Raw genomic sequence first — 72,089 nt, 5'->3', positions numbered from 1 at the left:
ATGGGTGTGTGCAGGCAGGGATGGTGTGTGCAGGCAGGGATGGAGGGATGGGTGAGTGCAGGCAGGGATTGGTGTGCACAGCCAGGGATGGGTGTGTGCAGCCAGGGATGGGTGTGTGCAGGGGGATCAGGCAGGATCACCCCGAGCTCCGTGCAGTGGAAGCTGAAGGTGTTGCACGGAGCTGACAAATGCGGCTTCCCAGGCACTGACTCGAGAGGTGACACAAAGGACATGAGTCATGGTGCCTTCATTTTCTAATCTGGAGATATTTCTCCATGTGCAAACTAGTAGGATAGACTTTTCATCTTACTGGCAATGTTTGAACCCTCCTTCTCTATTTTTTTTCCTTCCTTGCTTATGAGAATTATTTGAATCAAAAATTACTTAAATTTTCAGGTGTCTCAGTTTTGATTTAAATTGTGTCTTTTAAAACTTGTTCTGCATTTGTAGCACAGAGTTGTGTTGCTTGGGAAAGGTTCAGTCTCAGTTTTCACCAGCAGGACAGCACATTTGGTACCCGTTTGTGAGAAACAGGTGGGAAAGCAACAGCATTTACACATAATAATAAAACTTAAAACATATTAAGAAGCTCTCCAGGTCTGTAGAAAAGATATAGGAAAGAAAATACTCCCTTTAATAAATCATCTCATATTTTGCTCCAAAATACTCAAACTCCAGTTCAACCCAAGAGCATTGAGCAAAAGGTTGAAATTTAAATCACTGGTACCTGTGAAAGATGTCATTCCCCACTGTCATCAGGACTCCTATATATCCCTGTCTGCCCTGCATCATCTCAGGATTTGCTGCTTGGTCTTTCCAGTTAAAGTGATGATGTTTTTAATTTGTGATTCATTACAGAGTGCTTTGGATTAAAATTGTAATTCAAGGAAAATCACGAACACATGTTTTATGAAGGCATTTTATTTGCTAGCTCAAACTGTGTGAAGTTTGCTGGATGTATCAGAAAATAAAGGTAAATATCTTGTTTTTCAAAACTTGATAAATTATTAAGAAAGGAAAAATGTCCTGAGTTAATCAATCTGATGTTTTTTCCACCATTTGTCCCTGGAGGATTTAGATGTAGTGGATCGTGCTTTAGTGCTGGTCTGCTCTCATCATTTGCAAGAGAGAAAATAAACATTCCTGTGTCTCAACTCCTCATCAGTGTCTGAACTTGAATGAATCAGCTATTGAGCTGAAGGAAATGAAATATAAATTGACATGAAGAAAATGTTCTCCCTGCAGCTGCAGAAGCAGCTATGGTTGTCAAAAGCTGATTTTTATCCCTTCAAAGACCAGCATTTTGGGTCACATCATCCTATTCAATAACTGGTCTTTCTATAAAAGTTTAGCCTAAAGTTACTGCTTTAATACTATTTTTAAAAATTTAATAAAGTAAGTTCAATGCAAGATTGTCTTAATTACAGTTGTGACTTTTGGCACCCATTTAGAATGGAAAATCAGAATACAAGCTGCCTTTTTAAATGTTAATCCTGTTTCTTCCTTGATCATGGCTACAAACACAGCATTAAGTAGTCTCACAGTAATTTAAAAACATAATAAGTATTCTTTTAGTCTGAGACTTTTAACTCATGAGTTTGTGTGGCAGAAGTGCTCCTGTCTGGGAGTCAGGTGGTTGCATTTTCTCACCTTGGTTTTGCTGGGCTTGCACACACAACTGTGCAATGACATAATGCCACCACTTATGGCACAAATGTTCTAAAGAAATACTAAATAGCCTGTTTTGGGAGGGATTTCAAACCATTTACCTTTCTGGTGCTACACTCTAGAGCCCTCTGCTGCACTGAATTACCTGGAATAAGGTCTTCTTTCAACTCAGGTTGCCCAATTGTCGTTCTTAAGTGGTCCCACTATTTAAATAGTCTATTTTTCTGGGAAATTTCTTTGCTCTGCAACTTTCCTGGCTTTACTTCATGATAAAATACACAGGGGAACATGACACAGTTTCTCCCTGCTCCTCTTCTCATGCATGCTTGGAGAAATGAAAGATCATTAAAAGAGAATCATCTTGTAAAATGCATTCATAATACAAGGGAGGAAAAAAAGGAACACCTTGTTTGTTGGCATTCTGGAGATGTCTTTGGAGATGTATTAGGAGATGTCTCCATGCACAGACCTTTGATCATTCAGTTCTCTATCACAGCAACTGCTCAGCTGTAGCACAGATACCAAATTTATTATCAAACTTAGATCATTGCTCAAGTCACTGGCATAGACAAGAGCTCTACTTCAACATATCAATCTTTTTTCAAGTTCAACTCCTGCTTCTCTCCTTCTCCACCAATTTCCCCCACCTCCAGTGGTCTCATCTTCTGAGACAAGAAAACATTTTCCTTGCTCATCTTGTAGGCAGAGTGGACTTTTTAATCACTGCCAGTGTTGTATTTCCTTCTGAATACTCCTCCTATTGCCAGGTCTTCTATAATTGGATTGCCTCCTAATTGCTGTTGAATAACATAAATCTACTGTGAGATCTGCTGCAGTGAGCATTTCTGGAAGTTGGGTCTTTCCCCTTTGGTTCCTCTAAAATCTATCCCATGAGATCCCTTTTCTTTTTTAGAGCAATTTTTATTAACTTTTTTTGAGATGGAGTTGATTTGGGACATGACAAAAAGTCACTTTGGTACAGCACTGAGACCTGTTGAGTTCATAGGATTGAATCCTACATGCAAACACCTTTCCTTACATAACTGGTATTTCTCATTTGACTACAGTACATTTTTAAAGCTGAACTTTGAAGCTTATCCCTCTCTAATACTTGGTGGCCCTCCCTAACTAAACAAAAGATTTTTATGATTTTTAAAGGATTTGTATACTGCCAGATGAACAGATGTAACATGCACCTGTAGTCTATCTCCACTGGGAACCATTTTTACGGCTACTGTTTAGAGCTGTTCAGAAAATTTTTGAACCAGTTTTGTGATAAGAGAATAGACTTTAATGTAAAAAAGCTTTAGTGAAAAGCATCTGCTTTGTATGTCTAGTTTGGTTGGTTTTTTTTTTTTTTTTTTTTTTTTGCTAGAACTAAAAATTGATGTATGTCTTTTGACTTGAGAATTTCTGTTCAAAATACCAACATACCGTGGAAAAGGGAGATGGAGAAGATTTATCTGAGGACTTGTCAAAATTCTGTCCAGACATGGTGATGACAACTTCTGTGTTTTAGCTACTTATCATAATTTGTTGATGTTTTAGATACTCTTGTTTGATATTTGTGTTCATATGGCTGAAGTAAATGGCTTATTTGGAATTTATTCCTGATTTTGCCATAGACTCATCTTCCAAGATATTGGCCAGGTTTTTTCTGCTTTATTTTAGGAGCTGGTGGATGAGGAATGGAGTAAGCAAGGTAACCTGGAGACCCTTTAGCCTTAACTCTGAGGATCTTAGTGCTCATATCTCCAATCATGAATTTCCAGTATTAATTAAGTCCTACCTGTTGCAGAGTACTGGGCAGACATGTGGATATAGAGTCACAGAACAGTTTGGGTTTAAAGGTCATCTAACACCCTTGCAATGAGCAGGGACACCTTCCACTAACCCAGGTGGCCCAGAGCCTCATCTAACCTGGCCTTGAGCACTTCCAGAGCTGGGGCAGCTTCTCTGGGCAACCTGTGCCAGGGTCTCACCACCCTCATTGTAAAAAACATGCAAGAATATGCAGAAAGACAAAATCAAACCAAACCAAGCACAGAGATGAAATAACAGCATCATCAGAAGAATGGAGGGTCTATCCTCAGAGATGATCAGGAGTTTGGCTGATTGAGCTCAGCAAAACAAAGCCTGAGATGGAGATAAGTTACTCTTAAGTATATCTTGAGGGAATAAACATAGGGGCTAAATAAAACCTAAATTATCTACACTAATAGGGAATATTGGCAAAAACCCCAAACAGATTGAAACCACCATGAGAAAATTCAGGCCAGCAATTAAAGGATGGTTTCCATCCAGTAAAGTATTCTGAGCAGCTCTGAGCTCTGGGTGCTCCCTTTCCTTCACTGGGATTATCCCTCCCACAGCAATGAACCCCCCAGAAGGCATTAATTTCTGTTTCCAGCTCTCAAATCAGTTTGTGTGTTCACCTGAGGATGATTTCTGGGCTGGTGCTCTCTGCTCCTCCCTCAAGCACATCCTGTGTAGACACCTCCATGCTGTCTCTGACAAAAGGATGAGTGTAGTGGCTGATTTCTCTTTTTAGGAAGGTCTTCATCCACCTCTAAAACTTCCTACTGCTCTCCCAATTTGTAACCTGAATGCTGCATCCTTGCCTGTTGATAACCAGTAGATCAAGATTCACGAGGGCACCTTGTGTAGCAAGATTTCACCTTCAATTTTAACCTAAATTACTACCTGCATGTAATTTTTTAAGCTTGAATTTAAGCCTGAATTGTTTCAGGCCAGACTGCAGTGACAGGATTTACCCTGGGTAGAACCAAATCGTGCTGTTGGTCCTGTTGTAAGATCCATGATTTAGCAGGCAGAGACTGTCACACTGTCACAAGCTGGGTTGCATGGGAGCCAGCAGCAACCCTCAGCTCCTCTGGAGATGAGTCATGCTATTTTCAAACTATCTGGTTAATCAGTAAACTGAGATCTGCTGCTTTACAGACAATAATGTAATATTTGCTTTGCCTTTGTGCACTACTTTACATTTTGGATCCCCTGCCATTAGGATTCGAAGCATATAGACTGCATCTAATCCAATTTATCCTGTTCATCTTGGCAGTGCTCGCAATGCTGACAGCTTAAAGAAAACACTTAATTTGACTAAGTGTTTTCAGTTTGCTTCTCAAAATATTTGAAATCATTAAAGCCAGAGTACCCCTGCACTGCAATACACACAGTCCTGACCTACTTCAGCAAGTTAATTACAATTTGTGTGATCCCACGGCCTCTGATTATGCTGCAGGCTGAAGTAGTTTACCTGGTTAAGAAAGGGCTTGATGTTAGAGAATAATTCTCCTGCCTTGATGCTTTTTAATCTGACTTTTAAAGAGGCTCTTGGAGCAAAAATGAGGCATACTGGGGACTCGGTGTGACATGTTGTGTCTCCTGCCTCGCTGGGCAGGGTGCAGGGGGCCAAGCTCCCTGTGCAGATGCTCTCCTGCTGCAAGGCTGCTCAGTCGGTGTATTCAGAGCTATTTGTATTCATTGCTACCTGCCAGAGGTGAGGCACAGCGCAGGGATGTAGGGCAGCCCTGGAAGTGCCCTGGTGAGCAAAGGTGATTATGAATGGTGGCTCAGTAGCACTGGAGCGTGCCAGAGATGATGGGGTCACGGGCTGCAGCGCCTTCCTCTGCTGGTGTGCTCATAACTGAGGACTTGTCACAAACCCCTCTGTGAAGGCATCTCATCCTTCCCCTGCTGCAACCCAATGGGAAGAAATATCATCCAGGCTTGCTGTCAGTGCCAAACACAGATCCCCGACACCAAGCACAATGGAATAGAAGGGAGAGAATGTACAGGAGAATAGAAATGGACCAAAAGGATTTATCAATGCAAGCACTAAGTGTTGCAGTGGTGTGAGTCAGGTGAGGTTGCAAATGTCAGCACAGATAATGTTGAGGCAGCTTAAGCATCAGTACAGGCTAACAAGCAGAAAATACATCCACCTTGGTCAGCTCATTCACTGTGTCTCTTCTGTCAGTGCAGGTCCCAGCAGCTCCCTTAGCTGCTGTGTCTGAGATTTTGGGAGATGTCAATAAACTCCCAATGGTCTGCATGTCTTGATCTGTTTTGTCATTTGGATTCGTGCTTACTGTAGTTAATGATTCAAAAATTATGAAATAGTTAACTAATCCCAATTTCTTATAAAGATGACATTTAGAAAATCCTGTTACGAATAGCTGATTTTATTGCTGGAGAGGACCAGGTGATTCAATATTGTGGTTTGGTAGCACTGGAGCACCTGTCTGCAATGATGAGACAGGTGAAATTGCCAGCCTTTGCAGGGCAGGTGATATAATCACGCTGCCACAACAGAGAGATAGCTTGATTTGGCACTTCAACATGCTACAATTTCCCTATGTGATACGTTTTGTTTCCTTTTACATGATTTGCTCAAGGCTTCCCTTTCAGAGATGAGTGCTGGCAAGTTGCAATACCACAGAGAAGGGAAGGTCCGGAGCTGCAGCAGGAATAAGGAACTTGGAAAAATGCAACTGGTGCGGAAGAGCGAGCAAGGTCACTGGTGACAAGGCTCTGCTCCATCTGTGCCAGCACACTCCTGAGCAGAAGCATTCCAGCAACGTGGCATTTCGTCACGTTATTCCTTTCCTTTCCAGTTTCAATAGCTGGTTATTTCCCTGCCTTTGGTGAGGAGACAAAGCCCCTCTCTGTGCAGCCACACAATGCAGCATCTCGTGTGACAGAGAAATGAAATGCAAATTTCTCTGATAAGGCAGGAACGGGGCTTGTCTGGGGGAGCTTGTCTGGCTGCAGGAGCAGAAGACGGCGGCATTGACCACTGCCTCTGCCATTCAGTCTCAAAAACTGGAAGAAACTACAATTTGGGTTGTCCTCTGATAATATCAACATTAAACCTTCCATGACCCCATTTCATCTTTCATGGAAAAGGGACAAAAATTACTCTCCTGTTTTGTGCAATTCAGTAAAGCATTTTAACCTGGACTTTTTTTTAAGGTACACAAGAAGTTGCCCAGCTGTCTGCACAGAACAATATACATGCTAAGGCATTATTTACACAGGGTCTGAGTAATTTGTAAAGGACTTGGAGAAATTTAACAACAAATATAAAAATTACTGATTAAGAAACTATTTTAAACATCCTTTATTTTAAAATTCATTTTTTCAAGGAAGTATAAATTTTTTCATTAAATATTAGTTTTTTGGGGAGTTTTTTTGTGGAGATGTAGTAAGGAGTAAATGACTACTTAAAAATAGTAAAGTAAAAGAAAACCAATGCTGGAGCAAAGACAAACCTTTGAAATATCACTCTGAAATTCATTTGTTCAGTATCAGCACCCTGATTAGAGCAATACTAATGTGGATTGTGCATATGAAGAGCTATTCTGAGTCTAAATTGGTGACACAGGCAGGGGACAGTTTAACCTCTGGCATTAGCTCGAACTGGGCAGCGACAGGAGCCAGTGCAGCAGCGCTAATTAATGCACCCTGAGGGGACACAACGAGGCATTGGCCCTGTACACCTGAGACATACTTCTGTCAGCACTGAGGTGCCAATTACTGTTCTCTCATAAAAATAACCCGTGTCAGAAAAATAACAAAAAGGCAAAAGTCCAAGTAATATAGATAAAACAAGATTTAGCCATAAAATTATCAAGTGGATTCAGTAATGCATCTCCCCAGTTTGTTAATACAAGGCAGGATGAGCTCCGTTGTAGCTGCTGTTATGAAAATGCAGAAGTTTTCTTGCTGGGCTGGGCAGCAGCATCTTTGCTAAGCTCATTTACCCCAGTTGCTCTGACACCTGACAGCTCTCACATCCTTCACCCTGGAACAAACTCCACTGGAGAGCAAGGATGAACCTCTCAGGGCCACCACTGCAGTGAGCATGGAGGTGTCTGGGAAAGGATCTCTGCCTACATTGATGGTGGACACAAAATAAACCTCTTTTGGACTGGGCAAGAATCCAGAAATTCCTATTTTACTTCCAGCTAAACATTAGCAGTGCGTTGTCCTTTGTAGGTGCTCTGTTTCAAATAATTTAATAATACAAATCCCCAAACACTCCTCAGTCACCCAGCTGAAAACCACTGAACAGAAAAGCAAGATGCTATGAGAGTGTGGGCAAGCTCTTGGCTTTGTCAGATGGTACATTCTTGATAACTGTGGCAGGGAAGAGGTTTGTCCCCACTGGAGGCATATTAATGTGGGTTTGTCTCAGCAGGTGCTTTTGGGGTGAATGAGGAACATTAACTATGTATCCAGTTGAAATAGCTCCGTGTTTTTGAGGAAGACCTCAAGGAGCTTAACTTCACATCAAAGGCAAACCCTGAGTACAGCTTGCTAGAAAATGCTCTTCCCCCAGCTGGCTAAAGAAGATCAGTGCTGAAATTGATAGGTATATACCCCACAATATGCTACTATTTCCTCTAAAAAATATTTTATTAGAGCTTAATATGGTAATAGTGCCTGGTTGTATGGGGCACTACTTTTCAGCTGGCTGGATGGTAGAAGAGAGGAACCATTTGGCAAATCAGGCCAGACCAAATAGCATTCATTTGGTTAATCACCAGCTATTAAAATAGCATCAAATCATAGCAACCTATTTGCTTATAATTCAGTGCACAATTTTCTGCACAGTATATTCATAACTGCTGTACCCAAGCTAATTTTAAATGAGCCAACAAAGCCATTTTCCACCACTCTCCTGGGAAATGAATCTGTGGACTGATGGATCTTTCTGCTTCTGGGGCTAAGCCCCCACAAAATCTGAGCTGATGACACTGGTAGTTTAACTTTGAAACAAACTGATTTCAGATTTAGTCTATTTTTTTAAAGCTTGGTGTGGTTTGAAACTCTTGCATTACTCCAAGATTCATCTAACTTCCAGTGCCTAGAAGGTTATACCCACTATGTTCTCTCCAAACACGTGAACGTTTAGGCATCATTGCAGATCACTTTGTGAATTCTATTAGAGAAAATCTTCAATAGTTCCCTGGTGGTTCCTCTCTTTGTGACCATGAATTCAGCAAACAATGAAATTCCTTTCCTTCTAACTCAGGAATATATCAGTCACTTTGAATTTGGTCTTAAAAGAGTTGACCCTTTATTTCTGAGAACTGATACCTCACTGCTGAAGTAGGAGCCCTGTACAGTTGTAGGGAGCAGAACAGTAGAGCTGTGGCCTTTGCAATGATTAAATGTTTTTAGTAGTGAGGAAAGAAATTGAAGCTATGTTAGTAATAAGTACACAATGAAGTTCTGTCGTTTGTAAATATTGTGCACACTGTTGTTTTTCTACATTGCACTAGAGCTTGTAAGTCCTAGTGATGAGCCTCTGGGCTCAGTAAAAGTTGAGGAATGAGTGTTACCTGCCCCAAACACTTCTTTCCTATAAAGAAACAAATGGACAGTTCAAAATTTCTCCTCCGGCACTGTTGGTGTCTTTCCAGTCCAGCTTCCCCACCTTTAATTTAGCTGCAGAGAAATGAGGACAGACTCTGGCTCTGAAGGCTGACCCAGCATTTCACATATTCCTGGAGTGTCCACACTCATGTCAGTGAAACAGGTACGTGCTTACTTTTAGGGATGCAGTGGGATACGGTGGGATACAATGAAACCTCAGAGCCATCTTAAGGGTATCTGAATCCTTGGCTGGGCATTTCATTCTGCACGTCAGTTGATTGGTCATTTTATCACCAGTTATGAAGTGAAATTAGATAATCTCGCTGCCATATGGTATAGAGTATTTATAGTTTAGTATGTTTTCCATATATGTGCACTAAAGCCTGCTTCAGGGATTTGTTACGGTCCTTGTGTTTACAGGATTTGGGTCTTGGGTGAAAGCAGAAATTGACAGTTGCTAATGTTTGATTTAAACTGATACTTCAGAGGCCACATGAGTGATCCCTAATTAAAATCAATTTACACTTTCTGTCCTTTGCCAGGGAGGCTGGCAGGGCTTTCCAGACCAGGGCTCATGTCCACCCAGCTCTCCTCCCCCTAGTAGCAATCAGGAAGGGGTGACTTCAGGGGACAGGGGGAGAGGCCCATGCAATGCTGGGGATGCTCAACCTCCACCTCAGCTCTCCTCCCAAACAACCAGGAGCACACAGGGACTCCTCCAGCTCTCTCAGGTAGCATGAACCCTGAAGCATCTCTCTAAGGATTTTTCTCTAAGTTACATTTAACTGCTAATTTCTTGCTTTCCATCAAAATGCTCCACTCCCCTTGAAATTTTGATAAATAAGGAGATACAGAATTAATTATGTGGGACATTAGTCATTCAATATGTGTCATTATTGTCTCAAAACAAGCCTAAATGAGCACCACAGAAGGGTCTTAGAGATCTGCATTTGGAGCTCACCCAAATGTGATAGAACAGGAGTGTATTCTCAAAACTAAACACTGCCTGGTACAGACACCAGCGCTGGGGAGTTTTATGGTGTAAATACCCCTCATAAAATTTTCTGCAAAACTGTGCTGAGCTTTACAGCACTTGTGTGGGTCTGCTTGAGACCTACATCCCCCACTCCTCACCTGTCTCTGCTGCCATGTCTTGGTCATTTTAAATTGCAATGTCAGACACAACAGAAAACTCAGCTGAAGCCAAAAAGGTTGGCTGAAGCTCGACCAACCATTTTTAAAAAGCAGTAAATAATAGTAGCAAACAACAAACTCTGAGAGAGGAGAAGCAATTTTCAATCACCCTGTAAGAACCCTGTGAGCACTCAAACAAAGAGGAGTTAATAAATGTTACAGTCAGGTTTTTTTGGATAGGATTCTTGCAGAATATGATTTCATAATCCCCTGTCTCTAGTGAACAACAAGACCTCTGTAAACACTCAATATTCAAATAGAAAATTGTTTCTTGTAGGCTTCCATGGCACAAAATAAAAGCTCTGTAAATCTGGGCCTCCATATGTGGTTCTCAGCTGGTGTAAGTCCCTGAATGAATTACATGTGAACAGAGAAATTAATGCTATGCACATGGTGGCCAAACTTGAAAGCAGAAATTGCAACTGAGAATATACTGCAGTGGATTGTGAAATTTTTGAAGATAAATGGAAGCTTGAGTCCTTGTTGATGTAATGCAACATCGATGCATTTCAAGGGATGGACAGCTATCACAGTGAGATACTACAATACTCAGATCACATTTGCGAGAATAAAGGGATTTGCTCTTTAAAATCAAAGACTGAAATTAAAAAGGCAAATATTCAATAATCCAATGTAACTTTGAACAATGAATTGGGTAAAATACTTCCCCCTTTTTAAAATCTGTCAAATTACTGTGGCAGTAAATGTATATGGCATCCATGTTTTGAGATGATTGTGCTCTAAAGCCAGTTTTGTTAATCAGTCAACGTTGATGATGAATTACCCAAGAGTTTTGGTACTTTACAAACAGTTGAGATCTTTTTGTTGTTGTTTTCTTTCCCCCTTCTTCTCTCGACAGAGGAGGGAAGAATGTGCATGTTACAGTGAATTCTAAATGAGGCCTGTGCCTCCCCTGTTTGCAAAAAGCCAAGCAAAGCAGTAAAATAATAAATAAAACAAATGAAACCCTCTTTAATCCATTCATGAGCTCGAGTGTTTCAAGTAGGCCATAATATTAAGACACAGAGCTCTGAAAGAGATGGATCAGAGGAAAGGGCTATTGCTTAAACAATGCCAGCCCATTTAATTGAATTACGTATTTGTCAGCACTGTATTTTCCCATGTCCAGGATTCTTACCGTTGATTCAGGGCTTAAGGCCTAAATGGAAAGGGCAACAACTGCCGTGTATTTTGGTCCTGAACAAGCCGTGTCCTTTGAAACGGCAGCGCTCGACGTTGGGAAGAATGCTGGAGTGCTTTGCGGCAACAGAGGCCACCAGCAAAAGAGGTAATGAAAATATGTTACCCCCGTGGATTCGACCTTGCTGCAACATACCGAGGAACTCAACTGAGAATTTTTAAGCCTGATGTTATTTCTGTAGCAGTTTATTTGTATTTATCACAAGGACAACTGGGGTTGTCCTTGAACAAGAGGACAGAAGCCAGAAGTTCCCAATATTTTTCTTTAAACTGATTTGACAGAGTTTTTTTAAGTATAAAATCTATAGTTTAGTCAAGGATGTTACCAAATGTTCATTGTCTTAAGATCAAAATTTCAGCTGTTTTCCTTGATTTGTTGAACAAAATAAACACTTGTGTATCCATCCCTCCCTCCAGGGGCCTTTATGCCTCATATGTCACAACAGGGCTGGAGGAACCTGGACAGCAGGACCTGGACAGCAACAGGTCAGGCTGGAGGAGGAGATAAGGTAAACTTGCAAGTGTTAGGCCAGAGTATCTGCTCTGTTCCTTTACAGAGCTTCCCACTCTGGCATTCCCCTCTGTCCCAGCCACGTTGCTACCACTGCTATCTATACAACAAAAAAAAAAGAAATGTGGCTGTGTTTTCTGTGCTGTACCCATGCAAGTTTTGTTTCCAGATTATTTTGAGGACAAGTGCCCTGTAATCACAAAAACCATTCATCTGTCCCACTCTTTCAGTTGTCTGTGACAATATTTTGGGAGCATATTCCCAAAAACTAATCAGTTTTTGGAGCAGAAGTGTTTTCAGGGCATCCTGACTTCAACAGAGATGACTCTAGAAGAAGGATGCTTGAAAGTGGTCCCTCCATACAATTGTCCACATAAGAAAACTCTTCTGAGTCACTTCCTAACATACAACCAAATGCTCTGTAACTCTGAGCCATATTTGCCCACTTTACTGACCCTCAATAACATTTCATTACAGTGAGATTACACAGCCTAGGTACCTCCTCTTCCTCTTGGTGTCGTACTCCAAATGAACATGAAATTCCATTTTGTTTTGAAGTTGGAGCAACTTTTCCCAGATTAGTACGAGAGTGAGACAGAATTATGCAGGTTTTACTTGAAGAAATGCCATTGTGAAATACAAGTTAGCAGGCTCAACAGAGTAATGATTGGAAAAAATGCTTTATATATGACCCTGCATGGGTCTGGCTATCTTAGCTGATAGATCTTAAAAATCAACAGTGCTTCAAAGCACACTTGTCTCTGCTAACAAGACCACCCATCTCTCTGCCACTCACATCAGCTTTTTCTAATGAATTTTTCCATCACTAGAAGTGTCTTTGTTTTATGTGAAGTTCAAGGTGAGATTATATTCCTTTCAGCTGGCTCTAGTTCTCCCAAGCTGTGTCTAGGCACAGCTCTCCCTTCTGCTGAACATGCAATTTTAGCTGCATTAATTGTAGGCAATTTTTAAGAAGTGCTAAAATAGGTTCCATAAATAGGAATGTTATGACCCAAGGAAATGACTCACATGGGTGGAAGGATCTCCTGCCTGTGCATCTATAACCTGGCTCTACAGAAAATGTGCAGCAAAACTCTGGAGTTCTAATCTGCCCATAATAGAGTGGTTTCATTTTGGACTTCCAGTTCCACGAGGTTGGGATCACAGTAAAGGGCACAGGGCTATGGGGTCCTGTCACCTCTGCACCAGTTTTCATTTGTCCCCCTAAAAGGTTGTAGGAAGTGTCACTCCCTCCAGTCACAGAGAAAGAAGTGGGATGCAAAGAGGTTAAAGATTTGTGTGAGTTGGCTCAGGGATGGTGCATTGAAATCGAAATTTCTGAGCACTGAGCTAATCACTAACTTGTCTTCTACAATAGGGCAAGTGGGCTGTGCCACAGGCAGTGAAAATTTGAAGGACTTTTTGTAAAATCAGATTGAAAATCTTTTGCCAATCTCTTGCCTACCAAATTCAACAACAAAAATGTTTCTGTGGAATTTAAAGATTTCATTTACCATCTTGCCTAATTGTTTCATGATGCTTTTAGTTGAAATATAATTTCAAATACCATCTGAGAGACTCCATTTTAAACACTTCTTAAAAAAAAAAATACTATTTTACCCACCACTTTCTTGTTCAAGTTTTGTGGAATTTGTATTTATTTTGATTGAAGCACTCCTTTTCTTTTTTGGCTTTTTTTTTGTGCATCACTCAGTTCAGATGCATTTTAAACAGTTTCTGCTCATGTCTGAGCTCTGGTTCTGATGTGTGCAAAGAGCACGGCTGCTCTGAACCCGCCACATGTTAAAAGGATGAATATTAACTTTTGTTTTTTCAAAGTGACTCTTTAATTGAAAAATTAAATATTTAATGAGCTATTTCCATCCAGAAGGGAGGGAGGAAAAAAAAATCCTGTGGTTCATTCCCAAGAAAAACTCATGCTGGTGTCTGGTACGCCGTCAGCGGTGAGCTGGCAGCAATTAGTGCTAACACAGCCTGAATACAGGACACCCTTGGGGGTGCTGGTCTGCACCCCCAGCCCTCAGTCCCTTACCTGCATCCCTTAACATACAGCCTGTGTCCAGTATTTCAGCTGGAAAACAGCTCTGGCTGTGGTTCTTTATACAAGTCCTTATTCAATGTATTAGGGTAAAATTTGGTTCTACTCACATAAAACCTCATAATCAAAACAAATGGCATTTCTAATTGAGCAAGGCCCTCTCGGTAATGAAGGGCAGCAGTGCTGCTGAGATCACTGGTTCGTGTTTCTCTCCCTGTTCAGAAGACTAAACTAATTTATTTATGAAATCAAAGCAACCCACCAGATTAGCCATCTAACTAGCTCGCTGCACTGTTTAGATTCACTCATGTGCTCTCTCATGACATCCAAGTGAACAAGCTATATGTCAATGAAAGCGTTGGCGCTCCACCGTACATTATAGACTACTTTGAAGTGCAAAAAAAAGATCCTGCAGTGGGGCTACCAGCAGTAATTTTTTTTCGTTTTTTTTTTCCAGTGAGCATATGCTGCGAGTGGGAAAGGACCGAGTAATGTAAACGGAGGTTTCATTAGCGATGATATGTGGCAGTCCTTGGGTGAAGGGAGAGAAAGCAAATCTGGGAGCACCTGTGGACTTTGCAGCCTTGTACCCATGTGGCAGAGCATGTGCTGAGGGCAACGATGGGATCTGTTCTTCCTTCTCAGGATCTCCTCATGTCTCTCGGTAAAGGCAGGGCAGGGTCAGCAGGTTTGAATGCAGAATGAGTCCCTCTCTGCGCATGTGGCCTCCAGAAACTGATTTTTGAAAACAAAAGGCAAATGCTTGCTTCCACTGGAAGTTAGAATACTTCTATCCAAAAGGCAGAGGGGATATATTTTTGGTCAAATGTCTCCCATGTACACATCATTATGTTTTAAAAGTTCTTGTTTAACTTTTTTTCATAAGTCTTGATGATTGCCCTAGCTGCATTTCTTCTCTGACGTTTTCCTTGCAGCAGCTTGGAGAAGGTGTCCAGAGTGTTACAGGACTAACCATGCTGAATGGTGAAGACTTTGCCATCACCATGGACACACTGAGTATCTCATCATCAGCCTCCACCAGCTCATGGGCTCACTGGTGGAGATGCTGGTGGTGTGCCTTACCGGGGTGTGGCACTGGAACAGGCTGCACAGAAAAGCTGTGGATGGCCCATCCCCAGAAGTATTCAAGGCCAGGTCGGACACAGCTTGGAGGAACCTGGTCTAGTGGAGGGCGTCCCCGCACACCGTAGAGGATGGAATGCAATGGGCTTCAAAGTTCCTTCTGACCCAAACCAGTCTAGGATTCTATGATTTATTGCTTTTTCCCCGGCTGAGCTCCGGCAAGGTCTGAGTGATGACTTTGCCTTTGCTTGTACCCTTGTGTTGTTTAGCTGCTTTTGGTGCACCTTTAATGAGGAGCAGCTGAGGGAGCTGGGCAGGGGCTCCTCCTGGAGCAAAGGAGGCTCCGGGGGACCCCTGTGGCTCTGCACAGCTCCCAACAGAAGGGGACAGCCGGGGGGAGAGGGTCAGGCTCTGCTCCCAAATAACAAACAACAGGACAAAAGGAAACAGCCTCAAGCCGTGCCAAGGAAAGTTTAGATTGAATATTCGGGCAAATTTCCTCATGGAAAGGGTTGCCCTGCTGCCCAGGGCAGTGATGGAGTCCCCACCGCTGGAGGCATTTAAAAGCCACGTGGATGTGGCATTTGGGGACATGGTTTAGTAGTGGCCTTGGCAGTGCTGGGGGAATAGTCGGATTTGGTGATCTTGGAGGGTTTTTCCCAAATAAATGACTCTGTTTCCAGGGCTGTGGGGTGACAGGCGGCGAGCCCGGGCCTGTCCCCTCACGGCCCGGCCGCGCAGGGAGCGCGGGCTGCGCGGGCCGCGGGGGGCCCCTGCCGGGGGCGGCGGCTCACTGCACCCGGCCCCACAGCAGAGCCTTGTTCCGGTATGTCACGGAATGTTTGTTTGGGTTTAACGTCGTCTTTTTAATCAAAAAACCATTTCACTATTTTCCCCCGCAGTATATTCAAGCTTACGCTGTATGTATTCACCTGCATACACTGCTAGTTCAGCCCATTCCATGAACACCTTGATTCCATATTTTCCCATTTCCTTGCCCCAAAATGGATTGAAAAGCCACACATGGGTAGGAAGCAGCACCAGGTCTCCAGGAGCATTGTTTCCAATCTTCTTGCAGTCATTGACTTTCCAGGTTACTTGTTAAATTTGGCTTGTGCCCGGCTGTGTTTTCCTGCCACACTGAGGGCTTGGCAAGCCAGGGCCACTGACTGAGTGTGAAGCATTTGGAAATCGTGGTGACAAGGGAATAAGGAATTTAGGGAGCCCAGGGAATAAGGAATTTAAGGGCGCTCTAGCCCTGCAAAGCAGATGTGTTGAAGAACACATCATGTATGAATCTCTTTTAAGTGCCCCCAAAATTTACTGAAGATATTGCCAGTATCTCACTAGCAATGGAGGCCTCCCATGGGGACTGCTCCAAAGCGTGCTGAGCTTGGCTCACTCTCTGCTCCGTAAGTTAGTTAGGAATGAGTTCCAGAGCCCTGCTGTGCTGCTTCTGCTCTTGCATTTGCAGGAATCACAGCAAGAATAAAGCCCCCACCCAGGGCTGCTAAACACAGTCTTAACCCCTTGGGAGGGGTCCGAGCTACAAGGCGAGGTGGGAGACCAGAGATGAGAAATATGAAAGCCTCAGAAAGCTCAGCTGTGGGGAGACACTGACAGGGGGAGCAGCACCTCGTTTGAGAGCTACTTGGGCTGTGGGTTGTATGAGCTTACATGGGCATTGGCATCACAGCCGCAGCAAGGATTTGTTTCAGTGGAAGAAGGATGGGCTTTCTGTAGTGTTTAAAGATCACAACTGATGTCTTAAATTCCAGAGAGTTGTGGAGCTTTTAAATTATTTTTTTTAACAATGTGATAGCTATGTTCTAAGTTTTCAGAGAATCCAGGATTTCTATTTTAATTTTCCCCTTTTTCCTGTAGGACTGATGCTGCTGTACATGCATAATGACACAGAAAGCCTAGAGGATAGTTTTACCATGCAGCTGACAGATGGCAAGCGCACAGTCCAAGGGACACTTTACATCTACATCATGCCAGTCAACGATGAAATCCCTCATCTTTCCAGGTTAGCTATCTAAGTGACATTCGGTGCATAAAGACTTACAAAGGAAAAAAGAAAGAAAGAAATGAGAGGAACTAATCTCAACACCAAGCATCTCCAAGCCCACCCACATTACAGAGGAGATCTGGCTTCCATTGCATGGGTTGTCCCTGAAAGCTGGTTCATAACAAGGCTGTGCACTCGAGTGCCTGGTGCAGGACTGTGACAAGCCACACAATGCAATCCAGCAAAAACCATTCATGCAGAAAAAGCTGGTTTCTGGTCTCTGAGCAAAGGCTTGTTTATATTTAAGTTAGTGGCAAAACTCTGGTTGTCTTCAGTTAGGCCAGAGTTGCTCTTTTTTCACACTCTATGTCTGTCTCCCACTTTCTTTATTCACTTCTGTATGTTTTCTCCATTCTCTTTAATCTATTTTTAACAGTGAATCTTCTTGGGAAAACATGGCATGGTTTGGGGTTTTTTTAATATTTAAGGTCCAAAACCAGTTGAAGGCAGTGTTAATGCTCACACTCCTTTCAAGAGAGCCAGAGTGCCATCTCTGGGAATAAAGCTTCAAAGAGGTGGAATGGAGAGTAATATTAATTAATTGTCTCTCCTTGCCAGCAGTGAAGTCCTTCTGACATCCTTTCACCATAAAATATTTTATCGTCAGGTTTTTGAGTGGCATGGCAGGTCTAAACCCTGTCATGAGTATTTTGTTTATTGGTCTACAGAAGAACAAGGGAAAAAATGGGTGTTTTGTAAGACTGGGATGGAGGTGATGTGGTCTCACTCACTTCATGGCAGTAACACATGTGTTGACCTAATTTGGGTTCTACTTTTATGAATTCACAAGTAGAAAAATAAATTATATGTACCTGCTGAATCCTTTCAGAAATGCCAGATCCAGTCTGTAAAAAGAAGAATAAAAGACTGGTTTTGCTTCTTGTGTTATGTAGACCCTTTAAAGACCTCCATGGCCTCCACTAGCAAGGCTAAAACTTCACTGAATAGTGATGGTACCACATTTTCTTGACTTGAAGGGCTAAAAATAATTTCTATTCTTATGCCAAAAGAATATTTAGGACTTGCCAAGCAAATTTTTTGTCTCAAATTTGTATCCAGGTCCAACTCTTCCCCCTAGCAAGGTTTGAATCTCCATTTTCAGGGCACAAGAAACCTGTTGGATCATAAAATACCTGGTGAACTCTAGTTGTGAAAAAAGTACAAGCCTTCTTTCTGAGGCAGAAATCAGTGAACACATGAAATTCCATTTTGCTCTGCCTAGGTGCCTGGGCCCCTTTTCTGCAGGGAAAAGCAGAAAAATCCCCTGTGTTTGCCCCTCTCTGGAGGGGAGCAGCAGCCCATAGCATGCACAGAGGGGCATCAAAGCTTGAAACAGTTTTGGCTTCTTTCCCAGAGCATCATGTGTGTATTTTGAAAATTTCATAGAAGTAGTAAACAACATGAAGCTATAAAATGGACACATGCCCCTCCTTCCTACCAGCATTTCTTTAGGAACTCGTGGGTGAGGAGCCCTCACGCCCCTTTGCTCGGGGAGAATGCTGCCAGCCTCCCCCTTCCCTCTCCAGCCAGGTCCTCTGCTTGCAAGATGTGATCTGCAGCTCTGTTTTCTCCTTCATCCTGCTCTTTGCCTCCTCCCTCAGTCTGATTTGCTTATGCTTCATGTCTTTACCTCCTTTCCCCCATTTCTTCCAATTTCACTCTCTGAGGATGGTTCCTTGCTGCCATTTCTATTTTCACACAAGGGAAATGGCTTTCCTGGATCCATATGTTCTCTCCTTCCTACTGTGAGCAACCCCATGGAGACACCCCTTATTTAGTCTTTTATTTTCCATGTTGTTTTCTAGTCTGTCAGAGGCGAGCTTCATACCTCAGGTCTTGTTTATATACTCCCAGTCCATGGATCAAATGGAGCCCTCTCACAAGGGAAGGAAATGTGCCCAATATTACCATTTTCCACCAAGCCATGGAGCTGGAAGTGCACTCTTCTTCTGCATAAAGCCATAAATCCAATTCTTAGTTTAATCAAAACCTGTGAGGCTGAAGGGCAACATAAGAAAAAATCACATGTGCATACGTGGCAAAGCTTTCTGTCCCAGTCCCCCAGGAGCAGATTTGTTGAAATGTTTTTAAAAAATTCTATCTGCTCCATGCTAAGAGGAGCCTGTTCATGCTTAATAAATCGGAGAAATTGCTCACAAATACTTCATCCATATGAAAGTGCGAGCCCTGTACTGCTGCCAAGAGACGTGAGACCTGTGGTGTCGTGCCGAGTAAGTGATGGCCACACGAATTAGAAAAGCTTAGGTACAGATCCCTCGCTGCCACAGTTTTCCCCAAGATGTGAAAATATAACAGGGAAAATACTAAGCAGCATTCAGTCTTTCCAGCCAAATCTGCCTCTTTTGGACACAGTCACGGGCCGCGTACCAAGCGGTGTAGGAGAGACCAAAATAACATCTTTAAACAATCTGAGCTGCCTCTTCCACTAGTTTGAAATTAGAAGTAACTAAGAAATAAGAAGCCTCAGAAGGGGCTGCTGCCTGTCACCCTGTGCTGGGTGTTATACCAACACATCAGTGCTGTTCTTGCTGCAGGTCATGCAGAGAAGCCAGTGGCCTTTCTTGCAGCACATGCATGTATTTTAATTATTTTTAACCAGATTTGTGATCTTAACTAATTTTTTTCCAACCTCTCTCCTTATTAAGCTGCTTTTCCTGCAGTAACCTTGAGAAATCTCTTAGTTTCCTTCCAGAGGAGAAAGGATGCAATTGGAAATGTTGCTTTGAGTTTGAACAAGAGTGTGTGGAGCAAGTAACTGCTGTGCAGTGCTGAGCTCAAGGAAGTCTGCCTCAAGTCATTAAATCCCTCTTGCTAAATGGGCAGTGACTGCTGCTGGTTTGTTTTTTTACCAGTGCCTCACTTCCTGTTTCTTTTTTTACTTTTTTTTTCCTTCCCAGGAATATGGGTTTGGAAGCTGAAGCAGCTGACAAAAAGCCATTTCCCATACTGGGTCACAAGCAGATATCAAAGGTGCTACAGGGGATGAGCTCGACCAAACTGTCCCCATATGCCCAGATCTGCAGCTGGAGGCAGCAGTGGCTTTAGGGATTTTATTCCTCCTTTTTCCTGGGGATGAGTGAAATCCCCAGCCAGCTCCTGCAGCAGTAGGCTTGTTCTGGTAGTAGTTTAGTCTGAGACTTGGTTTGGTTGATAGGGTAAGAAGAGGTCAAACACAGGTTTTTATCTGACACTTACTCCTGTGTTGAGGTGGCTCTGGAAGGTCTCCTGCAGGATTTCTTTCTTATTTCCTCCTTGTCTTTGTCTCAAGGTGCTCATAGTCTCACTTGGAGTGGACACAACACACCTATGGAACACCAGGGCAAGCTGGAAGCCATCCTCAGCCTCACCCTGCAGCATTCCAGCTGGGGAATAACTCAGAGAGAAAGCTTTGCCTCTTGGGCTCAGACCCTAGAAACTACTTCTTGCTGCACATCTCCCTCCACCATCCCTCTCTGTAATGACAGATTTTAGCTGACTTTTATGTTGGTTCACTAAGCCACTGTGCTGTCTTCTTCCTTTTATAATTAAGCAACTTGAGAAATCCTTTGAGGTCAATAAATTCTGAGGAGGCTTACATAAAACAGAATATAAAGTGGAGAGCCCTGCCATCAGAAGCCAGTAAAAGTCAGTGACACCTCTGCAAATGGCATTATGTCATTGCCTAATATTAGTAAGAAACAGTAAGATTATGTTTTTTGTTCAGAGCAATAAAAAGTAATGAGTCTCACATAATCTACTGAAAGGGAGGGGTGGGGGAAGTGCATGAGAGGAGAGAAAGGTGACTGGAAAAGTGAACTTCCATTTTTTTGGGGCATCCTGAGTGCATTAGTAAATCTAGCTCGTTACAGCCAAATAGACTTTAATGTGCTTTGTCCTGTGAATTTAATTTATTTTGTTTTGCTTTGCTTGCTGGGAACACACAGACACAACCTTTCAGGAGTCAGGTGGTCCCATTTCAGTAACTACAACATAATAGTCAGAAGCTGGAAAATATTACAAGGAAGCCAGAAAGGAGCTTCATCAGGAGCCTTGGGGATAGGACAAGGAGTCGTGGGTGAAAATTTAGGTTAGATATATGGAAAAAATTCTTCCCTGTGAGGAGGTGAGGCACTGGGACACATTGCCCAGAGAAGCTGTGGATGCCCCATCCCTCGAAACGTCCAAGGCCAGGTTGCATGGGGCTTGAAGCAGCCTGATCTAGTGGAAGGTGTCCCTCCCCATGGCCAGGGGAGTTGAAACTAGATGAATTTAATGTCCCATCTAAACCAAGCCATTCTGTGATTCTGTGACTTCAGGGTGTATGAGGATGATGTTATTCATCCTGGGTCATGATACAGTGCTGCGAGTGTCTTGGATGCTGCTGATCCCAGCTCGATGAAGCCCAGGGCATTATTCTCAGCCTTCATAAACAGGGTGAAATATTTACTTTCTCTCCATAGGAATGTCTGTGCCCAGCCATCAGATCTGTGGAGTCATTCATTTCAGGAGAGGAAGGAAGTGACCCTCTGAGGGAGGCTTTGTGCTCCCAACCTGAATACGCAGGTTGTGTGGGAGTTAAATACGAGCTGTGAGGGCTGGGGATGTAGCAGAGCATTGCCCTGCTGCAAGCCAGCAATTTGTGAGCAATGATCTCTAATAAGGACCAGGCTTTACAGGGAGGGCCAAGCAAGGGCTGGCTTTCATCCTGCTTGGTCTTGCTGAAGGTGGAAATCTCCAGAAGGGGCTAGGAAAGAGAGTCCTCTGGACTGTGATCAATAAATACCAGTACTAAATCTCAGACTGGGCTGAGGGTGGGGAAATATTTTAGCAGTGATATTCTGCAACCAAAGGATAGGAAGGTTTTTTTTCACACACCATAGCTGTTCACTAATGCATGCATGAACTAACTGTCCTTTCTGTCAAGCGTCTTCATTAGTATTCTTTTTCTTCCTTTACTGGCGTTAGATTGAAAGAGAGATTATACCAAAAGTTGGCTGGCTATCAGTTGGTCCAATTTTGTGTGTTTTAAAATGTGTGCTTTTTATAGGGCTAAAAATTGGTCCGGAGCCTCTGTGTAAGCAGCAGCTACTATGGCTGGTGGGTGTTAGCTCTCTCTTTGGATCCCAAATTCATTCTCATATGCTGTGGGATTATTTTCCAGTATGTGTAAGTCTCTCAAACTCCACCAAGTGTTTTCTGGAGCTCATGAGTGCTCATGAGTGGGGAATCGTGCAACTGACTGGAATCAGTCACTGCTAGTGTCAGGATGCAAAATAATCCATATTAATGCATGGAAAACCAATACATGGTGGCAACTCTAGGAGGTGCTTCAGCCCAGGGATTTACAAATCACAGATTTATTTAGGTTGGAAAAGGACCTCTGAGATCATTGAGTCCAAAATCCTGATTTATCACCACCTTGCCAACTAGACCACAGCACTAACTACCACATCCAATCTTTTGTTGAATAGTTCTGGGTTGAAAAAGGTGCAATTTTTTATGCACGAAGCAATGCCTTTTTCACTTCTGCTTCTCCATGTTCTACTGTCCTGCTCTTCCTGTGCATGTCTCAAGTGATCCATCTCTGTGTATTTCCAAGAGATTGCTACTATTTCCTAACTTGCCTTCCTGACACCTCGTAATTTTTCTTGCTTTGCCATAGGTAGCAAATACAAATGGTCAATAAAGGGTGACCTCCTTAGGGCCATCAGACTGCTCTTGCCCTTTTTCTCTTTATCCTTTCTGAAATTTTATCCAAGAAATGAGAACCTCTGGATTTATCCTGAGTAGAAAGGCATGGGGTCACAGAGCAGGTGCGTGTCGGCCCAGCACCTCTGATTGTGTCAGCAAGCGCTGCCAACCCTCCAGAAACCCTGCCTGGGCCACAGCATACGCATGGTGCATGGCTTTACAGCCCACACACCACTGATCCAAGGCTTTCTGGAGTGAGCCAGCGCTGCACAGTTGCTCTCCACATGTGTCGCAGGTTTGGCACGTCTCCGAAGAGTTGGACCCTGCTCGTACGTGCTGCTCCGAACGCACCCGCTGCAGACAGCTGGGGAGCCCCCGCCAGCCAGATGGTCGAAAAGCTCCCTGCACCTGAATCCTTGAAAGCATTTGTTCTCCAAAAAATTGTTTGTTCTGCAAAAAGGGCTTAGCTGAGACGTGGGCATCTCTGGCTCCGTGCGGGGGGCTGGTGCATGAAACCATATCGTGTCCCTTTGCCCATCCGCTGCGAGCGTTACCGTGTCACCTGGGGTGTGAAGCTGCTGCTTGTGGTGTCTAGACTTGTGATTACTGAAAATTAATTAAACTGAAGGAAATTAGGCTGGAAGGGGAGTAGGCTCCTGGGAGGGGAAAATGGAAGAGAAAATAGGATACTGGTGTTAACCCTTTCCAGCTACTGCTATTAAACAGGAAGGGTTCATAAATACTCTCCAGGCCACTCAAATACATGCAGACAGAGGGTTGGTGTGATTTCAGGAGCTGTGCTCCTTACACATTCAGATCCTGTGCAGGCAGTGTTCGTAACCCAGGTGGGATGAGCACATCTGAAATGGACAGCCCGTTCTCCCTCTGCCCATGTCTTTTAAATAAGTCACTTCATTGTTAGCCAGACCTGAAATAACTTGCAGATCAGCAGTAGGTTTGAAATGAGCTGGTGTGACAGTGGATAAGGTCAGGGGAACAGGGATGCTTGGATAGAATCCAATAATAAATCAGAGCTTTATGGGGATGGGACAGGAGGCTGGATGCGTAGCAGAGGGAGGTGTTTGCTGGTGGATGGGTCTCCTCTTGCTTTTGCTTAGCTTCTTACCTGCTCTTCTGTCTCTAAAAGTCTCTCTTATATAGCTTTTCAGCACGGAATCCAAGTGCTTTGTGCCTTCCCCTTGGCACACAGCCACCGTCTGGCTAGCAAGCAAGTACAAACTGTAACACCTGGGTGTCAGCTATGAACATTAGGGTGTGCTACAATGGACCCATCTGTAGTACTTGGCACATGCCGGAGATTTTTATGTGTGGTTGGCTGAAAAGCAGGATCAGAGAGAGAGAGGAGGGAGAGCAGGGGAAGAGGGCTCCGCTGGGCACGCGGAGAACATCATTTTGGCAAAGGTGCCAGTAGGTTTCCATGGGCTTGTCTGCTTCTTTGCTCAGCTCATGCATTCAATAAAAATATCCAGGTTGTTTCAAAGAAAAGCAGGAGTAGATTTCCCCAAAAAGCAAGCCTAGAAGCCTCATTCTTTGTCTCTGGAGAACAAGGCTTATGTTATAACTAGATTTAATAAGAATACATTTAATAGTAATAGATATAATAAACCCCTGATTTAATAATACTTAGTTTTACTGTTCTTCCATGCGTATCAGGTGCTGTTGACTGACCTCCTGAGCACCACAGCATTTCTAGCTGAGTTTGGAGGGAGAAGTGCTGTAGTTTTCAGGCTCTGGCAGCTTTGACAATGTTGTGCCCTGGAATAAATTTCATTTTTGAGAGTATGAACAAGGGCTGCCTTTTATATTTCCACACTGGTATCTTGAGCACAAAGAGTCACGATAGTTTCCAGTTTTATTCAATGAATAGAAAAAACATGTTCCCATCTGAAAATCTCTATGTATCCCTAAGAAATCCCAGGAAAGGTAGGAAATGAGTTTACAGCAGTAAAAGGAGCCATAGCTTATTGCATCAGGTTCAACTAAGTGAAAACTACAGTGCACTCAAAGGAGAGGAAACATTTCTTTTTCCCCTTTATGTGGCACTGATGTGTTTTAAAATGCATAGGCAAAGTTTGTAGTTTATTTCCTCCAAAGGGGCCGAGTCCTCCTGGCATTCTTATGAACAAGCTCATTAGAATAAAATCCATTATGCGCATAACTAATGACACAAATTTACAAATCTGTTGACAATTATGACCACATCCCTCATTGCATTTGCTTGTAGCTCACTGAAGTGACCAGGTGAAGGAGTTCAATCCAGAAGTTTTACAGCTCATGAGCTCCGAGTGCAGCCATGTGAGATTATTTCCCAACTGGATTACAAAGCTGTCATTAGGCAGGGCAACTTGGGAGGACCAGGGCACGAGACCGTAAACTGTCCTCAGGAGACTCAAAGTCATTTTGAAGGCAGGGTGAGATATTCCTGGCTGCAGAGACCATTATATTTTATATTTTCTTTTTAGCTGGGGAGGGGGAAACACATGCGCATGAACACAAACCAGGGCTGTTCCAAGTAGTGCTTTCCAGTCCTCTGGAAATGAATAGAAATTAAATTGAGACGCTGGTATCCTCCGAGTGTTAAATATTTCCAAGTTCTTGCCAGGCGAGTATAATTTATTGAATGTAGGTTTTGTGAAATAGTGCTCCTGTCAGGGGGAGATTGGCACCAGAGAAATGAAGGCAGCTAATTCTCAGGGGGTCCTCCCTGGCAAAAACCCTCTATTGAGTCCTCATGCTACTTGTGCTCATAACTGCCGAAAAACCAGGAGTGCCATCTGCAAACTGTGATTCATAAACACTCTGTCAGTCTGCCATCTACCCTGACATCATAAAATAACAAGAAGCAGCATTGTAATAAAGAGAGGAGGTTTGCAGTCGACCAATTAAATGCATCTAATTTATTTCTGTTACAGCTGAGGCTTTATTTATTAGTAAACAGCTGCATTTGTTACACTTCTCCCCCCCCCCCCCCCTTTTTTTTTCTCTTTAGCAGGAGTGTGCCAACTGGCACTTTTGATAATCCATTAATCCTAAATAATCATCTGGGTACTTCATGGTTCGTAGGGAAAAAAAAAATAGGAAAAAAAAGGTTATTAAAAGTTAAAATGTAACCTTGCAAGGAGGCTGGAGAGCGCTTCTCTGCTGTGGGCTTGCATGAGTTATGGCGAGCTTAAGTTTGCAGGCCAAGTCCTACACTCAATTTACACCTGCGAGTAACTGGTGTGACAGCCAGCTGAAAGGGCTATAAATCCAGGAGCAGAATCTGGCCCTGGGCATATTTTTTTTCTTTAGGACAGCCTGTTTGTGGTACAAGAGGAGCGTTTTGCATGTTTGGTTTAGTTGCCTTCTCATTTCTCGGTGCTAACTTGATTCTCAGCAAAGCTAAAAATCTGCTAATTGGTTGTCAAAGTCTAATTAGCTGATATTACCAAAAAAAAAAAAAAAGAAAAGAAAAAGATAAGTTTGCCTTTTATAATTGGAGCTGACCCTCACCCCTCTTCCCCTCCCCTTGAACCCCCTGGTGTGTGTTAATTGAGCTGCAGGACTTTTCAGTGTATTTTAATGCTCTCTCCTTTTCAGTGCTCTGGAAAGGTTTGCAGTTAATGAGACAATAATATGTATAATCAAGTAAAAATGTAGTAAAATAATAGGTAAAACTGTATGGAATTGGGATGGTCTGTGCATGTGTGGAGAGAGGAAGAGGTTCGCCAGCCTCCCTAAAGCTTCATATGGTTACTAGTGCCCCACAATTTTTAATTTTCCTTCCTGGGAATTTCCTTCCCCTTACAAGGGGGACTTTTTTTCTTTTGCTTGAGGATGTGTTTAGTTAAGGGAAGAAAGCTGTACTGTGTGTAGTGGTAAAATGAACATGATGAGGGTACTTAAGAGGCCAAACCTGGTGTGACATAAAGGGGAGACCTTATAGCTGCCCACAACTTCCCCATGAGGGGAAGCACAGGGGGCAGGCACTGATCTCTTCTCTCTGGTATCCAGTGACAGGACCTGAGGGCATGAAGCTGGGTCAGGGCAGATTTAGGCTGGATATTTAGAAAATGTTTTTCATTCAGAGGGTGGTTAGGACTGGGGCAGATTCCCCAGGACAGCGGTCACAGCATCAAGTCTGCCAGAGCTCAAGAAACATTTAGACAATGCTCTCAGGCACATGGTGTGACCTTAGGGCTGTCCTGTGCAAGGCCAGGAGTTTGATGAAGATGATCCTGGTGAGTCCCTTCCAGCTCAGAATATTCTATGATTCTGTGATTGGTCTCCACTATATTTTATTCTCTCTGCATGTGTGTCTACAGACGTAAATACAAGATGCCCCCTGGAGCCAGAAACCAAGCCCACCTTCAAGTCTATAGGGGCTCTCCTTCCCATAAGATCCCAGAACATTCCAGTAGGGAGTTAAACACCGTGGAGAGCACCTGCCCTGCACTCCTGCCACAGCCACCTCTGTGGGAGCAGCACGTGCCACGCTGTGCCTTGTTTTGGTCGCTCAATTTTAAAGCCTGTCTCTTGTTTTATGTTAAAAAAACAATGTTCAAAAGGAGTGAGCACAGGTGGGTGCTCTATATATGGGTGCTCTTTTTCAATATGTATAACATTGAATTTACTTACTCAGTCATGTTTTCCTCTTTCTCCTCCTCCCATCTTCCTCCTCCACACCTGCTTTCAATCAGTCCCCTCTGCCCCGCCTGTCATCCTATCCTCTCTGCTGCTTTTACCACAAACCCACTAATGTTATATTTCAAGTCAAACTTTCAAGCCTACGACATTTAAGCAAGTGAATAAAAAAAAATCCAAGTGGCTTCACCAGCCTTGCAAGGCAGGGAGCTGGCGTGGCCCCGAGGAGCGTGCGGGGGATGCTGCTGACCGCTCGAGCTGCTGAGGTCATGGGGTTTCACCTTTCCTAGCAGTTGAAGTCTGGTTTTTTTCCTTTATATCTGAAAGTGCTTCTTGGATTTTTTTCTAGAGTCTATAAAAAAATGAACATATTAAGGGCAAATGTTGCTGCTAGATGAACAACTTCAGATGTGCATGTCTTCTTGTCATGCGTCACATAGGCTTAGAGGGGTTTGACCTGACCATGATGTGTATTGGGCTGAAAGATGAAAGAAAGAGGATAATCAGGCTCCTCAGAAGATGAGCATTTATTTATTCTTTGAATTATTGATATAAACTGGGAAACTTTTTTGTTAAGTTATTTATAGCTGTCTTCCAGTACCTAAAGGGACTAGAGGAGAGCTGGAGAGGGAATTTTGACAAAGGCATGGAATGACAGCTAAAGGGGGAATGGATTCACTCTGACAGAGGGCAGGGTTCGATATTAGGAAGAAATTCTTCCCTGTGAGAGTGATGAGGCCCTGGCTCAGGTTGCCCAGAGAAGCTGTGGATGACCCATCCTTGGAAATGTCCAAGGCCAGGTTGGACAGGGCTTGGAACAACCTGGGATGGTGAAAATTGTCACTGCCCACAGCAGGAGGTTGGAAAAAGGTGGTCTTCAAAGCCCCTTCTAACCCAAAGCATTCTAGGACTCTATGATTATTTTAAATAATATCTACTTCATGGTAACCAAACTGTACTTGGATCACTGTGCCTTAAGAAAGGGCTTGAAGGCTTCATCCTTAGGCTCATAATTAGAGACATAAGGAGTCTGATTCTTCCCACAATGTTAAGCAAAGGGAGTGTGTAAGTGGCTGGTCAAAGGACTGATCAGGAGGGTCTTCTCTATATTATGGGGCTTGAGGCAAAAAGACTTTCAGTCTGCTATAGGAAACCTGGCCCTTTTTTCCACATAGGCAAAGATAATTTGAATCACCTGCACTTGCCTCTTTCACTCTTGCCTCTTTATTTAATCTTATTTGTTTGGATTTCTTGTAAAGAAAATGAGTCAGCATGAGTACTGCATCTACTTAATCAGCCTGGGCTTGACTGTGGATTTCTGTAACCCTTGAGCAGATTGTACAGCAAGTCAATGTCCTGCATTTCTGGCTGCTTCCTAATAGGCTGTCCTGTCCTTTCCCTTCTCAGGTCCTCTCTCTGGACTCCTTGATCTCAGATTACTTTTGGAAACAGTCTGAAAAGGACTCCCCATTCAGTGAGATTTCATAAAAATTTAGGGTAGTTCAAAGGTGCAACCAAAAAGTTAAAAACACCCAATTTCTTCTCCAACACAGCACAAACAATTTGTCTAAATGCTGTAAGACTGGTGAGTTATGATAATGTTGCTTGTGCTGGCAAAGAGGTTGGTTATTTTCCTTTTTGTTGCTTTTTCTCAAACAGAATTACAATTTTTGTTATATGAAGGTAATCTAGCTAATTGTGTTTATATTTTGAATGACTCAGATGTCTTAGACAAATTTCCTCAGATAACAGTCACTTCTTGAATGTGTCAAGTCTCAGCCACACTTTTCATTTGCCCTGCTAGCTGCATGGGAGAAGTGGAGTTAATAGCAAAGATGAGCCATCAAATGGGGCCAAAAGCATGGAAATTGATGCACATTTTGTTGTGGAAATAAAATTTTAAATCCCCTCAAGCCCTGACAAACACTATACTCAAATGTTGCTGGCAGCCTTTTCTACTTAATAAGGAACCTGTTGTTTTTAAAACTCAGTTGGCAACATAATAGACAAGAAACAGAAAAAAAGCTCCCTTGGAGCCCAGGCTAGAAATGCCACTATTGTATATTGTCATCAGCAGGTTGACTGACAGCAATGGAAACTGATTGACGTTATTCTCTTGCTCTTGCAAGAGAATATCCTCTGATAAAAACTTGTCTCTGCTTCTGCCTTTGGCAGATCAACCCCTATGCTGCCACACTCATTTAGATATGTTTTTAAAAACAAGTAAGTCTATGATAGAAAAGAATGAAGGGGATATGACGAGGTAAATCATTGCTACTCCTCTTCTGAGGAGACCAGTTCATCTTTCCAGCAACCTCAATTTTCTGGGGCTACTCCTTTGTACAAGTGAGAATTGCCCTGGCCCTTGGCCGATGCAGTGGAGCTCCTCATAAATAAATCTGATGGAGCCAAACCTCTGTTGCTGAGGTTACAGCACCACTATCGGCTTAAAACACAGCGTTTGTGCTTAACGCTTAGTTCATTAACGCGCCCTGTCCATTGGCTCGTTTGGGTCTATTAACATAATTGTTCTTTCTAAACAACTGGGTCATTCTCTCTGCCCAAACAGAAAATCAAAGCTGGCTTTGACATTTTGGACAAATCACACAGCCAGATAAAAACATGGGCTCCTCTATAAACTCACCCAGGCTGAGGTTAGATTAAAATCTTGTGATTCCATTTAGCATCAGCCTTCAAGTGAGACTCTGTGGGGCATGTCTGAAAACAAATGAGATGGCTCTGGAGGGTTTTCTGTTTTAAGTGTCCTGTCTGCCTCTAAAATCTAAAGCAAAAATATTTTCCCAGCCTATTTTGATAACGTTCTTCTCCTTGCCCTGAACAGAAGGGCTCACTTTTACCCTATTCTCTCCTGGTCTGGGATGTAAAAAGGAATATTCCCCTTTTCAATTTCTCTCATGTTGGTTTCCCCTTTTACTGGTTTCATTTTTTTAGGTGACATTGTTCTACTCGCCAAACCTGTAACTTTAACAGAGGGTGACAGGGTGACCTTGACGACAGATGTTCCTGTGGCAACAGATGGCACTAGCAAACCCGAGAAGCTGCTGTATGCCGTCTCCCTGCCACCTGTGCATGGTCAGATTGAGCACATCAATTATCCCGGCGTGCCCATTTCCAGTTACAGCCAGTTGGATGTGGTGGCCCAGAAGGTCTCCGACGTCCACGACAATAGCCATGGGGCCGGTAAGGAGGCACTCAGGTGAGAACACCTCCCCTTTGCACACCAGTCTGCTGAAATCCCTCATCCAGGGAAGGGTTAAGTCTGCCTCTCCTTCTCCACATACCAGTTGGTGCACTATTTAATGACTGATGTGGTTGTGGGGAAGAGGCTGCTGCAAACAGTAACACGATGTAATTTTATCATTACAGCAATTACATACTTTATTAACTGTAATGGTGAAGTTGTATGGCCAAAGGCAATAGGAGTCTCACAGGCTTAGGAATGAGGTGTAACCAGGTAGGCTTTCATACCAATTAGCAAGTGAAATCAAACGATTTAAGTACATATAAAGAATTTACCACGTTTCTCAAAGATGCCAGCGGTGGAAAAGGAAATGCAAGAATTCCCCATCTGCGACTGTTGTTGCTTTCTGGGCAGTTCGTTCTCCTGAAGGGGAAAAAAAAATAATAATCGTAACATTGTCTGAAATGATCAGGAGAACTTAATCCAGATGGTGGTGTCATTTCTAAGAAAAAGCATATGTTGGCCATTATGATACTTAAATATAATGGTTTTACATTCCTCTAGTGGGCACAAAAGGCACACAACAGAGTTGGCGGGGTTTTTTAATCTTCTGAATGGTGGCAGTGGTGGTGGAGTGGTGGGAGATTTTATCTTCCAAATGGTGTGTTTCCCAGAAGACATGGCAAATTCAATTGAGGAGAGCCTGCTGTAAAAGCCATGCTCCTGTGGAATGTAAATTTGTGCCTTCCTCCAACCAGTAACAGTGGAGGGGTTTAATTTACTGCCCCCTTTGGATGATCATCATTTTTTTTATATTCTTCTGGCTTCTTTTTTCTTCTTTTTTTTCTTTAGCATGTTTTTCTTTCCGATTTGCTTTAAAAGTTATTTACGCTCCCTTTGCAGCAAAGTGGGCACTATAACTAATTTTATTCTTACCATGATTAACTATGAATAATTTCCTAAGAAATGAGTCAAATTAACAAGGGGAAGAAGGAATCAATAAATCATGAAAGCAGCCTATTTCTAAGTGGGGTTAAAACCACCATTAAATAAATCACAGACTCTAAATGATGACCCGCTTGGATATGAGAGGGGGAAAAAAATGTCCATTTAAATTGCAGTGAAAGGAAAAAGGAAAGTGAGGGCCAACATCTGTGGCCCCCACACACTGCATAAGGAGGGGGCACAGGAGAGGGAAGGAGCTCCAGAGAAGGGCCCTGGGACAAGGCAGAGATGGTGTTTCCTTGTGATGGTTGCCACAGACCAGCTGTGGGGAGGCAGCCAAGCAGGGATCAGAAAAGCTCTGGTTTTTGGGTGTTTAGGCAGAAGTGTTGTTTAATAGCACCTTCTGCCTCCATCCCTGCTCTGTGCAGGAGCTCAGGAATGCAGGGGCTGACCCAGCCTTGCTTGAAATATCTCAAATATTTTCACTCCTCTTTGTTATTTTATTTTTTTAATTTGTCTTCATAGGGGTTAGTGACAATTTAAACTACTGGGAGACCATTCCAGCACCAGGCCCATCATGCTTCTTAGCTGGTTTATGTCACATCCTTTTAATCTTGCATTAAGGATCATGCTTTTCCTGGTGTCATGTTGAGTGCAGTAATGTTACCTAGGGCTAGATTTCCATCTTTCTTGTTCATTGAGACTTAAAAATTTTAATTTTATACAAGGAATACCATCACTTTTGCAGAAGAGTGGCTCATCCATCTTCACACCAATATGTTAGGACATCTTTAAACTGTAGAAATTGGGTAGACTTTCCTCCTTGAGTTTTCTATGGGAAAGAAGGGGTCAAAATGCTTATTCCTTAGTTAAAAGGAAAAAATAAAAAAGGAAGGGAGAAGCAATTCTGCTTGTAACCTCCCGTTTGCAATTCTTTTTATGATCTTCTCTCCTCCCTGAACACATTATGAAATGGCCCCAGCTCCCTGCTCACTGGGAAGGGGTACCTATTGCCTTGTGTTATGGGCTGGTTTTTCAGCTGGTTTAAATCAGGATATCTCCATTTGCTGAAATGATGCCGTAGCCATTTAAACTCTGGCTTATAAAGTTACTTCATAAAGTTGCTAAGAGAGTCTCTTTCCTAATGTACTTTGTGGTCATAGGAGCTTATCTCTTTTTTTTTTTTTTTTTTTTGTGACACTGGGAAATATTCCATTGATTCAAGCTGATGTTGTGTCAGAACTTGTTTGTCCTCTCTCTCTTTTGCCCACCTGGCTGCCGTGGACAGGATTTGGTTTGGGTCTTTTGGCAAAGCTGTGCATGGGAGCACAGGGCCCCAAGGCACAGCAGTCTCTCCCTGTTTACAACATTCCAAATCACAGGCTTCCACCAAAAATCACCGTGAACCAGGGAAGCCTTGTGCCCTCATTCCTCCCTCTGAGCTGGCACTGAACCAAGGGAAGCACAAAAGCATCTTCATCCCAGTGTCCTCTGTGCTGGTCTCAGTGGGTGCATCGTGCTTATCCAGTGCTTCTGCACTGGGTTTAATCTTGGTCTTGTTCTTTAATAATAAATGCTGCTGAGCAGAGTAGTGCTTACAGAGCAACCAAGAATGTTTTTTTCTGTATAAACACAGCCCACTCTGTGTCCCCAGGGCAGGGGAACATGTGTGGGGAGGGCTGGACCCATGTGATGACCATGGAGTGTGTCTCCATTTCCTGCTGCTGGGGGAGGCAGAGAGCTGGGGGCATGGGAAATGGGCAGAGAGCAGAGGAGCGGCAACAGGACCAAGGAATGGATTGTGAAGGGTAGAACTTGAGTGGATGGGCCAGTTGTCCCTGCTGGGTGCCATCTCTGCCTCTCTCCTCTTCACAATTCCTTTCAAAAAAATGAATTTATGGGCAGGTAGAGGACTGAATAGCCCAAGAGTGTCAATGGCCAAGTTGTGTCCAAGGATCATGGAACCTTGGCCTCTCTCAGATATGAGGGAGATGCCTGTGAAAAGGAGGATGTAAGATGAAGTCAAAGGAGAGGGCACCCAATGGCTGCCTACACCACAGGAGTGTACAGTGGGTCCAACAGCTCTGCAGGAGGACTGGGATTCAGGAAAAGAGATGGGGGACTTGTCTTTCAGACATGAAGGAGTTAAAACACAGGGATTAAAAAAAATCCTTTAAAAAAAACCCCACACTCACACACACTCACACACTCGCACACTCACACACTCTCACAAAACCCTGCACCCTAAATTAATTTCTGCTGGTAATCTATATCGGGTTAAATAACGCCTCATTATTCTGCAACACAGCTGAGGCTTCTCAAAATGTTTATCTTGTTTTGTAACTGGTACCTTCTGGCATATTCCAGTGCCAACTCTCCTAGCTCTTGCTATATTTCATTCTCACTATTTTTGGAATGGAGCTGCTGGTTCCAGGTGATTTAATAAATTGCTTTTTTTTGTGTTCCTTTTAACTTACCCATCTGCTCAACACATGCGTAACTTGCAATCTGTCGGCAGTTTGCAGAAAGACAAACTGTCAGAGCTGCATGCATTTGACAACTTTGTTCCCAATTAGATTAGTGGTAATTTTAACAGATTTCAGGGCAATCGAAAAAAGGGATGACATGTTATTAAAGCATCAATTTTGACAGACCCAAGCACATACAATTTCAGTGTAAATTATTTTAAATGCTTTAATTAAAGCTATGAAAGATTTACCCTTTTAAGCGGTAAGTGATTGCAAGACAAATATAAAGGGAAAGTGGATAACAGAGTTTCCTAAATGGTTTATGCTGCGCATGGCAGTCCACAAGTCACCACCACCATAATCTATGACTGTAATGTTGGAGGCATAGTTAATTATTCATAGCCTCATCTCTGGAGCAGACGTGATTAAGAACATGAGGAGCATTCAGAGATCCAAGCAGTACCTATGTAACCAGAGTTCAAGCCCCTCTTAGATCAGATGCTGTTAGGAAAGAGTTTGGGAGTGTCTAAATGGTGGATATTGGTGAAGGTGGTTGATATTTTTGTAAATGCACTTTCATTTTTATCCCAGTTCTGCTCTGGTTTAGCTGGCCAAAGCCCAGTGGTCAGGGTGGTTTGAGACTTAGAGCAATTGGGAATTTTCTATACTTAAAGACACTTCGCAGGCTGTACAAGTCCTGTAAAAAAAAAGAAAAGAAAAAAAATACATCATTTATTATTTAAACAGCATACAGCACTCTAAATTTGTCACTCTAGGAGCACTCTACCACATGTGTAGCCCATTTAACCATTTAAATGATTTTGTGAATTATGGCCCCCTTCCAGCATCCTTTGTTCAGTCAAAGCTGACCTTGGCTTCGTGGTGAGAGGGATGGACTTGGCCCCTGTTTCCCAGCCCTTGGGTCCCAGCTGGAGGATCTTTGGCCTCCCTGCAGTCACACCTTCATTGTACGCTGAAATGTTGGTCTGACTTGGAGCTGAAACCTTCCAGGATGGTTGTTCCGAGGATTCAGTTTATTCTCTGTGTGGTGTAAACCTGTCTCATTTTCAAACTATTAAACATGAATATTGCCTTCCTGTGTAAACTGTTGGTCCCACAGCCTGCACTGAAAGTTTATTTCCTTTTTAATTCAGGGTTTTGTAGGGCTTCCTGTTGCTATTTAGAGTATAAAGCAACAAGCACACTGTCCCCACCCTTCCCTGTTTCTTAAGACCAAGCTTGTATGCATCTGGTTTGGGTTTTTCTTGTTTTCTTTGGAGTTTGGTATGGCTTGGTATGACTTTCAGAACAGCTCAAAAAGGGTTTTTTTGGATGTTACTGACCCATAGTGTTGTAGTACCAAAATGCAATGGAAGTGAGAGAAGTTTCTCTAGTGAGCACTGCAAGAAGCTAGTCAGAGCATGAGATTTCTTGCTCTTTTCAGCAGTTTGGATGCTGGAAGGAATATGGAGTGGTTTGTAAGTGGCACAAGAAGTCCAGCAAACAGGAGAAAATCCTGGTGGAAGTGTCTTACCACCTTTGGGGCTGTTTTTAGTCTTGATGCACATAGCGCCAGTCTCTTCTCTGCTTTGCTGGTGTGTGAACCAAACTTTGAAGTATTTCACAGCTGGGACAACTCCTAAACCCTCTCAAATCCCTTCCTCTAGTCCTCTTCTCATCTGGTGTGAATCAGTGAGGCTCTGTTTAATCCAATTAACCTACTCAAATGTACACTGGTTTAAGATCCTCCTCATGTGTCAGTCGATGAGGACTGGCCTCTTGGGATGCTTGAGTTTGTCACAGAAAATCGCCTTCCCTCTGAAAAAGGGAATGAGACAATGCATCTGGAAAAACCCAATATTCTCCTTGTCATCCCCCAAATCTGTGATGTTTGAAGGCCTCCAAGAGGATGGAGCCAAGTGATGAGTATGAAGCAGTGATGGCAACTGGAACAGATTGTTTTAATGCTAATATCAGACCACTCATGCTCACACATATCCAAGTGCCTGCACTGAACAATGGCATGGGAATACTGCCCAGAGGTCCTTCACCTGGCACAGCCTCTCAAAAACCCTTTTGTTTATATTTTCTCCTTGCCCTGGTGTAGTCATTTGTATATGAAAGACTGTTGTACACTGGGGCAAATTTAATAGGATGAAACACTCCATTGGCACAAGGGAAAACTGGAAACTTTTCTTCCATTGGTACAAAGTCAATTGCAGTTTTCTTTTCAGCAGACCGAAAAAGAAGCCAGTAGGACCTGTAATGCAGTGGGACCTCTGTACAGTGGTCATCTCATGTAACACTCAGTAGTATTGAATGACAAGAATATGTTGTTGAGACATAGACATAGCAGGCAGAAGATTGGATCCTGTGGTCTTCTCCTTGCTCATTAGCACTTCCCCTTCTGAAGGAACTCTAATCATTCTGGGTCAAAGCAGCACATGCTGGAGATTGGAGAGATCTCTTCTTCCATATGGATTCGAGCTGTGATAGGGGCACAAAGAGCTAGATGTCTGAAAAACCTTCCAATTTTTAGTAAATTTACCTGAAGATTGTGGGCCAGTTAGTGTCTCTAAGATCAAGTCACTGGTGAAGGTTTTTCTTGTAAACTAAGCAGAGTCATAAAGATGCTTATTTAATCAAGTCACATAGAAAGCAGAACAAAATCCCCTGCTTGCATACATATCAAGCTTTTCTGACTAATCTATTTTATAATGTTTTGCAATTAACAGGCCAGTGCTCATCAGCTGATAAATAATTTACAGCTGTTGTTTCTTCTAGGGCGTGACGTAAAAGGCTTACATAGGACAAAAAGTAGCTGGAGTTGTTTGCCCAAACTCTGACCAAACATACATTTACCACTGAATAAAAACAGCTTTCTCTGAAAAATGGCACTTCCTCTTTAAGAGTCTGCCAAACTTACTAGGAAAAAAGTATTCACCTCCTCTTTGTGTCAGCCAGGTCTTGGAAATCTAAGGTGAAGGCTTCTCTTTTTTATTTGTGTTATTCAGACAAATCAAGAACTCAAATGTAAACACAAGGGTGTTTCTTATGAGTCACCTACATCTTGCTAATACGCATAGTTTTCCTGACATTACACACAGGATTGTTTGATTTTTGCTCAAACCCTTTAGATCTGGGAGGAGAGAGATCTGAGTGCAATGAGATGTAACCACCCCTAATGGGTTTAAACAACTGTAGCAGTCTAGTTGTTATTCATCTCAAATAACTAAAAATTGACTTACTGTAGATTCTGGTTACAAATGAGAAGAGATGCAGAGAACAGATCATTTGGGAACTACTTTGACAGCATCTTGCTGACTGTCTCAGCAGCCTGCAACTCATTTATTTTCTTACTTGTATCTGTTTTGAGTGAGGGGAAGGTCTGTGTGAGCCAGGAACACCAATAAGAGCAATACCTGCAACTGAATCCATACTGGAGGAGAGCTCAGTGCCTTCCTCCAGAGTTTTTCTGATTTATTTATTTTTATACTACATATTCATCAAGCAATTACAAATGTTCTTGGCTGAGAGAGGGGGATGACTCCTGTTTACAGCACACACAATCATCTATGATTAAGCAAGTTCATACCATGCTCATGCAAAAGTTCAGTCTCCCACTTAGACAAGCATTACACCTGCTGTAAAGGTTTGCACTGCAACAAAGAAGCACATTTCTTGTCCATGGTTTTTATCCAATAGTTTCACGTAGTTTGTTATATATCCTAACTTCAGGCCAAGGAGCATCAGAAAGAAAAGGTTTAAAAACTCAAACATGTCTACAAATTAAAATTGTGAAGCTATTGTAGACAGTTGAGGATAGCTGTGATGTATTTGTGGCAGAGAGTGTCACTGAAGAGGTTTACTGTAACATTTTGTACTGTTTGGACTTTCCTAAGTGTTGCAGGCTTCATGCCCAGGTATATCGGTTTGCTGTAATACAGCCAAGTGACCAAGGTGTGAAAAACTAAGGCCAGGTCAGTATCTGGCAGGATGGGATGCAGTCTCCCAGCCAACTGGGGATGGTTTGAAGTGATAATTGCTGCTATGAGAGAGCTGAATGTACTTGTGGATTCTTCTCTTTTTTTTCCTTTTTTTTTTTGGTTTTTTTTTTGGTTTTTTTTGTATAGAAGCTAAAACATGAATGCGTGCTTTGGCCACCTACTCCAGATTCTCTCCTCTGCATACTGACATCTCATGTCTACTTGAGTTCAATTTCTCTTACATGTGGCGAACCTCTCAGGATGTCTTGACTCAGCATTGGAACCTCATCTTGGTACTGGCATGATTGTGTATGGTGAAAAATAGAGATGTTTGTTTTCTGTGCCTTGCCAGCACTGAGACCACTTACCCCCAGCTGTATATAAATATTGAAAGAGCTGGAGATAAATCTTGGCTGATTTTATGCCACAGGGTGAAGATGCAGGATCAGACTTTGCTCTGGATCCATGTTGCTTCATGCAGGTGAGATGACAATGCCAATCTAAGTGACTTTGTAAAAATAAAGGATGGATGGATGGATGGATGGATGGATGGATGGATGGATGGATGGATGGATGGATGGGAGTGGATTATCTTCTCCATGGATGGGGTGGGACCTCAGGTTGGTGGCAGCGGAACCATTTCAGCTGTGGGTCTGCTGTGAGTCTAGTTTGTGCTAGGCTGGACCACAGGTCATAGCAAAACAAATGTTCAGCTTCCCAGCTAGAGCAGTCCAGCTATCCTGGTCTGACACCAGAGGTTCATGCAGACATTTGTTTACTAATCTATAATAGAGGGAACTTCTTTAGAAGTCTCTGTTCAAAGCAGCAAAGAAAAACTCCTTTGCTGTATTCCACTGGGACTGTTTGGTTCAAGAAGAGCACAAGTTGTCTGTGATTCTGCCTTTAAACCATGGTGCTAAAACCAGGATTCTTGGTGTTTTCTGTTAACTGCTTGTGTCTTATAAATTCTGGACTAACCACTGCAGCAATGTGCTCACAACCTATGTCACCAGTGGTTGCAGTTCCCTCAAAGCTATCAGGAAGGCTGAACATGTTGTCAAGAGTAGCTTAGACCAGAAATTACATGAGATCCTTAGCTAGGGATGGCCTGTATGAGAACAAAAAACCTGGAAGGTTTTTGCCTCTCATTTCTTTTTGGTAACAGCTTGGCTTTTATTCTTTCCCACCCTTTATCTTTTGGGCTTCTCTGAAATCAGATTGTGCATCATCCTGCAAGAGCAGGGCTCTGTCTTTCAGAAAAAATGGATTTTAAAATTGGAGTAGCTCTCTCCACCCCACTGGGATGGAGAAAGCCTACTGGTAATGGGGTCCCACCCCTCTCCCCAAATGTCTCTAAGTCTCCAGGTACATAAACAAGGCCTCCACCTCACCCAGCAAAGGAATCCCTGTGCCTTTAAATGCCCTCCCCATGGCGGGTGCACACTTTTCTGCTTATTCTGAACTGACAGGTTTAACATGTCGTTTGCCTGGTCACCGGAGAGAGGCACCTCTGGCAAAAGTTCAGAAGTCAGTGTTTTGGAAAGATTGGTTTGACCAGCTCTGAAGCGAGAGCAAATCCCAGACCAAAGGCAGTCAAATCTTCAACGACATTTAACCACTGTGGTGCTGTAGCTTGCTGACATCCTTTTAACCTGGAGAGGAGTGTTCAGCGCACTTAAACCTTCAATTTTATTTATTGTTTCTTTTCTGCTTTGTTGGCAGGGGAAACTTGGGGTGAAGACAGGATGTTTTGACTTAATTCTAGTTAATTAATTAGCTTGCATCTTGTTTTGGCCCAAGACTACAGGACAGACAGCAATTTTTGATCTTGCCTTGGTATCTAGACTTTTGTTATATATAGTGTTGCAGTAAGGATACATATTCCCTTATTGCCTCTGCAGGGCTTGTTATTGAAATTATGTTAAGATTCACCACATCTTGTTTTGTAAAATTGCCACATCACAAACTTCTTCTCCTCCCTTGATATTTATTTACATTGAAGGGTAACAATTTCTAAAAAACAAGAAAACAAACAAGAGCATGCAAACAGTTAATAGCAAGTGGTGCCCAAATTACATATTTCTTAAACTCATGGCCTACTTTACTAATCAGTTGTCATAAGATGTCAGATGGGGACCCATCACTGAAGAATTGTAGAATGCAGCCAGTGAAGCAACTAATTAGTTGGGCAGTGGCATGGAGGTGTGTGTCCCCAAGGAGCTGAAATGATCAGAGCAGGTGAAGAAAGTTTGGACAGATCAGTATCTCTGTGGTTTAAAAGCCAACACTTGGCTGCATTCACAGGGATGCTGAGGATGAGGGCACCACGGGTCCTCCTTGGGGACATGCATGGTGGGGGACTGCAGCACTGCTGCTTCCAGAAAGAAAGGCAAGTCAGCTGAATGCTTGGAGGAGCATGACCTGAGATGTGCAGGGATTAGAATAGCTGAGCAGTTTCTGGTTTCAACTGGGAGAGTTGTAGCTCTCTGGCTTATTTGCCAACTCATTCCCAAAGCCTTTGCTTCCCGGTCACTGCGGGAGTCAGCATTGGTCATTCTCTGTGGGCACCAGACAAGTGGGCACCACCCTTCACTCCCTTCTGTGCTCCCTTCAGGCAGGTGATGGGGATTGGGCCAGCAGAGCAGAGGAACCATTGCCTCCTCATGTAGCTGGGGACAAAAGGCCTCAGGAACAAACATAAGAGCCTCTCTTGTGGACTAAAAGATGTAAAAGACTAAACACGTATAACTCTCCCATATACTCCTTTAACACCAATTGTTTTAAAAGTGCTGTGTGACTTTCTTCCCTTTCCCCTTCATCCTGCCCCAATATAGGTGCACCCCTGCTGCACTCATGGAATTCTGTCTCCCTGTTCAAACTCCACAGGTGCAGCAGTGGAACAAATCCTCTCCAAAACTCCTTCAAAGGACGAGCCCCACCCCCCTGCAGGACGTGGGTGTGGGTCTGTGTGGGACACCAGGAACCCCTCACATCAGCAAGTCACTCTCTTTCTCAGCAAAAATGAGGATCTCAGTTCTTGCCCCTTTCTCTTAGGGTAAGCTGAAACCCAGGAATTAATTTGGAATCTTTAGTGCAACAAGTCCTCAGGAGAAATTCTTCTTTTTGGTGCTTTGATTTCCAAAATGTTATTGTACACTGCAAGAACAGTCACACAAGATTGATGCATTAAATATTAGTAGTATTTAGCTGTCTTGCTGTACAGATTAAGGATGGCCATGTCACAGGAATTATCAGGAAATCCCCAGACCTGGAGGTCACTTTTGAGCCTTACTCTTGCAAGGCCTTGATTCAGTGCAGTAGACTACTGCCAAATGTGCAATCCAGGGCTCAGCCTGGACCCACAGTTTCAGGACTAACCAAACCCAGGGGAAAGGAGGCTGTTGGAGGACAAAATGATCATGTCACCAAGGCTGGCAGACAGGTCTGGAGGATGCCTTGCACAGGTAGTTTGGACCACATGCCCTGGCAGAACGACACTCAGCAAGCCCACACAAATGCTGTCTGGAGCTGTAAAAGTAAAAAGACACCAGTTCCTTCCATCCTGTTGAATTCAGGCAAGGTACTTACTTGAGGGACAGATTCTTGGTTCCAAAAAAGCTGCTTTGACCTTTGAGCTGCCAAATTCCTTCCCCCATTACCTCCCATCTTTCTTTCTAGTGTTGCACAGCTACTCTGAGTCATTGTTTATCTAATTTAATTAACATTTGCTAGTGCCTGCAACCTAAAACACTGTCTTAAAACATTTGCTTGAAAAGCTTCCTTGTCCCAGAGCTGTCATTTTTAACATGATGGATAATGGATAGAAATAATTATCCTGAACAAGGTTAGACAGCTTAAATGATTTGAGTTTCAAGGAATTAGTAAGCTTAGCTAAACATCTTATTTTTCAAGACATATTCATAATAAAAACACAGCAATGTCCATAATGGATTGCAAAATCTGCTCTCTACTAAAATTTTTGTGATCCCTCACAGGTTCAACACCTTTATCCTGGAAGGTTTAAATCAGTCCATCATCTCATACATGGAATCACAGAATTTCCTGATTTGAAACGTGCCCACAAGGATCATCAAGTCCAAGTCCTGGCCCTACACAGGACATCCCCAAGAATCACACCATCTGTCACCATGTACATCATCAACCCCTGCACTTAAAGGAATTTGAACCCCAGATAAGATGCTTCCAGGGCTATGGAGAGCTGGTGTCCAGTTTAGCTGGTCCAATTGGGTCATGGGGGGACCTGGATCCATAGAAAGTCAGCCCCCAGAACAGCTCTGGAACAGACCAGAAGAAATCAGAAGGCAGAGACTTGGTACAAACAGAGTGAGCTATTTCAGCTTTACAAAGGTATTAAGCAGAGTGGAATTGTGCTCACTGCCTCTGTATTATTTCCCTAGTCCATAATTTTGGGGAAAATACAAGTTTTCAATTAATCATTGACCTTTAGCTTTGAAGAAAAACAGAACTTTGGCATTGAAATTGCCGAAAAATAAGAGTAACAATTTGCAATTGCTTAATTTCCCTCCTAGAAAGCCAGGTGCAGCCAGGCCTCCTGGCTTTGCACTGCGCAGAAGTGAGCTCTCCTCCAGGGACACTCAATCCAAGGCAGACAAAGAAAACATGGAGAAAAACAAGCACCTGGCAGAGAAATGCCAAGCCACAGGCAACAGGATATGGGAATGTCTCCTCCCTGCCCTGCTCATTGCACTGCGACACTTTTCAAATAATGACCCTCCTGCACCAGGCAAGATGCACAGACCTGATGTTGTTCCCCTTGGTTTGGAGCAGGGGGTCACATCATGCTGCACATCAGCCACATTAGTGCTCTCAAGGACTGCCCACACATCCCACATGAACACAACCCCAGGAGCAGAGTCTGGGTTATGGGCTCCTGCAGTCTAAATTGCATCAATATGATGGAGATTTTCACATAAGGTAGGTTTTTGTTTTTCTTTAATTCTCATTCTAGAAGTTTTACATTGCTGGGGCCCTTTTAAATAAAAATCCCTGTTTAAAAAAACAACAAAAAAAAAGTCCCTTTTCACTTCTGAAAGCAAAGGAAAATTTTCTGGGAAAATTTACCCACTTGGTAAAATCCAGAGTTTTGCTTGGACCCTCACTTTTTACATTTTTAGATTTCTTTTTTAAAGATCTCTGCATTGGAGTAGAACAATTTAAAATTCTTCCAGCAAAGTGCAGTTTTATTGCTCCAGAGGCAGCATAAAGCTGAATGGGTGGCTGTATTTCAAGCGAGGAGCTGTGGGAGAGTGCAGCTTGCAAGTGGCAATAGAGCCCAGAAATTGAACTCTAGCCTTTCTATTCAGTGCTCCTTTTATTATTAAGTCACGGAATAAGTAAAATGTTACAGGGACACTTTAAATCTACACTTGTTTGTACAGCATCCAATGAATATGTGATGGGAAAAGAAAATGAAAAATGTGGGGATGTTGAAAATAAGGAGGAGATTGGATGCTGAAGAATCAAGTGTGGTAAATTATGATACAGTTAAATCTGTAATTTTAATCTGAAATGAAGCAACACAGCTTTGGTGCATTCTCATGGCTGTGGGGTGGCTTTGGGGTAGGTGCTCTCTGCTTGCTCAGAGGATGGGACATCTCTGTGACATTGCAGAAGGCAGTAATGGCCAAGGGCTGCCTCAGTTGTAGCAAAACCTGTTATCTTAATATTGAAGATCCCTTTTGTTCTGATTTTTTTTCAGACTTGAAACAAAACAGTCCAGAACTGATTTGCACGGAACTTTTGATCATGCTTGTGAAAGCATGGTCACAGGTGGCAAACACAGGTGAGAGTGTGGAGCCATCACTCACACCAGCATCAAGGTAGGATATGAAGGAGGTTTGGGTGAAAGATGCCTGCAGGCTGCCATTAGCACCTCTTAATGATCTGAAACCTAAATGTCTGGTTGATGGCTCTAATTTAGGCTAATGAGCCTTGCTTTGTTTTTAAGGGCCAAGAAGCTTCATCTAGAGCTGGCTAAGGTTCACCTGCAGGGCTAGAGATTTCTGTTGTTCCTTCTAGGGTAAGACAGTGCAGACGACCCACCACCAGCATTTGCCCATTGTTTCCCATTGGGATCCAGCTTTGCTGAATTTTTTGGGTAAGTGTCCCTATACCGACAAGTGTTAGCACCCCCCAGCGTGGGGAAAGCAGGAAGAGGCAAGGGAGTGTGGGCACTTTTCCAGGCAAGGACAATGGACAACCATTCCTAACACTGGCACCATGCAGGCTGCAATTTTAAGAAGCAGCCTGCAATTTTGAAGTCCTTAGTTTGTGCTTTTGTAACCCAGAATAGGCAATAAAATACAAATATTGCTCCTATTCCTGTGTCCCAGAGCAGGATGGAAGAAAAACCTGGAAAAACCATTTCTTTGTGTTCTGGGCTGACAGGGACCAGATTTATTTCTGTTTCTCACCAGTCCAAACCACTTCCCTGGTGACCACCACTGGCACTGGAACTCCTGTACTCCTATAGTCACCTCTTTGTGCTGGCCTCATCACTGGAAAGTCATGGTGATTTCCCCAGTGGGAGCAGGTGGGAATCCCTCGGCCAAACGTGCTGGGAAAGAATGGAAATGGCAAATTCTCCTGCTGTTATTTCTTACCTTGTTTTAGATGTGGTCTAAATGTTCCAAATTCCCAGTAATTGTCTTTCTCCTACTCTGAGAAAGCAGCACAGTGTTAAAAATGGTTTCCCGACAGTGTTTCTAATATGCAGTAGTGGGACAGATGAGAACACTAAGGAGCTTTTTCCTGTGTTTTTGTGCCTCAGAGGAGGAGCAAGTGACCCATGAATTTGCCCCATCATCTCTAGTGTTGTAAATAACCACATTTTGTGTTTTCTGTGTATCAGAGATGGGTGAGTCAAATGGCAGAGAGCACTGAACACAGTCCCTTGACAAGGAGATCCCCCTGTGTACCATGGATTAAATCCTGCAGCCTAACAAGCAATTCCGAAGTTGTCAGGGGATTCTTGCTCCAGATTTTATGGTACCCAAGACTGTTGCAGTGCTGCAATCAGGTGTTGAGCAGCCACAAGAAAACCAAATCGGGGGGGTAAGAAAAGCAAGGTCTACACAAAACCTATGGGTGGCAAAGGTACTCATCCACAAACCTTCCCCACAGAGCAAGAGAGCCAGCTCTGCCTTTTCATCAAAACCAGGAATCACATGAAAGGAACCACAACCCACACGAGCTATCTGCTCCTGGGGTTTTCCTTCCTGTAGCACAGTTGGGTTTCTGGTGCCATTTGTTCCCTGAGCTTGTGGATATGTAATATGAGGCAGAGCATTCATTATTGGGGAGCCACAACTGAGAGATGGATAATATGTTTGGGTGCCAGTGTTAGCCTTGGCCCTGTGTAACCATCGTGTTGGTAACCTGAGTTAAATTGCTCGTGGCAAAACCAAGAGATTGGTTTTCCTTAGCAACCACTTTGTAACTGCAGAGTGCGTCCAACAAAAGCAGTAGTAAAGTATCATAATGTAGGTACTTTTTTACGGTTACCAGGTCATTCTTGGAGATATATATGTATTTATAATGAATGTGTTGCCTCTGTGTGCTGGGTGGCTGAAAGAAGCTGGGCTTTGGAGCATGAAGTAGCTGCAGCCTCCTCCATTGCTAGAGTTCAGGGGGTGTAACAGCCTCTGCTCACTCTTTTTGGCTGGGAGGAAGAGCTGCTTTGTCTCCTGCCTTTGTGGCATTGCCAGTTCTTGGCAGACCTCTGTCATCTCTTCCCATCTGAGGGCACCTTTGCTTCTTGTCTGCCCCATGACTGTGTGAGTGGGGCAGTTGTGGTTGTCCTGCTGGGATTTTGGCCAAACACCATGGCAGAAAGTGCTCCAAAACACATAAAGCTGGACTAGGGGGCACAGGCATGAGCCCAGAAAACTGCTATTAATACAGATGTATTTTTAATAGATAAAATCCAGAATGGTTGTGGTGGGTGTTCTTTGGTCTGGCTCTTCAGCCTAGTGTAGATGTGTAGAGCAGATTTCTGGGTCTTTGGGGTTTTTTAATTGAATAAAAAGGAAGTTTCCAAATGAAAATCTCAAATTTACTATGGAAAAATCTGATGGGAGTAATCAAAATGCAGCATTGCGTTCTGGGATCACACCAATGTGCCAAAGTCCAGCAGCTTCAGCTGGATATCCTGATCTGAGAACATCACAGTGTTCCATTGTGTGTCCCATCCAACATAAACAGTTGTGACTTGGTTTTTCTTCTGTAAGAAAATCTCAGTGCTTCAACATTTGGCTGAAAACAAATACCAGTTAATGTTCTTTATGTTTATTAAATAGGAAATCAGTGAGTAAGAAAGAGAGTGTGAAAAATGTTCTATAATAATTTCAGATTTTGTTGATAATGACACAGATCCTTGCCCCAAAATTTTAAATTCAAGCAACTAGCCAACTTATGCAATATTTAGAAAATGTGTGATCTTCTGATTATTCCAGTGGAAAATGTTTAGGAATTTGCAGAGCAGTCTCTGTGGTGTTTTAGATGTAGGGATTCATTCAAGCATCTGCTTAGGTCCTGTTGATGCTGTAAGACCTAAATCCCATTCCTAAACAGCAGTGCTTTCCCAGGTGAGGATTCAGGTTGGAAAAGTGCTTCCCTGTTGGCTCTGTCTCAAGCTTTTCTCACAACCACTCCTGCAGTGGGGTAGGTGTCCAGGGGGAGGGAGTAATTTCCCCAAACATTTCCTGTTCCCTGCAGCTGGATCCAGTCTTGGCTGTGAGTTGGACACAGTCCTCAAGGTTTAGGAAGTGGTTCCTGTAAACCCAGAACAAGGCTAATTTCAGGTTATTAGAGTTTTGGCTCTCAAAGCCATTGTTCCTCATTCTGCTCTCTGCTCAAACCATGGCAGGTGGGTTTGTGAGATTATTCCTTGTGCAAACATGGAGAATCATTGAATCCTGCAAAACTGCCCCACTGTTTGACCAGGGGAAGTTGGGTAGGACACTTGCCACTGTCTCTCTGCAGAGTTTTCAGTGATTTTCAAAGGACAGTTGACTTTTTCTAAATTTAAAATGTATTTCTATGGAAACGGCAAGGCTAGAAGAATGATTTGAGAAAGTTTCATGCCTAATGGCAGCCCAGATAATGGCAATAGACAACCACACAGTGATGTGTGGGGTATAAATCATAGGATCCTCACATGGTTTGGGTTGGAAGGTGCCTTACAGATCTTCTAGGGGGAAAACTTTCCATGAGAACAGGTTGTTCCAAGCCTGAACCAGCCTGGCCTTGTGTATTTCCAGGGATGTGTCATCTCCACACATCCATTTCTCTGGGCTACCTTTGCCAGGGCATCACCTCATGAGAATAATTTCTTCTTAACATCTCACCTAAACCTTCCCTCTTTCTGTTTGAAGCCATTCCCCCTTGTCCTGTCACTACAGTTCCTGATGAAGGAATATCATCCAGACTATGATATCCCCATCATCCTAAACAGTTGAGCTGCAGGTGTGGGCAGGTGGAACAGAGGATGTGTCCAGCATTCTCCGCTCAGCCTGCACATTCTGGCTTAATGTTCCAAATGGCATCATGAGCAATCACAGCCCCTGGTGCTGGGAAATAACTTGAGCAAACTGGGACCAGGGGATGGAAATGGGATGTGATCAAAGCACCCGGAGGAGCAAAGCCTGCGCGGCACTTGGTGCAGGAGCTGCAGCGTGCCCTTGTCTGGGCGCAGAGGTCGGTGGTGGTGCAGTGCTTCCACAGCAGCGCCTGCATGGAGGCTATTTCCGACTCCCATAAAAATCTTTATGTCTCTGTGATCAGGATTCGGTGATGCAAATTTGCTGTGTCAAAGGAAGATGCCGCTGTAAATGAATTAGTACAAGAAGAACTTCTTATTTAAGAAGTGCTGACTCTGCGCTCTCCCCTATGCCCTCGCTTTTAAAATTGAAGGCTGGGTTTGCTGCTTGCTACGATCTATATTTAGATACTTATAAATGAAGTTTTGCAGTCATATGGCTGCACTCTTGTACAGCTTCATGAAGCTGCTTTTTTCACATTACAGAGATTTATACATTTGCGTTTACATATTGCAGGTGTTTCCATAAAGGCTCAGTGTAGACACATTCAGGATGGCCTGAAAGAAAATGGAGAAGTGCTTCAAATGTTACTGAGCACACTTACAAATATCGTCCTGGGGCAGAAGAGTGAAGTCACTGCACGAACAAGGGAGCACAGACAGGTAGGATTAATGGATGTGGACTTTTCAGGGGCACACCTCCCTACAGAGGGATGAGTTGTGCAGGAGGAGGACAGCATCCCTTTTGGGATGTATCTTGTGCAATGCTCCCAGTAAACTGCTGGGCCCCTAGCAGAATATTTCAAAATGTCAGAGAGTGCTGCAGTGCTGAGCTCATGCTCTGTAAGTGATAGCCTGATGAATTATGTGCTGTACACACTACACACAAATCCTGTCCCAACCAGCCCTGGAAGAGGAGATAGCACTCTTGCTGGTGTGTCCTCTGCTCCAGGAACCTTGCCAGGAGGACACACCATAATTCATGCTCTGCTGATGCTTTATAAAAGTTGCAGCCTGTACTTTGGCTGCTGTGCTGCTGACCCCAGCATCCATGTCAGCCTGCGGCCCCTCCATGCCTGGTGGGTGACTGCAGTTTCCTGTGCCTGTCCTGGGAAGGCTAAACCATCAACTGACCCTTCAGCTGGCACAGGCAATGCAGGCAGGCAGTCTTGCCTTGCCTGGCCTCTGCACCACATCCCACCAAAGTTCAGGGCTCTCCCTGCTTTCAGGCAACCCCCAGCTTTGTTCTCATGGCTGCAGAAGTCTACAGCTCAATGCAGAAAACAAGGTGGGAACTCATAGGGCTTCTCCTTAACCTGAGAACTCCTTTAATTTCTGCTGAGTTACAGCTACCAAAAGCAAGGGATTATCAGCACTTGATTTATCCTGGTTTGGGGCTCACCATAAAGCTGTAATGCAGCATCTTCCATAAGGAAGTGCCTGAGACACAGGAGATTTCCTGCAGGGAAGGAGCAGACTAACAGTATGGGATGATGGGGGAATTTCATGTGAAGATGAAACACTCCTGAAACATTGAAGGGGAATGGCAGGAGTTTGTGCAAGAATGGTGAGAAAGAGTTGGCTGTGGGGAAGAGTGGTTTCTTCCACTCTTCATCCCCTTTTCCATGGTGGGCTGTGAGCCTGGGCTAAGGAAGGCACAGTTCAAACTGTGCTCTGTGGACACGGCAAGGCAAGGTCCAACAGGGACAAGGAGGGCAGGCAGGGTCAGGAGCAGCCGGGCAGGTGACTGTCCAGGCCAGCACACACTGAGGTGCCAGTCTGCCCTTTTTTGAGACTTTTGCCTTTTTGGAGACTTCTTGGGGAGCTAAAAATCCCCAATTTCCTGGGGCCACAGACCAGGCCGAGTGCTGGCCCAAATGTGGGTCAAGAGTGACACCCTGTGGACAAGTTACTCTTTTTCGTAACCTTACAGGATTTCTCGCCGGATCCTTTTCGTCCGCCTCTTTATTCCCCCTCCCCAGAGTTTTCTTTTCCCAACTCTCCTCCTTTCCCAACCCAGGTGTTGCCACTGCAAGCCCCGCGATGCTCAGGGACCTGCGTAATCTCATCGCCTTAAAAGTGCGGATTAAGGGGATGAGACCGAAATTTCCCCCTTCCCTTTTGTTCTCTTTGCTTTTCCCGCTTTTTACAGTTGTTTTCCCCCAGTTTATACTGGGTTTCATCCCTGCAGCTCAGCGAGGGCAGCGGCTCCTGCCCCGCCGCGCTCCCCCAGCCCCGCAGCCGGAGCCGGGTGCGCTCCCGGGGCTCGTAAATCTACTGCCTGCTCGCAAAATTTGGCAACTATGAACCCGGGCTGTCTGTTAAACCAGGAGAAAAACTGCGTGGGCTTCCCCCTCAGCAATTCTCCGTGTCCTCCACAGCTCCACAAGCTGCCCCCCGGAGTGAGAATTCCTGCCTGAGCAGTAGAACACCTCCAAAAAAAAAGAGTATTTCAATATTTGCTTCTCTTCTGGTCACTCTAGTGCTCCCTTCCCAATCCTGGTGCTGGGATTGCACCACGCTGTCCTGATTTTCGTGGTGTTGTTCCCAAGAAGTGTCCCAGAACAGGCTGATTGACACCAGCTGACAACCTGGAGAGGATACAGCTCTATTTTAAGCAACAAATAATTTAGTTTTATATTGGTGAGAAAATCCTCATCACTCATTTAATTATGCAGATCTAAAAGAAACCATAACTTGGCACACCTGAATGCTGGGAGTGGGAAAGAGAGGGGTGTCAAATCCTTCCAAGAGCTTATGTCCTTTCTTATCCCTAGCAGTTTAACCCTGCCAAGACTGCACAGCCCAGAATATCCATATATCCAGAACAGAGCCTGGATGGAGATTCCTGAATGTCCGCAAAAGCAGCAAATAAAACAGCAGTAATTCTTTCCAATGACATTTATATGCTGCTATTAACTCTGCTTTAGCTGGTATAGTTTAGGGCTTCTAGAAAACATGACTTCAGATGAAATAACTACTGTAGGTTTCTGCTGAGAGGAGCTGCAAGTTTTGCCTGGACTCCTACACAGATTGTCTGCCATTTTTCATTGTATTCAAAATCCTGGAGAGGAAGAGGTATCCTAGAACCAAAATTGATATTTTTATGCCCTTATGTCATTCCCAGCATTTTCTAGGCCTGAGCATTTGCATCTTTGCCAGATGAAAAGAGAAAGATAAGACCTCTTGCCCAGCTTGGGCATGCTATAAGAAATGAGAAGTAGAAAAGCTTTAAAAAACATCTGCATTGTTCTGGGAATTTCCTAGAGAACATCAAAAGTGGGAAGATCCACCAGGTACAGAATGTGGGAAAATAAGCAGAAGAGTAGTTGGATGGTTGGTTGACCAAGCAAACAATGAAGGTTGAGAAAAAGAGAGATTGGAGAGCCCAAAGTGAGCACAGGAAGCCATGTGCTATCTCCAAGATGTGGTAAGGCTGAAAAATTCCCTTTTCTTTTTTATGAACCAAAGCAACACCTTGATGAGAAACATTTCATCCCAAGCTCTGCCTCCTTGGTTCAGGTTATTCCCCTCTGCCTACAGAAAGATATTTTCTTGTGTCCATTTCAGTCATGGGGGGACAATACAGCCTTTGACATGGACCAGGTGATACAGTTCACCCCAGAGGGGACTGCAGTCCACAGGAGATTTATGGCTTGAAATCTCTGTCATTTATTGGATGGTCTTGCTAAAGATGTGCAGCTCAAAGTCTGCCTTGCACCAGGAAGCTGGGGGGAACAGCCCAGCTGCAACAGCTCTTGGCAGAGTTAGAAACAGGGTCAGACCATGAGGGCCCAGCTTGGAATTTAAATTCGGTCTACTTGAGGTAAATAAAATAACTGCACTGCCTAGTTTGCAAAGGATCATTTACTTTTCTGGAAAGGGGAGTATGTTTTTGGAAAGAGTACAGGCATCTTTCAGGATGAAGGGCTCTGTGTGCAACAATCAAGTTTTTACCTTTTGATTAGCAAAGCTTTATAAAGAATTTCAATTCTGAATTACTAAACAAAGAAACTATACAAGCCCCAGATGAGATTTAAACAGTTTCCAAAAGACATTTAAAAAAAGAGAAAAATACTGAGCCACATGTTTTTTCTTATGTCTCCTGAGTCCATTTATTCCAGACATCTGACATGCAATTCAAATTTCCAATAGTTTTAGGTAACCATGTCCAATTTAGAAACCACAGCCCTCAGCTAAGCCTACCTACCTCCCAAATCAATCCAGAAACCAGAGCACTTGCTGATATTCTGCACTTTCAGCCTTGCAGAGCTTTGTTATATGTGTGCTATACATACTTGGGTTGAGTTTTCTGGCTCCGTGCAATCCATTTAGATGCATTTCATAGACCTGCAGTCAGTGGTCACAGACAGATAAATTATAGCTCCTAATGGAGAGCCTGTTCATGCTTTCAAAGAGTAAAACCACTATAAAATTGATCTGCTCCTTTGAGATGCCTTTGACAGTGGTGCTTGTACGGCAGTTCGGATGAGACGGAAGCAAAGGGCTCCCTGCGGATGAAGAACTAATGAGTTTTATTTCTGGCTCTGAGACTTGGGCTCATTCTTAACCTTTCTGTGCCTGAGAGTTTGTATCTCAAAAGTGGAGGTAAAGCAAAGGCTTTGTGATAGGCAAAGCCAAACTACAGTGGAAATCCCAAGTTCCGATATGGGCGGGTAATGTCCTGCTATGTGCCCTTTCCTAATTGCCTGCAGAAACCTCCTTGACGAGGATTTAATCATGTTTGGGAGGAGGTAAGTTTGGCAAGGTTGCATTAGGTGATGGTTTCCACACCACTTTTCTCACCTCAGTCCCTAAAACTTGGGTCGTCCAACCCTACAGACCCCAGCACTCTGACTGAGCTCATCAATCAGGACATGCTCCTCCTGAGAGGTTGACATCAAAAATCCTCCCTGCCAGTGCCCCAGGCAAATAGTAGATGGTCAGGCTGAACTTCCAGGAGAGCTTGGTTGAACAAAAATTATGGAGCAGATTCTCTACTGCTCTCAACATCAGAAGAGACTTATCAGTCTCCAGCAGCGAATCCTGTTTGGCTGCAAGTGGCCATCATTTTATCCTGTAATCCCTCATTCATCTTATTTATTTTTAGCTTTCCAGTCCTCTTTCCAGGGGGAGCACTTGTATGCACTCACAAACTCTGCTATTGGGAAAAAAATAGGATTTGAATCAAATTTATTGCTGTTAATTCCTTTCAGAGACATCATGAATCAGAAGGGGCAGCTAGAGGTGATGAAATGCCTGTTCATCCACAGCCTTTGACACCACTGATCAGAGAAGGGGCCAGCAGTGGAGCTGGTCCCTGGTAGGATTTAGGGGCTGGGAACATGGGAAAGCAAAGGAGAGAGTTGGAAAAATCTCTGGACAATTTTGTTGTTCCTTTTCGTTCTCAGTTTTCCTGAGAATGTCCCCCATTCTCCTTCCTGCAGAGATGATCTGAGCAGAATTTCCCTCCTTAAAAAGAAAAAGAATAAATGAGACAATAGAATGAATTAAGGCATTTTCAGCTGACGCCTGGTTTGGGGTGATATTTATGTCCTTCAAAACCTTTGGTGTCAATTGTAACAGCCCCACTGACTTGGGAGGATAACCCTGATTTTAAGGACAATCTCCGCAGAATGCAATGTATTTTAAGCAGAAAACAAGTGGCCAGATTATGGTCCCCCAGTGAAAACACAACAACAGACTTTCTTCAGCCTCTTTTTCTATATATACCAGGGCTGTGAAGTAAAGAGGAAAACGCTGAGTCTGCTAAAAACTGTTCAGATTCTTGTGGGTGCTTTGGAGGAGCTGGTATACAATTTTGAGGCTGTTCTTTCTGCTGGCAAATTAACAGCTTAGAAAAATTACAGCGGGGGGGAGGGAAAAAAGAAAAAAAAAAAGGAAATTCTATTAATGAAACAGAACAATGAAAATCAAAGCTAAAGATGGAAGGAACTGAGTGGGCCCCATCCAGTTCATTGCCTGCTAGGCTGGATTTCTGCCTATAGTAATTTATGCCATAGCCTTGGAAGTGAAAACAGATTTCATTTACTACTGAACAGTACTAGTCTGTGTAGAGAGAGTTCGTGGCCTCGCAGTGTTTCTGTGAAGGTATTGTGGGATTATTGCTCTCACTTTGCAGATGGGCCTGGTAATGCTGCTTGAATTCTTAAATTTCGGCTCTGGAGAGGGGGAATCTGAATTAGGACTTGAATGTCCGAGGACTGTCCCTTGTGTCCTGCTCTCACATGGCCAGGTGACTGCAGGAAGTGTTGAGATCCTTGGGGACCCAGCTGGCACCACTGTTCATGTGTGCAAGGCTCTGCACAGGATCATCCCTTGCTCCAGGGATTTATGCCTCAAAGGTTTGATGGAGGAGTTGGACAGAAGATGTTCCTCCAACTTTAAATACACCTTAAGAGGGAAAAGTACTCTGAAACTCTTGGCTTGCTTTCCTTTTTCACTAGTCTGGTACTAGGCAGAGCCCAAAAACACCTCCTGCCCTTCCAACAAACAGCAAGACAGAGGATGGTGAGTCCCTGCCTGCCCACATCACCAACACTGCCACAGGCACAACCTTCCTCAGAGGAGTTTGGCAGTGAAAATGCACATGTTGAGAGGAAAAAAAGAAAGAAAGACAGAAAGAAAACAGGTAAAATTAGCATTTGGAGAAAAGTTCCTATGGAAAAAAAGCTATATGTTTCCCAAGAGCAAAATGAAAAAAAAAAAAAATCCCAACCCTCAAACCCAAGCTTGCAGAGTCTGCTGTAATTTATGATTTACCATATGAATCTAACTATAGAACTTCATTTAAAAATTTTATAAAGATTGTAAATCTACAGTGAAATGTTCGAGGGACAATCTGCTGGCAGAAACCCACTCTCCAGACTGACCTATGGGGGAACCAGCTTGTCAAGGGCTTGATCTGGAGCCCGCTGAAGACAATGGAAATGCTCTCATTGACGTCAGTGGCCTTTAGATCAAAAAGCCCCCAAAGCTCAGCATGGAAAAATGAGTCCTAAGGAGAAGCAAACTGCTCTAATCAATAGATGTTGCTGGATGAAGGTCTTTAACAATAGTTTAATGGGCCATGATGAGCTCCTCTGGACACTTTTATTTGGTATTGTATGTATCTTATAATCTTTCTCCTGAAACTTTTAATGGAATTTATCTCACTAGAGAATTTGGGAGAACATCTGCTGCAAATGATGGGTAAAGACATAAGCTGTTGTGGGTGGGGTGAGCCTCAGGAGGTTCACAGTTTGGGTTTGGCTTCTGCTTCAGATTCTTATCTGAACTATACAGATCTCCTGTGGCTGCAAAAATTGGACTGGAAATCACAAGAGTACGAGCCTTCTTGTGAGATTTCCAGCACTTTTCTTATGGTTTTGACTGAACACCAGATGTGGAAAAAATATTTAACAAAACTGGATGCAGTTTTTTTCATGTCTGTTTCTAAAAAGAGATGAAGGTTCAGGAATCTAATTTTATCCTTTCCAGTTTCACTCCTTGGTAAGATTCTGTTCTAGTTTAAAAAAAAAAAATAAATGCCATTTAAACCCAGAATGTAGCTATTGCAACCATTCCCCAAAGAATCGTTCAAGGAGATGAAACTACAAACATTACATTGACTATAAATTAAAACCTTATGCCTTTGGCAAGTGGAGTGCAAAAAATGACCAGGGTGAATGGTGACCATTAGGAAACATTCACTAATGTTCTTTATTTTCAAAGATTATTTTTATTTGCTTTGCATGCAAACCTATTTGCATTTTTGACCCATTCCTGTCTGCTTGCACAATAAAATCAGGCTTTTAAGTTTCCCTAGCACAGATATTTCTGAGAATACTTGAGCAATTCTGCTTGCCATGTGGAAATTTTTAATTTTACACCAGAATCCAAAATCTCCTGTAAATCTAATAGATTTTGCAGACTGCTTGCACAAACCTGCATTACTTTTTGGGTGTAACACCAGTACTTGGATGCCGAGTCACTAATCAATGGCATGTTCTTCTAATCCAGATGTTCCATATGTTCTTTGTGGACAATTCACAGCTGGGAAGGAGGGTCATATTAACTGGTTTGGAGGGTTTATTAGTTGGCTTGCTGTAGTTATAATGCCTACTCACATTTGCATTTAAACTGGTGGTCTTTCATCAGAGAGGGGCACAAAAGGTTTGTTTGAAACCAAATAGTTAAAGTAGGTTAGGGGAGCTCTTAAGTCACAGGAAGATTTCACAATATGTGTGAAAGGCAACTTTGGGAAGTAGAAAATGGCCTGAAGTGAAGTGAATGGCCTGTCTGGAAGGATTTTAATCACTAGCGCTGGGAGTAAAGCTGGGCAACAGAGAGTCAAACAAATCAAGCGAGGAAAACAAGTTTAAAAGTGGCACTGACCTCGCTCAGATATTTTATCACTTATGATTGACTCCAAAATTTTTGGTCTCAGTTCAGAACAGCAAGTTTGTCCCTGTGGGATATATAAAGGCCAGGCCAAATGGAACTGAGCTGGCACTTCTTTCAAACTCCTCATTTGGTGTGTAATGTCACATCCAAGTCAAACAGGATGGATGAAAAAGTGGAGTATTATGTCATCCAGATTCTGTGGAACAGTGAGCTGTAGCTCCGGCGCCTGAGGAGACTGTCTAGAACTCACCATGTCTTGTCATTTCACTGTATTTTTGGCAATATTGGGAAGTTTTCTCCAATGATCTAGAGCCAAGCTTCCTGTGAAACTCCACTGTCATTTAACAAGCAGCAAATAAACCAATTAATGATGGGAAGAAGCAGCTCCAAAGCATGGACACCAATGCTGGGAAAAAATGGCAAAGAAAAACCCCAGGGTTTATTCTTTATTAATTAATTTATACTATTAATTTTGGGGAAGGAGGGACTCTGGTGATTCTCAGAGATTTTCTAGATATCTCTTTGGGCCTGGGGAAGGAATGGTTTGGGAAGTGACATGTGCCAAGGCCTCTGCCTGTGGTGGAGATGGGGCTCCCAGTGCTGTTGAGCACAGGGAAGGCTTTGTGCTGGGAGAAGCAGTTTTCTCAGGAGCTGGTTTCTGTGTGTGCATGGGGAGGTAAAATCATCAGCTTCTTCCTAGTGGTCTAGGAAACGTCCACCAGGATGGGCCTTTCCAGAAAAATCCTGAGTTTTGAAATGCAATTTGGAAGAGTGCTAAAAACGGCTACAGAAAAGGGTAAAGAGTTCTCCTACTGCTCTCCCCAGGCTTTGCTCCCAGAGCTATACCTCCAGCCCATGTGGAAATAGTTACCTCCAAATAACACATCCTGCGGGACTATTTCTGGTCATTTCACAGAAGCCTTATTAAAAAATAGAGTTTATTAACCTGAGATTCAGGGACTCAGCTTCATGATGAAGGCTGTAAACTCTCAGCCTATGGTTCAGTTTTACAGGGATGATTTGAGGGTTGGAAAAAGAAATCTTGTGGAGAGAGGCTTAAGGTGCTCCATTTTAGTGAACTTAGCAAAAAAAAGCAGATCAGGCAGTGCCCTGAGTCTGGGCAGAAAATGCTTCTGGAGTTAAAAATACCATGTACAAAAGGGCTTTATAGTCTAATGGGGGAAAAACATAATGAGATGCAATGGCTGGAAATTTAAGACAGGCAAAATTGAGAGATTGGGAAGGGAGAGGGGGCAGACTGTTGAAGGGGGCAGGGGATTTGTCATCCTTTTGCATCTTGAAATCAGAACTGGAGGCCAGCCCAGATGACTGGTGAAACATATAGTAGTAGGCTCAATTAGCGAGTGAATGTGTGAAATTATTTTCTTGGGGATTTATATTGAGCGTTAAACTAGATGATCTGAATTGTCCCTTTCAGCCTTAAAAATGGAGGAAAGATGCCAGAAAAATAGCTAAATATCCAAATTCTACCAAATTGCAATAGCTGGAGCCTCTGGGCCCCTTTGGGAATGGCATAAGTGAAAGGAGAAGTGCTATTCTGGGCACTGGGTGTGTGGAGGGACAGACAGAATGAGGGATGCCATCACATGCCTCCAGCACAAACCCAGTTGTAGCTGCTTTTCCTTCTTGGCCCCCCCAGCACACTTTTCTTTTTTATATATTTTATTTTTGAAACTAAAAATACATCCTCAGAGGCATTAGTCACTCTGCCCACATATTAATAAATTGCATAATGATGCCACCAAGCATCCAAAAACCTTTCAAACTGTTATATATTATTTCTTTCAATAATATTCTAAAAGGCCAGTGAGGCTTAATGGAGCCACATGGTATTGTATTTAATCCAGAAATCTGGAACTGTCTAAAATCTCATATATAAATTAAGATAATATACAATATGTTTTTTCATTTAATTTGGTTTTCCCCATTTGGGTAAGCTATAACTCTATAAGGCTGTGTCTTTTGCAAGGGATTTTTGTCTACCAAATCGTAGATTTGTAATGTTGCTCTTGCTTTAATTGCCTGGGGCTGTTCCCCATAATAACTCAGCCAGTCCTTTGCCAGCTAAAGGAAAGTTTAATGGAACCACAGTTTAATTGGGCGAAGTTTAGAAGTTATGCAAGTTACAAAGTTTCCTGGGACTTTTCCTTCACGGCCTCTCCCACATGGCTCCATTGGTGTTGCTGCAGGGAATGTCACTGCCATGCCATGGAGAGGGTGACCTCGGCAGAGCAGTGGGCACTGATTTGCAGGTGGCTCCTTCATGACTCTCCTTGGACTCAGCTGGGTGTCTGGCATTTACACACAGGAAATTTTAGGACATCAGGAGCCACTGAGTAAAAAAGAACCCAAATATTTCCTATGCTGGAAAAACATAAAGGCTTTCTTTCAAACTGGGGTTTGGGTATGAGGCTTGCTTTCATTATTGTCACCTCTGGACAGGTCCACCTCTCCTGTACAGTGTCTGCAGGAGGTTTTCACATGTTCTGTCAAGCCATGGCATATATCACAGGCTATGAGATAAGGGGTCACTAAATGTTGCCTTTTCCTCCTTTCTTTTCAAGCTCCCTTCATGCCTTTGGAAGCTCTGGCTATCACTGCACCAGGGTGGAACAAGACTGTGGAACAGGAACTATCTAAGTCAGGACCCCAATTCAGGTACCTTCTTTTTCTTCTTATAATCTGCAAACCCAGTAACCTCAAAAATTGCTGGTTTTCAAGCTAAAGTGTTTCAGGAGATGGAGGGAGAAAAGTGTATATTCTTGGGTGTGTTCGGCTCTGCAGTTTGACATCCTGGAGGAGAGGAAAGCCAGGTGTGGAAACAAAGTGAGTGAGATGATTTCTTGTGGGGTCAGTGGAGTAGATGAACAGAGGTGCTGAAATGTGGGGCATACCTTTCGTTTGAGGGAATGCGTAGGAGAATTAAACACGTTCTGGAAAGCAAGAGCCCTGTGCATTATGAGGGAACAGCTCTGAATCATATGGGCCCAGGTTTTGGTTGATCACACGAATAAAACCTCCTTCAGGATTTAATACCTCTGCTCATCATTTCTGGTGGTTTGGGTTTTTTTCAGTTGGCTTTTAATTTTCCTTGGCTTTGTTAGGACTAGGTCTGACTTTGAGCAGGGATATTCTCAAGGCTGTAATCTGGTTTTGACAAATTTTTGGTATGAGCAGTGTGTAGAGAGGCCCCGTGATCTCCTCATGTCCACAGGATTTGTCCTGTTTTGGGAAGCTGTGTGATATATGCCTTTAAATTCCCAACCCTCCCTGGTTTCTTTCCCTCTCTTCCCAATGCCCTGCTCACCAGAAGTGCAATCCTCATCTTTCTTGTCACTTAACTGATTATGTACAAAACTGCTTGGCTCCTGTGTCCCGATTCCTCTCCAAACTGGGCTTTGCATTGCTGCTGCTGCACGGATCAAACTGCACTTGTAATAAGCATCTTGAGGTACTTTATTGAACCCCAGATTTGTTAAACTAAGAGTTTCCCCCTAGAAATATCTGGGTGATATAACCAGATGTGTCTTAGTCTCACAAACTCCATCTTGGGGGGCAGATTGGGTCACAGCAGGATGCATTGCACGAGAGGTAGGAAGATTATCCATGAAACTTCATAAGCAGAAGCTGTGCAGAGAAAAACAGGAGCGAGCTTGAGCCCTTGAGGCCACCACAGCCCCATCACCTCTGCCCAGGAGGCACTGAGCTATATTACACCTTCTCCACCACCTCTGTCCCCTCCTGGGTCCTTTGGGACCCACAGGGAAAGGCCAGGTTTGCTCCTGGGGTGCTGGTCCAGCTCTTGTAAAACGTTATTGCAGGGGTCAAGTGAAAACTGACTCATTTTTGAGCAGGAGAACAAGGTCATTTTCTTGTAGCCCAGTAATTCCTTCATTTTTTATTGGTGTTGTTATAAACCAACTTCTCCGAGGTGCTGGGACTTCGCCTATATTGCATCCCTGCTCCCATCCGGTTCCAACAATAAAACCCTTGCCTTTTTTGATCTCTGGCTTTCATGCTTGCTGACACACTCTGGAAAATTTAAGAAGGGCGCAAGGAATGGGTTAGTCACACTTGTTAATATTTATCCCATTGCAGAAAGAGCAGGGCTGACCTCAGAGCTTGGGCTTTGGAGAATAGTTATGAGAATGATTCCACCCAGCTGAAACGAAATCTGCATGCAAAGCTCGTTTGGTGCCTGGAAAGAGCTAGAAGGAAATAAAGGTCTTAAATGATATATTTCCGCAGTTAACGTTTTGTCCTGTTTACAGAATCTCACCAGAATACTGGGGGTTTTGTTTTGTTCATATGTTTTTCATAAGGATAAATATCCATGCAGTTTAAACATTTTCATTAGATTCAAACAAGAAGGAGGATGTGGGATTGTTTTTTTCTGTAATTGTTAATCTCTCCATTTTTTAATGGTTTTTCTTAAAACACTCTTCAGAAATAAAATCTCAGGTAAATCAAAGACATGGGGAAAGTCATTCTCCTTAATTATTCTTAGAGCAATTTTGAGTAATGTAGGTTAAATTAAAAAAATATACAAGCAAGATATTTTGGCTGGGAAGTATGTGTAATGTATGAACAGCAGGAAAAAAAAAAGCCTTCCTTTCTAAATAGAAAATCTTTGAAAGTAACAGGGGGAAACGGATGGGAAGGGCTGAAGTCCATATATTCCCACCTCCTCCGCCTTGTGCTCTCTTAAAGGTGAGCTGCAAAATGCAAAAGAGAAATGTGTTAAATTCAGATGACTCGCTCGGGTGTCAGGAAGTGGCTCGAACAACCACACGAAGTTAACTAACACATTCCCTTTTTTTTTTGTTCATCCCCTCCCTCCCCTGCTCTTCTCGTGAAATCTGTTTTTTTGCTGCTGTGGTTTCTGCCTCCAGGCGGGAGCGCAGCCACTTGTCCACCCGAGCAGCACCCCGAGACCCCCCCATGGCTTTCAAGAGCCAAGAATTTATGGGAGGATCTTCCAGAAAGTAAGAAAGGAGGAAAATTTTAGAAAATGTATTCCTGATCTAAACAGCCTGGCTGCAGGAGAAATGAGATAAATTCTGAGGGATGGCATGTTGAGCTTGTGTTGCTTTGCTGCTCATCTTTTGTCTGCTCAAACCATCTTATTATCATCCACCTGATCTGTTCTATGACTTCTTCAGCACCATGGTTCATGCCATTCATGGGGTTGAGTATCCTGGTCTCAGGAACCCAAAATGTGAGTAGTGCTGTGTCTGTCAATGACTGCCTTCAGTCAAGGCACAGAGAGAATGGGGAGATAAATGTGGGGAAAGACTTCTGGAGCTGCAAGTGGCAGAATTTGGTTTGCAGTTGGATGTGTGTGATGGGAGTAAGTCTCATTTAGAGGATTTAGAAGGTGGTTCAGGTGACCAAAAAAAGTTGGAAAAGCAAGACCCCCATATCCATCAGAAACAGTGCCACTGCCCTTTGCAATGACTCCCATCCCATGGACAGGAGCCCTGCAGTACCTCACAAAAAGGCACAGACACGTGGCTGTTTCTCATTAGCTTCCACTTTTCCCTCTGGATCTGCTTCCTGTGCCTTTTGCCTGCAGCTTGGCCATAGGTGTGCTAAGGATAAGGTTTAAATCTAAATGGAAGGGGGTTATCTGATTTACAGTAAGTAGATTTTTCATTTCAAACAGCAACACACAGAGCCCTGCGCATTACCTTGCATCAATATAATACCCACACACACATGCCATGCATTTATGCCTAGGATATAAAAATAATAAATTATTGCAATGCTGTGTGTCTGCATAAAGCTAACTCATGTAGTACAGCATGTTTATCAAAGGACACTCCTTAATTGCATACTAGTATTTTTTAATTAGTCATTAAGTTGTAAGACTCTGTCTCTCTGCTGATTTATGTCTCTCTGCTGATTTATGCTTATTTACAGTGTGAGTGACTTCTGCAGCAATTCCTGATTTTAATTTTCTATTCTTTAACAATACACGATATTTCAAAATTGAGTTGGTTTTGGGGGTTTCATTTTAAGAATAAACCCAATTATATGTCTGAAACTCTTTAACCAAGGAAAGCCAAAGTAGTGTATGAAAACAATGGCTGTTCTCCCCTGCTTAGGGACACTTTTGTTCTGTTTTCCCGTCTAACCAATTTATCAGAACTGCTCATTCTTTGTTACAGCCATAGAAAAAAACTGTGGATTTGGGAACACCTCTATAGTTTTGTCTCTGGAAGAGAAGTAGGTAAATTGAAATAAAAAGAGAAAATTAATATTAATTTGCATTTCTCCTTTGGGAGAAAGATTAAATGAATTCTAGAAGGAGGTTCTGCTCCTACTTAGTGTTGAACTTGATGAAGTCGCCCAGCTGATCACAGCTCAGTGGAGGAGGCACAGCATTTGATAAAACCTCAGCAAAGGGAATTCAAGCAGCAATTCCCTTGCAAGGAGAGGGGTTATTAATGCTGAGGATCATTGCTCCTTTGGGGGTTTAGCCTTATTTTTTTCTTTCTGGTGTAAATAGTTGTCAGCGATGGAGAGAAGTCAATACAACAGTGTGGGGGCTCCAGGCCACATGTATGGAACATCTGTCTTCAGGCACTTGTGTTTAGTGTTTAGGATGTGTCTCCTGTGTCCTCCTCCCCCAGGAGCAGCAGTGGTCCATGGGTCACCAGTGGATGCTCCCAGTTCACCCTCAGAGTCACTGGTTGGTGACACTAGAATGCCCTGGTGACAGGACACAGTGACAAGCCTTGAGCTGATGTGCCCAAGATTCTGCACACTACCATGTCCACGGTACCTTCAGCTTCATAAACCTGTTACCCTGCATCATAAAGTCATAAAACCCAAAGAACCTGCATTATCCCCTGTTCCTTTCGTTTTCAAGGTGAAATAACAATTTCCCCTTTACATCCTGCTCTGGCAGCCCAGTGGAAAGACAATGATCTTGTACTGCACCATTGTACCCAAACATGTGAGGTGAGAGCTGGTTGTTGCAGAAGATGAGAAAGGAAACTGATTTAGTCAAGGGTTTTTACATCAAGTGTTGTTGCCAAAATATGTTCCTGCACACAGCAGCAGTAGCAGAGCTGGTGCAGTAAGGGTCAAGGCAGCTGTTTAAATTGGTGCATTATCCTGCATCCCTCCCAAAAACCTGCCTTCCCCTAAAAATCCTCCTCTGACATGGCCATGCCAGTAGCAGGGTGTTGTGACCACTATGCTGCCAGTAGCACTATTTTTCATTGCCACTTACTTTTTCTGTTCTGCAGGGCTGATTTCTCTGGGTTTATTTATTCATCTATTAATGCAGCACAGTCATGCCATGGTTTCCCTTTGGCAGGAGGCATTGCATGGCAGAAATCATGCCTGCAACTCTGTAACAAGCACCTCCAAAATGTCCATTCCCTTGAGAGCCAGTGGCCTCCTCTTTGCAGCCTTTCCCTGTCTTCACAATTAACCTCCCCAAGATTACCAGTTATGGGGAGTTTTAAAACTTTTCAAGAGGCAGTGGCTTCGCTTAGGCAGCAAAGCTGTGTATTGAAATATGAATTAGTAGTGTGTGTATCGGCAGGATAGACCATCTGCTGTGCTCAGCACCCGGGTTTGAAGCTGGTTGGCTGGCAGGACAGCATGTGTTTACAGAAAACCCTAACAGTTGTAAAGGAGCCATTTAGGTTTATCGTGTCAATTCCTGTACAACTCCACGCGGAGAGATTCCTTTCACAAACTCACATAAAAAAGACAGATAGACTAGTTTTGACCTCTCCCGAAACATTTGATGGTTGAGCTTGTTGCAAGGATAAAATATCTAGAAGAGAAAAAAAAAATCTTGTCATTTCCCCCTCTTAAGCATTAGACTTCTTGAGTGCAACATCCATTCATAGCTTAATTCTTGCATTGTAATTTAACTGCCTTTTATTTTCCTTCTGAGATACAAACACAGGAGCTGTACATGATTTTCATACCACATTATGCAAGACATTGTGAAAAAGCTGCCCAGAGTAATGGCTCCATTTCAACGTGATGCATATGCCAAGATACAGGGATCATTTATTTTGCTTAAAAAATTAAATGAGGATGGGATTAAAAATGTTATGTTTTGCCTATATGAGCAATTCCTCTATCAGCCATTCCAAACATATTGCCTCTTTGTAGCTCCTCTGTAATACAAATTGTCCAAGGGAAGGCACGTGGTAGCACACCAAAGGGGTTTATGCTGCTGCACGAGCATCCCTCTTTCCAGGGACTTGCAAAGCACAAATATTCCAAGGACAGGACAGAACAAAACCACACTGGCCCTGGGGATCCCTCTGGACTGAGCACTTGGTTGTTTTCCCACACTTGGAGGAATTATTAAGAAAACAATCTCTTTAGAGAATGTGCTGAATCCGTTGCTTAGCAGGCACCCATGTTGTACATATGATTTGTGTGTGGATGGATGCAGAGAGAAAAGGGAACGTTCTCCTACGTCCTTAACAAGCCCTCGGTCACTGTGTCCCATGTGTGACTCTGCCAGGCTGTTGGACTGAGAAGATAAAATAAGAGACAGCCACATTTTGATGCATCTCTGAGATAACTCCTTCCAATGTGCAAAAGAAAAAAAAAAGAAGTATCTCAATACATAGGTCTTAAGACTTCAATCATTTTTTTTAAATGCTCGATTCTTTTAATGGAAAAATCCATGAAGCAAGATGAAAGATGGCAAGATGAGAGATGGCAGGATGGGGGAGAAAACTTGCTCTTGCAAACATACCCACCTGTTTTTAAGGCCCTTCATATGGATGCTTTAGGATTGGGGATCAAAAGCTGCATAAAAACTGAGTGTAGCCAATATCTTAAATAGGAACACAGTATGTTGGTAGTTTGTGAAGGGTTCTACAGCTTATATGAAGTAGCAAGGCTTGGGTAAGGACAGGAGAATGGTGGAATGAAAGGAAATTACCTGTTTATAGGCCAGGTGCTGTACTCTGAAGAATCCTTTCTCTAAATTATGCCTTGGGTCCTTAGAAATGAAATATCAATGTATTATTACTACTGTGTATTATTGTGATTAGAATCACAGAGATTTAGGTAACTTTTGCTTACAATCTTGTGCATCTGTGTCTGTATATTATATGTGTGTACATGTATATATTTGTTATTATTTTTTTATATATGTACGTTCAAAGTTCCTTTAACCTGATCAACAGCTCCTGCTCATGTGAGTCAGGATTTGGTGCTCATCAGTGGAGGAGCAAAACAGGGTGGATCAGGACTGTCAGATTCCTTCTCCAGGAAAGCAGCAGATTAGGCATGAGCACAGGCTCTCTCCTGGGGATTGCATTCCATGTTTAGGGACATGAGGGAGGGGAGGGCATCTCCAGCTGGATTGCACAAGGTCACTGCAGAGGAGTTAAGTGCCCAGGGCCAGATTTGGGGAGTGGTGCAGCACCTGCCACACCACTCAGTGATCAGGGGGATGCTGTGGAAAAGTCCTGTCCCTTCTAAAAGCAGCATCTAATCCAAGTGGGAGAGCACGGCCCTGGAATATCATCAGGGAAGAGTTTTGTGACCAACTGTTGGGGCCCTCTCTCTGCTCTCAAGAGCCTGCCTTGGCCATTTGCATTGACTCTTTCAGCCAGACCAAAACCACTTGCCTGGCCCTGGAAATCTGCTAGAAAAGAGCTGTTTTGGGGAGGTAAGTCACTGATTCAGTTTGCCAAGCTGTCACGGTAGAGTCATCTGTAATGAAGCCTAAGGCTGAATCCTATTTTTACATTTGCAAATGTTACAATCCAAAATTTCATTTTTGTATTTAAACTGTGTGGCTTCAGTTTCCTGTTCTGATTTTGTTTGTGATTCAGTTTTAAAGCCATGGACCTGTGGACTAAAAATGCAGTGACTTTGGGCGTTGTGTTTCTATGTGTCATTATTTTATTATTATCATCCTCGTCATCATCACTATTATTATTATTATCACTTATTTTGGGGGGATTCTTCTTATATGCTCTTTTCTCTTGGCTGGTGGAATGCAGACCAGAGAAAAGCATGAGAATGCCTGTGACAGCAGCATTTTTCAGACTTTTCCCGAGCATCCCTCCCGCTTGCCTGCGGATGGGATTGGGCGCTCGCCGCGCGGAGCGGAGCAGCGCAGCCACGCCACATCATCCCACTGCCTATTTTCAGGCTGTGTGCTGTGCCCTCCCGGGTCAAAGCGAAAATGGAAGAGGATGGCAAGCCAAAGCGTGGGGAAGATGACTCACTGGATTATTTTCTGCATTTCAAATATAACCCTTGAATTCTTGCCAATGTATCGATACAGTCAGGCAGTGAGCCTCATGTATTTATATTTATTTATGCTACATAATGCCTCAGTCAATACACTTACCTATTTTTTTTTCTATTTTGTTTATTTGTTTTTTTCACATATTTTCTTCAAAACAGGCACTGAAGGAGTAAAACTGCAACCCACCCAATGCAATTCCTGTAAACACAATGTGCCAAGGTTTCCAACAAGCACCAGCTCTGGCAACAACAATCATTGCCATTCCATGCCTTACTGAAACTGGTCAGAATGGTTTTGGAGAATTGGACAGCCCCTGATCTTTCTGAGGAAGGAAAAAGGAGCTCAGCTGAGGTATGTTTTGACACAGAGTGAGGTTACCTTTGCTCCTGTGTCTTGCATACAGATGCTGGTCTGCATATCCCACTCTCTGTTTTGGGAGGGGAGAAGGGAATGAGCTCAGGTGGGGGAGGGCTGAGTTGAGGCCATGATTATTGGGGAAAACATTAACATGGAGCTTGTAGAGAGAAACAAGCTTGATGCCCCAACAGGAAACTTAACCATCAAGCACTTGGTCTCAGGGATCATTTTATTCTCAGAAAGTGGGCCATAAATACAGAGTTAATTATGACCAGAACCTACAGTAATAACCTGTTTATGGGAAAACTCTAGTCCTAGTCTAGAAGAGCTGTAATCTTACCCTGCCATCTGAAATTTGTTTCTTTATTAAGATTACATTCTCGACTGAAAGAAAAAAAAAAAGAAGTGAGTTAGTTTGATAAGTTTATTGTCCTTTGTCAGGATGGTAGTATTTTTTTCTGCTTTGAAAATAGATGTTCCTGTTTCTATAGCTGTATATTTATCCTTTCTTTCAGCTTTTTCATTACTGTTCCCTTTAATCATTTAATGAGGAGTGTTCAGGTTCTTGATGATTTAAAATTATGACTCATAGAGACACTGGCAATATCTTTGCTGGAGAAACGTTGATCCTCTAACTTTAAGACTTTAAATTCAAACCACATGTTTTTGCCACTAACTCCAAAAACAACCCCTGGAGTTGTGTGACTGTCACTAGAATATAAACCAAAGCCATTCTGCAAACAAAAGCTGCAGTATTTAAATTGCGATTTCGGTCAGAAAAGTGACTATTTTAATCATTGCTCCGCTTTACCCAGGAGATCTGCTCCCTCTGCACATTCCAAATATCTCTGCAGATTTTTATAGACTGAAAGGAGATTTTACTGCCTTCCACCCCTCTTAGCCCTACGGAGGCCGGCCAAGGCAGGCGGGTGAGCCAGATTTGTTCCAGACTCACACATCCGCGGGAGTGTGAGCTGAATTCCCGCGGCACGACCTGCCCAGCCGGTGATGTGCCCGCCAGGACACGCTTTTGTGCTCCCTGGGAGCTCACAGGGTGCAGGGCACTTAGAGGGGGAAGAACAAAACACAAAACCAAAACCACAGGGGTTTTCCTATAAACTGGTTTGGTTTGAAAAGGGAAAAAAAGTCCCACAAGAGTCTCTTAGGCTGGAATGGCTTTTTTGAGAGCAGCTACCTGGATGGACCCCACTTCAAGGGTAGGGGCTCTGAGTAAAGAAAAAAATAAATTTCAAAAAGTATTAGATATAGAACTGGGAAATTGAAAATAAGAGGATGCAAATGTCTTAAGGAGATTTTCTTTTCTTGCTGGCTTTGAGGAATGAATTAATTTCCTTCAATATTTTCTTCATGTGGACACTTTCTTACAGCAGTCTGGGTGCTGAGCTTCATCCTCTTTGGGCTCCTACAAACCAAATCACTGCCTTCCCCGACCCTCAAGCCCCGTTTCGTGTGTTTGCTACTCCAAGAATCAAATCCCATTTAGAAGGTGGCTGCTTTAACTCCCTATCTTCATTTATGAAATGCAATATATGTATTTTATATCTATGAAAATTCCCTATTACTGTATTGGGAATGTTTCTCTGATAGACATGAATTCAAAATAAATGTTGTTAAGAGAACATCTAATTCATTTTAGATGGTTTTATTAGGCGTCTCTTAACAAATCCCAGAGTATGTAAATGAAATATAACTATACGTACATATTCATCAGTCTGTTCTTGGAATTAAATATGAGCGCTGTGACATTTGGTTTTAAGGAATGACTAATTAACATGTGTGCAGGATGTTCTCATCTTCCTGCTTTGGAGTCCCAGAGTCAGGGAAAAGCACACAAAGCGTATTTCCACTCTTTCTATCATAGTTTGCAAAGCAGAAAGCTGCTCACGACAGCCAAGAACTTCTCAGGCGTTTCTGTACCTGTTGGGTGCTGACACAGGGCCCCTTCTTGAGTGCTTGGTGTTGTTAAATGTCATCCCGTCTGCTCTGGGGCCAGGAGTGCATTAAAAAAATCAGCTTTGCAGCCGACCTGGCTTTTAATAATCACACCAACAAGTCACAGAGCACAATAAAGAGCAGGATAACTTCTGGAGGATGGCCAATGTGCTGTTAATTTACCTCCACAATAGGATGCTGGAAAACTAGGCTGAGCCCTCAGGTGCTCCCCGTCCCCACTGTCCCAGAGAAACTCTCTAGGAAAACGTGGGCTGGATCCTGTAGGGATATTTGGGGGTTGGATGCCTCAATGCCATGCTTGGGAACACCAGGCTTTACTGTACTGCTGCTGAAAACCCAGAGAAACACCCACATTAGTTTTTGGCAGGGCTGGCTCGAGTTGCTTTTGTGCAAGAGCAATGTGTGTGCAGAGCATACACTTTTTGCAGCAAAAAAAATTAGTTTAAAAAAAAAAAAGAAACCGACTGTAATTTCTTTCTGAGGGTGCTGGGGGAGGGCAGACACACCACACCGCCCTGTCTGAGCGCCCTGGAGAAGTTGACCAGAACAAATCTCAGCAGGAACACACAAACCTCTATTATACCTTTTAAAAAGCTCCCCATTGAATGCAACCGGGCAGATGGGAAGGGCCCTTTTATTTCCTTTTTTCTTTCTCCGCCTGAGTTCATTCTCTCCCTTTGGGGGAGCCAGGTTCAAAGACATGCCAAATGCATCAAAACCTTCCCAATAAAGCCCCTTTCACCTCCCGGCAGAGCAGGGATGGGACTGGAGCGTGCTGGGAGTGCTGGGTCTGACGGTGACTTTCAGGACTGTGTGTGGTAAATCGTGTGCACATTTCCCAAAACAATGCCCTGAATTGGACGTCTAATTCCCTGGAAATTAAATCCCTCAGCTGGTCAGGGAAAACAGGAGCCAAAGAGATTAAACAGTGCAGTAGGGAGAATCTTTGAGGGTTGTTGGGGGTGTTCTTGTGGGTCTGTTGGAGTATTATTTTTAATAGCAGAGGGGTAGCAAAGTAGTGGTTTGGTGTTGCTTCCACTATTTTAATTTGAACCATGAATTTCCTTCTTCTTTTCCCAATAATCCCCATGAAAAACTACCTCTTTATGCTCATTAACCAACAGGTGAGCTCTGTCCCAGCAAGCACAACCCTGTTCCAGGATGCAGAACTAATTTCTGAGTCCTTAGGGTGAGTAAATTGCGATGCTGCAGCTGCAGAGCCGGTTCCCATGGCCCCAGGCATCCCATATCCTGCTCAGATCCCTGCTAGAGCCTGCAGCTCCCACCACCTTCCTGGTGCTGCACTGCCCACCACAGCCTTTGCTCACTCCTGGATTATTTATCCCGGTACAAACTCGGCTGGGACTGGGATTATTTGGGTGTCAGAGAGGCCAGAAATGGGGCTGAGATGTTCCTGGTATTTTTTTGTTGCTGGTGTGTAAAATACGAGCAGGTCCAGCCACGGATGCTCCAGTGCGGCGCAGCGAGTGGCTGGATGCTGGATAAAAGAACAGTCCCTGCTCCTCAGGAAGCGATCTTTCCCCACAGGGCTGCTTTTGAACTGCTACAAGTCAAAACTTAGTGGGCCTCACAGTGGCAATTTTTTTCCTTAAAAAAAAAAAAGCATTTTCCTACGTATTTTTACTGACAAAAGCCTGACGCTTCCTTTATATGCTTTATTTTCTTTCTCCTCTGAAACGATCGTTAGACAAAAGCAGTTTTGCTGCTGGTTAATCAAGAGAGTGATGTGGCCCTGCATTTTAATCCTAAACCAATTAGCAGGATTTGACATCATGCCATTAGACTGCTTGAAACAAAAATCAAGGACAGCGTAATGCAGCTAGAAAAGAACAATAACCATCAGTGCTGCCCTGTCAAAGGGGAAGGAAGAAATTTGGCTGCGTCTGTAATTTCCAAGCAATCCCCCTTCCCTCAAACCTGAGCATTCAAATGAGGGAACTAAATAATAATGAGAGGGGGAAATGTTGAATCTCTAATCACATTACCCTAAAAACTGCACCGGTTTTAAATGCAGAAATCGCTGCTCTTGCTCCTGAGCCGGCACAAATTTATTGCATTTCCAAACCCTGAGTTGCGGTTTATGATTTCTGCCGCGGGCACTCCGTGCTTTGCAGGTTGCACGGCGCCTCGGTGCAGATGCACAGCGAGGGACCCCGCAGGGTGCAAATGCACCAGCATCCCTCAGAAACAACTTCCTGGACATGGAAATATTTGCTTTGTCCAAACCACCCTAAGATAATTAATGAACAAAGCACCTTTTAGCAGCTGTACTTTTTGCTGGCAGGAATGCACCTTGCGGCTGGTCCCGCAGTGACGGCGGCGCAGCCTGAGCCGGTGGCCGGGACTGGAGCCGGCCTGGCAGGCGTTGGCCAGGCCACTGCTGCTGCCCGTGGGCACAAACAAGCCTGGCGAAGATACAGGGTGAGAACAAAACTGCAGGCAGGCCCCGGGGTGCAGTATTGGAGGGATGAATGCCTAAAGCACATCGGGGACTCCGCGCCTTGCTGCGCGCTCGGGGCTGGCAGCAGAGAGCGGAGCAGGAGCGAAACCCAGCGTCTCGTAAAGCAGCATATGGATAGAGCACAAATGGATGGGCTTTTATGTCCTGTGCAATATTTTCATTGATATTTATTTTGATTTAATTTGGCTAATGTGCAGGGAGAAATGAAAGTGTGCCATACTCCTCAAAATCTGATGAGGAGCTGAATACTTTTTAAAATTAGTATTCACTCAGAGGCATCGATCTTTGAGGTCTGCCCGGCAACTTGCTGGAAAATCATGAATTACTCCATGTAAATCACAGGATGACCCTTGGAGCATCAGATTGTTGTTTTAGTGTTTAATTTTTCTGTTAGATTACAGTTTCTAGTCTTTCTTGAAACAAAAAGCTTCAGCTTTTTTGTCCACAACTTTAATTTTCCTTTTAATGAAAGTGGAGTTTTCCACAGTCTCAAACCACTTCAAAGAGAGGGTTTTAAAAAAAATATATTATTAAATTATCATGAGATTTGTTATAAAAGGGTGAAAAATGGAAATTGTCCTTATCTCTGCTTTGAGAGAGAAGAGGCTGAAGTGGAGCCAGGAGCGATGGTCACAAATTGTAGCGTGAGGTTGGAGACCGGGGTGCAAATCTCTGCCAAAGACTTCCAGGGCGAAGTTGGGCAAGTGACATAAATCTTCTTCTCTCATAGCTGCCATCTGCAATACGGGACAAAAAGAGCCCATTTCCTCCACAGGGATCTGTGTACAAATGCCTTAAAACTGGCGAGGGGCAGCAGGGATGGCAGGGCCATGTGCAGGCTGGAGAGGGACAAAAAATAACTCTCCAAAGAGGTTAGCGGCAAATAAATCC

At 43.3% G+C, this 72,089-nt stretch overlaps 2 long non-coding RNA genes across 3 annotated transcripts; both read left to right on the top strand.

Annotated features, from left to right (window-relative positions):
* Positions 1–40,451: 40,451 nt before the first annotated feature.
* On the top strand, positions 40,452–42,398 carry LOC135450845 (uncharacterized). The gene is made up of 3 exons (XR_010441167.1): positions 40,452–40,515; positions 41,013–41,181; positions 42,122–42,398. It is a non-coding gene; the product is annotated as an uncharacterized LOC135450845 (long non-coding RNA).
* A 1,738-nt stretch (positions 42,399–44,136) lies between these two features.
* Positions 44,137–70,251, top strand: LOC135450768 (uncharacterized). 2 transcript variants are annotated; one of them, XR_010441154.1, is made up of 5 exons: positions 44,137–44,265; positions 48,224–48,369; positions 58,698–58,791; positions 66,544–66,736; positions 69,841–70,251. It is a non-coding gene; the product is annotated as an uncharacterized LOC135450768 (long non-coding RNA). The 2 variants fall into 2 exon arrangements; XR_010441153.1 differs by lacking the exon at positions 69,841–70,251 and having other exon boundaries at positions 66,544–68,381.
* The last annotated feature ends 1,838 nt before the right edge of the window (positions 70,252–72,089 follow it).

Source organism: Zonotrichia leucophrys, chromosome 8, assembly GCF_028769735.1.
Source record: "Zonotrichia leucophrys gambelii isolate GWCS_2022_RI chromosome 8, RI_Zleu_2.0, whole genome shotgun sequence".
Classification (NCBI taxonomy): domain Eukaryota; kingdom Metazoa; phylum Chordata; class Aves; order Passeriformes; family Passerellidae; genus Zonotrichia; species Zonotrichia leucophrys.
This window is presented reverse-complemented; position numbering and strand designations above follow the sequence as displayed.